At 46.0% G+C, this 71,078-nt stretch overlaps 1 protein-coding gene across 2 annotated transcripts; it reads left to right on the top strand.

The window, feature by feature from the left end:
* The first annotated feature begins 14,299 nt into the window (after window positions 1–14,299).
* ZNF638 (zinc finger protein 638) lies at window positions 14,300–60,050 on the top strand. 2 transcript variants are annotated; one of them, XM_032224157.1, is made up of 25 exons: window positions 14,300–14,445; window positions 21,840–23,529; window positions 26,562–26,623; window positions 27,468–27,509; window positions 27,965–28,248; window positions 33,996–34,315; window positions 34,834–34,977; window positions 35,543–35,674; window positions 37,313–37,371; window positions 37,476–37,528; window positions 38,766–39,383; window positions 40,030–40,079; window positions 41,713–41,844; window positions 42,037–42,162; window positions 42,782–42,823; window positions 43,508–43,648; window positions 44,515–44,640; window positions 44,967–45,016; window positions 48,776–50,084; window positions 50,601–50,654; window positions 51,219–52,536; window positions 54,740–55,012; window positions 56,129–56,218; window positions 57,499–57,617; window positions 59,755–60,050. In XM_032224157.1, exons 2-25 carry the CDS (start codon window positions 21,844–21,846, stop codon window positions 59,821–59,823), a joined length of 7,299 nt encoding a protein of 2,432 aa, XP_032080048.1. In that variant the 5' UTR covers window positions 14,300–14,445; window positions 21,840–21,843; the 3' UTR covers window positions 59,824–60,050. The 2 variants fall into 2 exon arrangements, with proteins under 2 accessions (XP_032080048.1, XP_032080049.1); XM_032224158.1 differs by lacking the exon at window positions 21,840–23,529 and having other exon boundaries at window positions 14,354–14,445.
* Window positions 60,051–71,078: the final 11,028 nt, after the last annotated feature.

Raw genomic sequence — 71,078 nt, 5'->3', positions numbered from 1 at the left:
TGGCCATGTCCCTTTTTTTCAGTGCTGCTGTAACTTCGAACTGTTTTGGAGGCCCTGTGCAGATCTACCAGTGGGAAATTTTAAATTATTCAAAACCCAGAACTAAAATGACAGGCGGGCAGGGGGTCTTCTTACCCCATTCAACCCCCTTGAGACCCCCAAGCCCCCATTTCTCTCCACGAGGGCCACTGTGGCTCATGGCCACCCTGCTCGCCCTGGCAGGGAGGGAGATGCCTTCAAAGGGTGAGCAACGCTACCCAGAGCCATCAGCCAAGTTCCGTCACCACGCAACGCTTCCCTGAAACCGGCCAAAATGATTCAGCTTCTTCTACCGCCGGCCAAAAGCTGGCAGTTAGAGGTTGCAAGGAAGGGGGAAGACGAAGGCCGATCCGCTCCCGATCCTTTGAAAGCTCTTTTGGCGCCATTGCGGTGACTTCTTGCACTATGGAAGACCACCAAAGCTCAAGCTGGAAGCTTTATAAGTCAGCCCTTGAAGTGAGGCACCCCAAAGCCTCCGGGGGATGAGATTCCCAGGCTCTGGAATGGCTCCAGGCTGGCCACTCGCTTTCCCAACAGGATGTCCCCTAAAGGCTTCCTGTTCAGCCTGGGCGTCTGCCAGGAGAACGGCCTTTCTCTCCCCTCCCCTCCTCCCCAATCCCCTGCTTCCAAGCTGGCTCCTCTGGCGCTTTGATTTATTCCGGCCAGACTTCATATACTTTCTCCATTTTATCCCACGTCTTGGAAGCATTTCTTCCATGGCTGCCCACTACTTGCCTCCCTTTGCAACCTTAAAAGTCTATATTTATTTGGCTTGTCTTTTAAAGGCTGCCCGGTCCCCTGAGCCAGTTTAAATCGAACCCTGGTTGAATAGCTCTACCTACCCCCTCTTCTTTCTAATAGGAGCGAGGACTAGAAACATCAGCTTGAAATAATAATAATAATAATAGTTGCGGCTTGTTTTCCCGTGAGCCCCTTTCATTTTAAACTGTGGTTAGTTGGGAAGAAGCTAATCCGCAAGCCAGTTTGTGTTCAGGCTGCCTTGTTGCAGGCAAAGGCTTCGTTCAGACACACAGCCACGCCGAACGGCTGCTAGTAAAAATAGCTGTGATTAAATCCCACATTCCCTGCTCATTGGGCGGGCAAGGGGAGGTGCAACGCGCACGGGGAGGCCAGAGCGTGCTGTGGCTTGTGAGGCTTCTGTGAAATGGTTCTCCCTCGCTCCTATCAGCCTCCTCCTCCTCCTCCTGCCTTACTCACTGCACCTTCCTCTCCCCTTTTCTCACACACACACACACACCCTCTCCCCAATTCAGCAAAATCACAAGCCCGGTTTCCAGACATGGATCCAGCACAAGCGAGCTTTGTTAGGGTTCGACAGAGCACAATCGCACACACATGACGGCTTGCTCTCATGCAAGCCACGATAGGGAGCCCGATTACCGGCTCAGACCAGGATCCCAGAGGCGGCCTCCATCGAAACCCAATTCCCCGTAAACCAGCCAAGGGTCATTTCTTGGCAGGCAAAAGGGCTCCACTTTTAACCGTCACAAGTTCTGGGTCAAAGCCTGAACCTGATCTGGGGCTTCGCTAGTAAATAGCCGAGTATTTACAGAGGATGCCATGGCTGGCATGGCAATCGGCCCACGATTAATACCACAGGCGGTCCTCGGCTTACGACCACAACCGAGAGCGACGTTCCTGTGGATAAGTGAGACATTTAAGTGAGTGTTGCCCCCGTTTTATGACCTTGCTTGCCACAGTTGTGAATCACTGCAGTTGATAAGTTAGTAACTTATCACTAACTTATCTGAAGCCCAATTCACCTAAAGGTCGTTAAGTGAAACAGGCTTCCCCATTGACTTTGGGGGAAGGTCGCAGAAGGACTGCAGGACGTTGGGACCGCCGTAACTATGAACCAGCTGCCTGAATTTTGATCACATGATCCTGAGGTTGCTGTCACCGCTATGTGAAAAACAGTCGTAAGTCGCATTTTTTTCAGTGCCGTTGTAACTTTGGATGGTCACTAAGCAAACCGTTGTACATCGAGGACCGCCATCTACATAATCCATTTATTTACCTCTTAACGAAGGCATTTATTTCTACCTTTAAAAGGAAAGAAAGCTCAGGATACATTTTTATTATTGGCAGGGCATTCCTTATTTGCCGAGAGACGGAGGAGCGGGTTTTATGCTGAATTGACAGAAAAAATGAACAAAAGGAAGCGGAAGGCCTCCCTTGATGGGCTCCCCTAAAAAAAAAAAAAAAAACCACCTCGAAAATCGGAGCGAGCGCTTTCATAGTGACTGGAGGGAGATTGGGGAGGGGGGTGTGTGTCTCCTGCCCAAACCTGACAGGAGCAGGAATGAACTAGATCCGAAAGAATCTGGGATCCAAGGCAATCGTTTGCACAAGATCTCCCACCAGATGTCAAAAGGAGGCCGAAAACAATAGCCGAATTGTGCACCGTGGAATTTTAAACTCCGTTTTTCCTCGCCCTTCAAAAGCCAGAAGTCCCTATTTTGTTCCACACCTTCCCCCCCCCTCCCCTGGATAAGGCTGGGAATGGCTGGCACTCCCAGGCTGCTCCGATTTGCAAACCTGTCCGACGCACTCACTTTTCCTCAGGGGCCTCCCCTGTGAAAGCTCCACCAAATACAAGTTTTTCTGGTTCGGCAGGCGTTCAGAGGACCTTTAGCTCCCCTCCCTAATTGGACTGGAGGGGCCCCCTCCCAAAGAGCACCACCCCCTCCACCTCCGGAGTGGGCTTTCCTCCTGGGCTCCAGCAGGCAAAAGGCCTGAACATACCCTGCGATCCCCCCCCCCCGTTTCCTGTGGGACGCAAATGCGAATCATGTTTAATATTGTTGGGTCCCCGGGGGGCTGGGTGGTTTTCTTGTCAACGTTTCATGACCCAACTAGGTAACATTATCAGTGCTAGAAGGAAGAGGGGTTTGTAGAGAGGAGGAGACAGAGGAGGGAGGATGACTGCGGGTTGCTTTAGCTCTCTCTGAGCTTGGTGGTTTTCTTGCAGACATTTCATTACCCAACTAGGTAACATCATCAGCGCTAGGAGGAGATGGGTTTGCAGAGGAGGAGGAGGACGAGGACTGTGGGATCCTCAGTGCTCTCTGAGCTTGGTGGTTTTCTTGAAGACGTTTCATGACCCAACTAGGTAACATCACCAGTAAGAGAGTGGGGTTTGTGAAGTGCAAAAGGTACAATGCTGTTCGTTTTATGCTGTAAGATAGTTGCTTGAATGGTTTTGCTTAGCCAAAGAACAGCTCTTCCTGCCTGAAAAGTCTCACTTAGTCCATGGGCAGAATGCAAATGTTTGGCTATTTCCCAGCTGCCTAAACCCGCGGCTGCTTTTGGAAAGGGGTTTGGTTATATTTACCTACCAAAAGGCGTCTCACAGAAACACGCCTGAATGGGGGAGGGGGGGGGAGGAAGAGGACTGTGGAGTTCTTGGTGCTGTCTGACGTTTCATGACCCAAATAGGTAACACCACCAGTTCTGGAAAGGGAGGGAGGAAGGGGTTTGCTCTCATTATCTGTCATTCTTCCTTCAAAGAACAACTCCAACCACCTGAGGTTGACTTAAGATTTAATCCAGAGGTCCTCAAACTTGGCCACTTTAAGACGTGTGGACTTTAACTCCCAGAATTCTCCAGCCAGCTCTGCTCTGCTGGCTGGAGAATTCTGGGAGTTGAAGTCCACACGTCTTAAAAGTGGCCAAGTTTGAGCTGGCTGGAGAATTCTGGGAGTTGAAGTCCACACGTCTTAAAAGTGGCCAAGTTTGAGGACCCCCCCGATTTAACCTCTTGCCATTCCCAACCTACCTAATCGAATCCTCATCCTCGGGAAGCCACTCGAACGGCCGGCTTGTAGAAACGAGTCTTTGCAAAAGAGGCCCAAACAGCTTTGCTTTAGCTACAAGCCACCATTCAGCAGCGCCCTACAAACAGCCAAACATTTCCCCATTGCCCCCCACCCCAAAAAAAATGCTGCAAAACAGCCCAGCCAGCCTTTGTCCAATCAAGACACCAAGGTAGGTCAAAGTCAACTCCCTCCAGACCCGACGCTCTGCTACATCACAACATTCAGCACCAAAAATAAGTACGAGTCCGTAGTCCATTAACTCAGGTTACCTGAAACCAGAATATATATGTGTTTGCTGGCCAGATCGATTATTATTTTTCTCCCCCCCCCCACTCCCCCAATAGAACCAGAAAGAAGACAGTTGGAGATGGGCCCCCGCTCCACATTCCCGCCTTCGTTGGGTAGAGCAGCACGGGAGACCAATTCAATAAATAAATAAGAGTTAATTTAGAGTTTAAATTAAAAGGTAAATCTACCCCACAGGAAGGAGATTGAGAGGAGGGGGTCTGTTTTCCAGCTTTGCAACGAGGGGGAAGGAAAGCGGGCAAATATCCACAATTTCTCAACCTCGGGGTCTTTTTCAATGAGCTGACTCCCAGAATTCCCCAGCCAGCGTGGTTTAAAGCAGTGTTTCTCAACCTTGGCCACTTGAAGATGTCCGGACTTCAACTCCCAGAATTCCCCAGCCAGCAAATGCTGGCTGGGGAATTCTGGGAGTTGAAGTCCGGACATCTTCAAGTGGCCAAGGTTGAGAAACACTGGTTTAAAGGGTGGGTGGACTCCAATTCCCAGAATCCCACAGCCAGCTGCCTAGGGGAATTCTGGGGGTTTGGAACCCACCCACCCACCCTAAAATGTATTTAGTGGCTGGGAGGGATTCTGGGATTCCCGGCCCATCCTCCTTAAAGCAAAGGTGAGTGGGGCATTCTGGGGGATGTAGTCCTCCCCCCCCCCACCATAAAGGGGATTGTGGGATTTGAAGGCCTCAACTCTTAACGCAGCCTGGTTGGGAGTTACAGCCCTCATAAGGCAGACCGAGTGGTGGAACCTGGGAGTTGGAGTCCACCCACCTCAAAGCACCTGGCTGGGGAATTCTGGGCCTTGAGGAACCCATTTTTGAACCAGGCAGGGCAGGGGATTCTGGGATTTGGAGTCCATCTTGGAAGCATGGCGGCTGGGGGATTCTGGGGGCCCCCTGTTGGGTGGGGGATTCTGGGAGTTGGAGTCCACCCACCTTAAAGGTAAACTAGGCTGGGGCTGCTGGGACTTGTAGTCCGCTCTCATTTGAAAGCAGGCTGGGCTGGGGCTTGTGGGAGTTGAAGCCCCCCCAGCTGGAAGGGGCCGAGGCAGAGGCCGCCCAGGCCTGCCCCGACGCAGCGGGCCCGGGGAGCGCCGAAGGCCTGGCTGGGCGGGATGGAAGCGGGGGTCTCCTGGCCCCTCTGCCCTCCCGGAGCTGGCGGGCCCAGCTGCGCAAACCCCGCCGCGCCCGCGTGGCTGCCTACCTGCCGTGAGCCCCGCGGGGCCTCCGCCGCTGCGCGATGCCCGCCCGCCCGCTGGGCCGCTTCAGCCCGACTCGCCCGCTCGCTCTCCCTCAGCCCCGGCCACGCCCCTCCCCCCGCCGCGCCACGCCCCTCCCCGCCCTGCCCATTGGCCCGCGCCTCGCCCGCCCCTGCCAGCGCGCCTCCCATTGGCCGCTCGCCGGCGAGGCCCGCCCCCGCGCCCGCCGTCGGGATGCCCTCACCTCATTGGCCCGCAGACCCCGTCCGACGCCTTTCCTCGCTCGAGGGCGGGGGGCCCGCGCGCCTCGGCCGCGCGTGACGTAGGCGGAGGGCCCCTCTCCCCGAGCGCTGATTGGCGGAGGCTCTGCCCTCGCCCCCCCCCCCTCCGTCTTCAAAGCGGCTGCGTCTCCCACGTGGCAGCCATGGGATGACGAGCCATTGGCCTTAGGCGGGCCCCGCCTCTGGTGGCCACTCGGGCGTTGATTGGATGAAGCCGCAAAGACCTCCGCCAATCAGAGAAGGGACTAAACCAAGACCTCGACGGGGGGGGGGAAACGCGGTCCCGTCGCTGCTCGTCTCTTTGTCTTGGCCGAAAGGCTTTATCGATGTTCCCCCCACAAGAAATAGCTTGGCCCGACCGCAGCGCCGACACGTGGCTTGGACAGCAGTTTCCCCCCTTGCGAGCCTCGTTGCAGCTGCGAGGCTTCCAGGCCTTTTGCCCTTGGATGGGAGACCACGAGGAAACCCAGCCAGGAAGAATTACAGCGCAAGCATATCCCGGAAAATGGCCTCGGCGAGTGGAAAGGTTTACTCTTTGCAAAGCATTGGCTCAAACCATGGAGGAGCAGACAAAATTGATACTTTATTTTTTTCTATCAATTTTATATGCCCCCCATAAAGCAACTCTGGGCGGCTTACAATTAAAATTGAATACAGTTGGCCCTCGACTTACAACAGTTCGGGACCGTTCAAAGTTGCAAGGGCACTGAAAAATGTGATTTAGGACAGTTTTTCACACTTAATGGCCGAAGCAGCCCCTTGGTTGGGTGCTTGGCCATTGACTCACATTTCTAACGGGTCGCTGTGGGGTTGCGTGACCCCCTTTTGCGACCTTTTCAAAAGCAAAAACCGAATTCACTTAACAACCATTTGACTAATTTAACATCTGCAGGGATTCACTTAACGAATAGAGTGAATGAGGTGGAAGGGACCTTGGAGGTCTTCTAGTCCAGCCCCCTGCTTGGGGCAAAACTCACTTAATGAATGTCTCACTTATCAACATAAATTTTGGTGGTCGTAAGTTGGGGACTATCTGTAGTTTGTAGTTGCAAAAAAAAAATCAGGTGTAAAGCTTGCTTGATCCACGGGGCCACCGTGGCTGCAGCCAAGTCATTAAACGGGACACCAATCAGCATTGATTGTCAGTGCTCTCTGCTGACATCTGCTGGTAAAAATGATTTGGGTGCTTTTTTTCCCCCCCCTTAGCGCATGCGTAAAAAATATTCGGCAGGGGCGGAGGCATACGCGCAATCTTCCCCCCAAAACGCCCTCCATTGGTCGCCGATATCCTCCTAGGTTCCCCGTCTTTTCCAATCAGTTTCCAGGCTTTACGCATGCGCCTTGCGGAAGGCGGGTGGTGGTGAAAATCGCGCTGTGCTGTTTACGCGGATTCCCCGTCCTGTAAAAGAAAAAACTTTCGCGCCTGCGCGATCGGCTGCCGACCACCATGGCGCATGCGTAGAAAGTTACGCGAGCGTCTGTTGTGTGGTGGGGTGCTGCAGTTGAGCCTCTGTGTGAACGCGGGTCTCCGTTTTCTCTCGCTTAGTTTCCGGGTCGGGTGAATTTAAGGGAGAATCCGAGTTGGTGTACAAGCGGGGACACACGCATCTGGTGTCCTTTGGTCGTGGGAATGCAGCAGGGGTGGGCGTGAGAGGGAAGGGAGCAGCTGAGAAGCGGAGACTGGCGACCCCTGGTGGGGCTTGGCTGCAAGTGCAGCTTCCGCAGCCTCGCTCGCAGAGAGTCCAGCTCAGAGGAAGAATGAGCGGGTTGGGCTAGATGACCCAGGAGGTCCCTTTCCAACCTCACCGTAGGATTTTAGGATTCTGCGTATGTTACAGGTGGCCCTCGACTTACAACCGTTCGTTTAATGACCAAAGTTACAACGGCACTTAAAACAATTATGTTTTTCACACTTACAATACAATGCAATAGCAGAGTCGGAAGGGACCCTGGAGGTCCTCTAGTCCAACCCCCTGCCTAGGGAGGACACCCTACACCACTTCAGACAAATGGCTATCCAACATCTTCTTAAAGACTTCCAGTGTTGGGGCATTCACAACTTCTGGAGGCAACTTCTGCTCCAATGATTTAATTGTTCTAAGGAAATTCCTCCTCAGTTCTAAGTTGCTTCTCTCCTTAATGACCGTTGCATCCCCATCATTAAACTTTGGACGCTTGGCAACTGACTTGTGTTTAGGACGGTTGCAGGATCCTGGAGGGGGGTCGCGCGATCCCCTTTTGCGACTGCCTGACAAGGGGGAAGCAAGATTCACTTAACGACCGTATTGCTAACTTCTGGAGCATAGCTGGCTGGGGGATTCTGGGAGTTGAACTCCACAGGACTTCAAGTCACCAAGGTTGAGAAACACTGTCCTATACAGTTAGTTCTTGACTTAAAACCACAACTGAGGCCAAGATTTATGTTGCTAAGTGAAACTTCTATTACATTTTGTCCCGTTTGACGACTTTTCTTGCCACTGTTGCTAAGTGAAGCATTGCAGTTGCTAATTTAATAATGACACGGTCGCTAAGTGGCTTCTCCGTTGCTAGTCAGAAGGTTGCAGAAGGGGATCACGTGACCCTGCGACCGTCATAAATATGAAGCAGTTGCCAAATGTCTGAATCTTGATCACCTGACCCCCATGGGGATGCTTCAATGGTCGGAAGTGCGGGGAAAAAGGCTCGCGAGTCCCATTTTTCAGCCCTGTCGTAACTTCAGATGGTCACTAAATGAACTGTTGTAAGTTGAGGACTACCTGTAGAGATAAACTGCTCTACGGTTGAAGTAAATTTTGATTCCATACAACACAAATGTAACAAAGGCAACAGTAAAAATATTGGGTTTCTGTCTGGATGGTCTCTTGTGACGAGCCGATAGACAGAGAAAGGAAGCAGTCGGCTTCCTCCCATATTTGGGCATCCCAGGGGTTGTGACACTACATACAAAGCTATTTCCCTGGCTCAGCTGATAAAGGAGGAGAACCTTGTGGCTTAGTGGTTAACAGGACTTTGGAAAGCAGGTAACCAAACCACGTCAAAACCACGTTTTGGCTGCTGGCTAAATTTCTTTGGCCGAAGGGACATTCAACGGACTCTCTGAAAGCAGAGGCGGTCCCCAACTTACAACAGTTCATTTAGTGAGTGTTCAGATTTACCACGGCGCTGAAAAGAGTGACTTATAACCGTTTTCCACACTTACGACCCTTGCGACACCCACCCCCCCAAGTCACGTGATCAAACTTCAGAAGCTCGGCAACTGACTCATATTTATGACGGTCGCTGTGTCCCAGGAAGGTCGCGTGATGCCCTTCGGTGACCTTCCGGCGAGGAGAGTCCAGGGGGAAGCCAGAGTCACATGGTTTCACTTAGCAACAGAAGTTTGGAGATCAGGTCTGGTCGTAAGTCAATGACCAGACTCTGGGTTGGAGGAGCAGAACAAGGGCGCCACCTGGTGGTCCGAATCGGCTCTGAAAGCAGCTCTGACTCCCCCCGAACCAGGTGTCTTCATCTGGCCGGACCCCGTCCCCGCCTCTGAGCTAGCCAGCTGGACGTGAGCGCCCGGCCGCTGGGCCCTGGCACCTTGCCTGAGCAGGGAAAGCTAAGGAGATGCCAGGGGGTGCCGCCAGTCCCATGAGAGGGGTGGTGACCGAGGTGTCATTTTCCTGTCCCCTCCTCGGCTGTCACTCAAGTCCCCAAGAGAAGCACCCGGCCGGGAAGGGAGGGAGGCTGGAGGAAGCCGGTGGGGGCTCGGATCTGGCTGGGAGGACGAAGGTCAGGGAGTCCTGGGTCCTTTGGGAATGAGGGCCTCCTCCGCCTTTCCCTTCCCCAACAGCCCAGCTGCTTAGCCAGGGGGTCTCGGTCTCACATCGAGCCCCTCGCTTCTGCCAGGTTCTCTCTCGCCCACCCGTGGGCAGAAGGGCTGGGAGGGGAGCCCTGTGAGTGATCGCCCTCCCCCCAGGCAGCTGGAGGAGCAGGCCCGTCCGGATGCCCACGAGGCTCCCCATGGGAAGATGCAAGGGGGCAAGGGCCTGGCAGGACCCCCCCAAACCCCCCAAGAGGTAAGTGGCTGTGAGGATGGGACACCCCCTCCCCTCCTGGTTTCATTTCATTTCATTATTTTGTTTTATTTTATTTTGTTTTTTATTATTTTATTTTGTTTTTTATTATTTAATTTTGTTTTTTATTATTTTATTTTGTTTTTTATTATTTTATTTTTTATTATTTTATTTTGTTTTTTATTATTTTATTTTGTTTTTTATTATTTTATTTTGTTTTTTATTATTTTATTTTATTTTTTATTATTTTAGTTTATTTTTTATTATTTTATTTTTTATTATTTTAGTTCATTATTATTTTAGTTTATTTTTTATTATTTTATTTTGTTTTTTATTATTTTATTTTTTATTATTTTATTTTGTTTTTTATTATTTTATTTTGTTTTTTATTATTTTATTTTATTTTTATTATTTATTTATTTTTTATTATTTTATTTTGTTTTTTTATTATTTTAGTTTGTTTTTATTATTTATTTTATTTTTATTATTTTAGTTTGTTTTTTATTATTTTATTTTATTTTATTTTTTATTATTTTATTTTATTTTTTATTATTTTATTTTATTTTTTATTATTTTATTTTATTTTTTATTATTTTATTTTATTTTACTTTATTTTAGCTCAGTGGCTAAGATGCTGAGCTTGTCGATCAGAAAGGCAATTCAGCGGTTCAAATCCCTAGCGCCGCATAACAGAGTGAGCTCCCGTTCCTTGTCCCAGCTTCTGCCAACCTAGCAGTTCGAAAGCACGTTAAAAATGCAAGTAGAGAAACAGGAACCACTTTGGTGGGAAGGGAAGAGCGTTCCGTGCGCCTTCGGGCGTTGAGTCCTGCCGGCCACATAACCACGGAGACGGGGTCTACCTCTGAAACCGTAGAGGGTCTCCTGCTTGAGCAGGGGATTGGACTAGGTCAGGGGTCACCAACCTTTCGGACCTCAGGGGACCACTAAGTCCATAATTTAAAACCCCGCAGACCACTAATATGAATTTTGAGAAAAGATAAAATAGTATTTAGTGCAATATAGAAAATGCAAATATATTTTTTGTGGACCACCAAAGACTAAGCTTCCTGGGTTAGCTTCCATCCATTGTTTCTTGTCCTGATGCTTTGAAAAATAACTTGTCCCCCTCTTCTCTGTGGCAGCCCCTCAAATCCTGGAAGAAGACGGCTCTCGTGTCCCCCCCCAGTCTTTCTTTTCTCCAGATTGGCCAAACCCAAATCCTGCAACCGCATTTTGCGTGTTTTAGTCTCCAGGCCTTTAATCATCCCAGTTACTCTTCTCTGCACTCTTTCCAGAGTTTCAACATTTGCTTTTTGTAGCCTGGGGACCAAAATTAATGAGCTTTCGTCCCCTCTCGAACGGTATGGTTGTTGTGTGTTTTTAAATTGTAGTACTGTTTTGTTTCGTGCTTTTTTCTTTTCCTTATTTGTACCCCCCCCCCCTGACTTGGATTGTGAGCTGCCCTGAGTCCCCTCCAGGGAAAAGGGCGGCATAGAAATATAATCAATCAATCAATCAAAATTGCCGCAGTCCAGGTGTGGCCTTCCTAGGGTTTTTTTACTAACACTATTTTCATCTCATTTTTAACATTTTCATTACATTGTTAACACTGAGTAAGCTTGCAAATGAACCAACCTGCTCCTTCAGGTGCAAAACCTGTGGCCAGAAGTTAAGGGAGGCGAGAGATCCAGGAGATGGGAAATGAATTTAGCGCGAGAGTGCCGAGTCGTGGAAGAGCGAAGGGCATCTTTTGCATTCGGCCCAGCTGCTCCAAGTTTCTTGTTACTCGGGCGTTTAGCAGGCTGCAAGAATTAACTCCATACAGCTAATCCTCAGAGGTCACCCTGCCTCTTTCTCGGCTTTCTAGCAGCCTTTCCCTCTCTCTGAGGGCGCAGTGGTTAGGGTGCAGTACTGAAGGCCACTTCAGCTGACTGCTATCTGCAGTTCAGCGGTTCTAATCTCACCGGCTCAAGGTTGACTCAGCCTTCCATCCTTCCGAGGTGGGTGAAATGAGGACCCGGATTGTTGGGGGCGATATGCTGACTCTGTAAACCGCTTAGAGAGGGCTGAAAGCCCTATGAAGCGGTATATAAGTCTGCTATTGCTATAGCTATCCAGAGCAGGGGTGAAATTCAGCAGGTTCTGGCCGGTTCTGGAGAACCGGGAGCGGAAACTTTGAGTAGTTTGGAGAACCGGCAAATGCCACCTCTGGCTGGCCCCGCCCCCATCTATTCTCTGCCTCCCGAGTCCCAGCTGATGGGGAGGGGGAAATGGGGATTTTGCAGTAACCTTCCCCTGCCCCGCCCATCAAGCCACGCCCACAGAACCCTAGTAAAAAAAAATTGAATCCCACCACCGATGGGTGCAATACCTGTTTAATTTGCAGAGGGTCCTCGACGTATGACCACAGTTCAACCCATAATTTCCATTGCTAAGTGAGACAGTTGTAAAGTCAGTTTTGAATATATAACTTTATTGTCACTTTGCATGTATTATAGCAATAGCAATAACAGTTAGACTTATATACCGCTTCATAGGGCTTTCAGCCCTCTCTAAGTGGTTTATAGAGTCAGCATATTGCCCCCAACAACAATCCGGGTCCTCATTTCACCCACCTCGGAAGGATGGAAGGCTGAGTCAACCCTGAGCCGGTGAGATTTGAACCGCTGAACTGCAGAACTTCAGCTGAAGTAGCCTGCAGTACTGCACCCTAACCACTGCACCACCTCGGCTCTTGCTATTAAAATGAAATTTCGTTGCCTGCCGCCCTGAAAGGGTCACCACTCCAATATACACTACGTAAGCATAATATAAATATAACATTATGCATGTACCCACCTATATGACACGGAGAAACAATACAGCCTTAGTTCGGGTGTATATATGGGCATTTGCCCCCTGTTACAACTTTTCTTGCCACAGTTGTTAAGCGAATCCCTGCCGTGGCAGAGTGAGTCACCCGGTTGTTAAATGAATCAAGTCTCGTTGACTTGGCTGGTCAGAAGGTCTCAAAAGGGGATCCCGTAACCCCGGGACACAGCGACCGTCATGAACAGAAACTGATTGCCAAGCATTTGGATTTTCGATCAACAGTCGTAAGTGTGAAGAAGGCTGCTAACTAAGTCACTTTTGTCAGTGCCATTGTTACTTTGAACCGTCACTGTGAACGGTCGTAAGTCGAGGATTGCCTGCATTTATTTGTTCGTTCATTTCTGATGGCCACTCGCGTCGGTCATCTTTTTACAAGGACTTGAAAGTTTTTCTCTTCCAGAAGGGAGAAATTTCCCCACTCTGCATACAGCAGCCTCTTCTTCTTCCCACGCTGGCTGGGGAATTCTGGGAGTTGAAGTCCACCCACTTTTAAAGCGGCCAAGGGGTCAGCACACCGCTGCTCCAGGCTGGCTACACAAGATACTCCTGCATTTACAACCAGTTGTTTAGGGCAGTGTTTCCCAACCTTGTCAACTTGAAGATGTCTGGACTTCAACTCCCAGAATTCCCCAGCCACTGGACTAGACGCTAAGCATTGTTAACCTGGGAGTTGAAGTCCAGACATCTTCAAGTTGCCAAGGTTGAGAAACACTGGACTAGACGCTAAGCGTTGTTAACCTGGGAGTTGAAGTCCAGACATCTTCAAGTTGCCAAGGTTGAGAAACACTGGACTAGACGCTAAGCGTTGTTAACCTGGGAGTTGAAGTCCGGACATCTTCAAGTTGCCAAGGTTGAGAAACACTGGACTAGACGCTAAGCGTTGTTAACCTGGGAGTTGAAGTCCAGACATCTTCAAGTTGACAAGGTTGAGAAACACTGGACTAGACGCTAAGCGTTGTTAACCTGGGAGTTGAAGTCCGGACATCTTCAAGTTGACAAGGTTGAGAAACACTGGTTTAGGGACAGTTACACCGGCTCTGGGAAAACTAACATGACTTCTCTTTGCATGTTTTCTTTTTTTTAAAAAAGTTTTTTTTTAATTAAAGAGGTTGTTTTTTTTAAAAAAAAGACATTTTTTTTTGCAATTTCCTTCTGTACATTTCCACCTGGGTATAAATCCGTTGTAAATACACTTCTCCCCCCTCCCTTATTTCCGTTTCTCTTTGTCTATAAGTGGTTCCACAGGTTAATTGTCCCCACTGTCAGGAATTTTAATTCCAGGTTGCTCCCAGAACACAAGTCTTAAAAGTTTGGGGGGACCCCTGCTCTAAGGCTCTCCAAACCCAGCTCCTGCAACCGTTATATCCTCCATATTTTAACTCTCCGGGTCAAAGCACGTGAGGAAGGGCTGCAGTAACCGGGTCTGGCTTTGCACAATGGCTTAGAGCAGTGTTTCTCAACCTTGGCAGCTTGAAGACGTCTGGACTTCAACTCCCAGAATTGTGGGAGTTGAAGTCCAGACGTCTTCAAGTTGCCAAGGTTGAGAAACACTGGCTTAGAGTCCCGTGCGTGGATTGGGGAAAGCGACTGCGCAGGCGCTCCGCGCGCCCCGCTCCGCTCGTCTCGCGCTCTAGTGGGGGGGGGCCTGCCGCAGGAGGCGCATGCGCGGCGTCGCTCTCGGCCGGGGGCCGCTTCGTCTTTTTCCCCGCACGCGCGGCGCGCCTGCGCAGACGGCCCCAGCGGTGCTGAGGCGGCGTCGGTTCCTCGTGAGGCGGCCGGCGGCGGTGCTGCTGTTGCTGCGACTCGGGCGACGCGAGGCCTCGGCGGGCGGCCGGAGAAGGGGAGGCCGGGAGCAGAGAAGAGGTAGGCCCTGCGGTCTGTCCCCCGCCTCCCCACCCGCTCTCTCCTAGCCCGTCCCGGGCGAAGGGCGGCGGGGTCCCGAAGGCCGCAAAATGGCGGCGGCTGAGGGGTGGCGGGAGGCCTCCCTGGCAGGGCCGCCCGGCTCGCTTATGGGGCTCCCGGCGCCCTTCGGGTCCGGCTCCGGCTCCAGGCCTCCCTCCGTTCCCCTGGGTGGCCTCTGCCGTTTCTTCTTACCCCCCCCCTTATTTATTTTATTAGATTTATTTCCTCACATTTATTACATGCATTTTTTACATTTTATTACTGTTTATTTATTTATTACAGTTATTTATTTATTAGTTGTTTATTACATTTATTACATTTATTTGTTACGTTTTATTACATTTATTTATTAGTTATTTAGTTATTTATTAGTTCAGTTATTAGTTGTTTATTACCCTTATTACATTTATTTGTTACATTTTATTACTGTTATTTATTAGTTATTTATTACATTTATTTGTTACATTTTATTACTGTTATTTATTAGTTATTTATTACATTTATTTGTTATATTTTATTACTGTTATTTATTAGTTATTTATTACATTTATTTGTTACATTTTATTACTGTTATTTATTAGTTATTTATTACATTTATTTGTTACATTTTATTACTGTTATTTATTAGTTATTTATTACATTTATTTGTTATATTTTATTACTGTTATTTATTAGTTATTTATTACATTTATTTGTTATATTTTATTACTGTTATTTAATTAGTTATTTATTACATTTATTTGTTACGTTTTATTACATTTATTTATTAGTTATTTAGTTATTTATTAGTTCAGTTATTAGTTGTTTATTACCCTTATTACATTTATTTGTTACATTTTATTACTGTTATTTATTAGTTATTTATTACATTTATTTGTTACATTTTATTACTGTTATTTAATTAGTTATTTATTACATTTATTTGTTACATTTTATTACTGTTATTTATTAGTTATTTATTACATTTATTTGTTATATTTTATTACTGTTATTTATTAGTTATTTATTACATTTATTTGTTATATTTTATTACTGTTATTTATTAGTTATTTATTAGATTTATTTGTTACATTTTATTACTGTTATTTAATTAGTTATTTATTACATTTATTTGTTATATTTTATTACTGTTATTTAATTAGTTATTTATTACATTTATTTGTTATATTTTATTACTGTTATTTATTAGTTATTTATTACATTTATTTGTTATATTTTATTACTGTTATTTAATTAGTTATTTATTACATTTATTTGTTACATTTTATTACTGTTATTTATTAGTTATTTATTACATTTATTTGTTACATTTTATTACTGTTATTTATTAGTTATTTATTACATTTATTACATTTATTTGTTACATTTTATTACTGTTATTTATTAGTTATTTATTACATTTATTACATTTATTTGTTATATTTTATTACTGTTATTTATTAGTTATTTAGTTATTTATTAGTTATTTAGTTATTAGTTGTTTATTACCCTTATTACATTTATTTGTTACATTTTATTACTGTTATTTATTAGTCATTTATTACATTTATTTGTTACATTTTATTACTGTTATTTATTCATTATTTATTACATTTATTACATTTATTTGTTACATTTTATTACTGTTATTTATTCATTATTTATTACATTTATTACATTTATTTGTTACATTTTATTACTGTTATTAGTTATTTATTACATTTATTACATTTATTTGTTACATTTTATTACTGTTATTTATTAGTTATTTAGTTATTTATTAGTTATTTAGTTATTAGTTGTTTGTTACCCTTATTACATTTATTTGTTACATTTTATTACTGTTATTTATTTATTAGTTATTTATTTATTTATTAGTTGTTTATTACATTTATTTGTTATATTTTATTACTGTGATTTATTAGTTATTTAGTTATTAGTTTATTACATTTATTACATTTATTTGTTACATTTTATTGTTATTTATTAGTTATTTATTACAGTTATTTAGTTATTAGTTTATTACATTTATCTTTTACATTTTATTATTTTTATACATTGTGTTTATTTATTTATTTATTACCTTTATTATTGATTAAATTTATTTGCAGCCCATTTTCCTGTCAAAATGAGCCTTGGGACCCTGAGGGCAAAAGAGAGGACCTTTTCTTTCTTTTTTTTCTTTTCTTTTTTTGAGAGGATGTCCTGGGTTGTACCATCTCTCCTCTCCCCTCCCTCAAAAAAGACTGCATGCATACACAATATGTTTACACCAGGCTTTGTGATGGGGGTTTGTGTGTGTGTGTGACTCTTTCAGAATTTGCTTTTGGGCAGATTGTGAGCAAGAGAAGTCTTGGTGAGAGGGAAGCTGCAGCAGGGTCCCCAAGGGGGACTTTTTGGAGTAAAAATGCAGATTCTTTTGCTTTGGGGGGGGGGGATTCCTCCACCCATGTAATTCTTAGGCTGTTCTCACACCAGGTGTATGTGTACACACACACACAGCTGCCTTGTGGCTGATACTGTTTTATTTCCCTCCTTGCATTGTGGTTCCTGTCCTGACCCCACTTTTTCCATCTTGTTTTGTACCCACATTTCAAAAAAAGCGCTCAAATCCACCAATACGAGGCCTTCCAGACTTGCTCCATCCCTGGAGGTCTTCAAGAAAAGATCAGACATTTGTCCAGGATGGTATAAAGACTCCTGCCTTGGGTAGGGGGTTGGACTAGAAGACCTCTAAGGTCCCTTTCAGTCCTATAATTCTATGAATGTACATTTTTCTTTCAGGCTCAATAACTGCATTAGGTTTCTTTCTGTCCGTCCATCAGCAAGGATCTGTCTTGCTGTCACAATTTCCTCCTGGGCTTTTTTTTTCTGGTGGTGGGTAGTCCGACAGGAAATTGCAGGTGATTTTTGAGCAAATGCCAGGAAAATAACTGAGCAATCCAAAGCAGCCTGTGGCTTGCTGGTTTGCAGTTAATAAGAGAGAATAACAGTTGGAAGAAACCTTAGTGGTCTTCTAGTCCAACCCCCGGTTCAAGCAGGAGACCCTATCATTTCAGACAAATGGTTGTCCAATCTCTTCTTAATTGGTCTCAGAAGGTGCAGAGACCATTATCCTTGTACTTGCCACTTCTGCTTGGGGAATTAAAAATGGGGAGGGGGGGCTCTCTTGTGTTTGTGCCTGACCTGACCAGTGGTCTTATTCTGATTCTGTAGCTAACAGCACACTAGTAACTGAGCCAGGACATATTTGGAGGTATGGCAATAGGATGCAGCATTCTGAGAATTCCACAAAGCTCGGTTAAGGTGTCAGAAGCAACACAAAGCCTTTTCTTTCCTCATTAGGTGGAACTTGCTGAACCCATGATTCATGGAGTTTCTGTGGAACCAGCTAAGAACCGATTCCAATTTGTTGTTTAAAGACTTGTGTAAAGAAGACAACTAATATCTTTGAATCTGTATCAACCACACGCCATTGAACATTTGATTCAATAGCCAATAATGTTTGTTTTCTTCCCCTTTTCTATTGCTTTTTGGTGAGCTGCTTATGAAATGCATCAAAGTTGCAGCATGTTTTTGCACAAGTCAGTGTTCTGTACTTGTCTCTTATTTTGGAGAATATTTATTTTGCAGAGCTGTATTGAAATCCAACAAACTTACTGAACACCTGACATTGCTGCCTGTTGCAGAAGGAAAGGGGGTGGGGGTGGAGGCAGGGAAAAGTTGGCTTGGCTTGTAAGAATGTAGATCTTGATACGGTTTGCAAATAGTTCTGAATGAAGCTCAGTTGCTTAAAAAAAAAAAAAAAACCCAGCTTGATAGCCAGAGCTGAATTCTATGAGCAACTGAACTGCATTTAGAGTGGATTACTCTAAATTGCTACCTATGCTGTTTTGTGGGGGTGGTGATGGGATCTGGGCTGAAAGGGGTTTGGAGCTCACAGAAGCTGAAATGATCTACTGTCAACCCCTTATAAGGAGTCGGGGCCTTGACTCCAGGTGCACAATCTTGGGAAAACGCAACATTTGATTCAAAGACAGACCAAGACTTTGGCACAAATAGCCCAAGTCCTTCCAGATTTTTGTCCTGCTCCACATCCTTGCTGCATCCTTAAGGCAGCATGGAAGTCTCAAAATAGAGCTACCCATATACCTCTGGGGCAAAATACCACGGTCATCTTGCAGTAATTGTATTGGTGTCAAACACTGAAGCTGACATTTAAGGCTCTGAATGTTTTGCAGTAGTAAGGTTATTTAAAGCACTGAATGCATCTGTACAAACCTTCCTGTGCTTTTGAGTGTTGAGCATTTAGACCAGAGGTGGGGTTGGGATGAGCCCAGACCTCTGGAACTGCTCCCCAAGTCTATGTGACTGTGGACCGAGGGTAAATGGTTTTTTTTCTTATTAGTCTTTTTAATGTTGTTGTGCTCAATGTGATCCTATTTTTTTTCAAGTTGTAGCCCAGTTGCTAACTCTGTTTCACACAACAAATGTTTGGTTTTTAATCATCTTGAAGGTGCAGTAAGACCTCAATTCTCTGGACCTCAGAGAAAATTTACTTTGAACTTAGGGTGAAAATCTGTTCTTTCCAAAGCAGACCAGACAAGAAACTGCCCAAAAGACCTCCGTAAACAGCCCAACCAAGGAATCTCTTAAGACCACCCCCCCCACCCCCACAGACAAGCAAGTCACCAGAAAATGAACTGACGGCAAACAAGTCAAGTGGGTTTTATTTGTCATTCCAACAATGTACAGTACAGTACACACTGAAACAAAACAGCGTTTCCCCAGGACCAAGGTGCTACATCAGACAACATAGATGAAAAATAAAAAGCAGGACACAGAACTACATATAGCTCTAAATCTAAAAACTTAGAAAATACACAAGCTAAAAAATACACAAGCCAAATACACAAAAAAGAAATACACAAGCTAAATACACAAGTATTTATGGTTCCAGTTTCTTTGCGTTGATGAGTCTGATGGCTTGTGGAAAGCCATTTACACAGCCTGTTTGTGCGGGCCCGAATGCTTCTGTACCTTTTTCCAGATGACAGGAAAGTAAAGAGCATGTATGAAGGGGGTGTGTGGTCAGCCACAATGTTTCTGCCTTTATGGATGCAGAGTGTGGTGTATATGTCCATGACAGAGGGAAGAACAACCCCGATGATCTTCTCTGCTGTCCTCACTTTTCACTGTAGTGTCTTGCGATCCAAAATGGTGCAATTCCCACCAGGTGGTGATGCAGCTGCTCAGGGTGCTCTCGATGGTCCCTCTGTAGAAGGTTGTGAGGATGTGTGGTGAAAGCTGTGCATTCCTCAGTTTCCTAAGCAAGTAAAGGCGCTGCTGGGCCTTCCTTGTTATGGAAGCGGTGTTGAGGGACGAGGTGAGATTCTCTGCCAGGTGAACACCAAGGAATTTGGTGCTCTCTACGATCTCCACGGAGGAGCCATTGAGGTTCAGCGGGAAGCAGTCGTGTTGTGTCCTCCTGAAGTCAACAACCATCTCTCTTGTTTTGTCTACATTCAGAGACAGGTTGTTGGCTTTATACCAGTTCGTTAACTTCTCTCTCTCTATGCTGTCTCATGTTCTTGCTGATAGGACCCACCATGGTCGTGTCATCAGCGAACTTTATGATGTGATTTGAGCTTTGCATTGCTACACAGTCGTGTGTCAGCAGGGGACTGAGCACACAGCCCTGAGGGGCTCCAGTGCTCAGTATGATGGTGTTAGAAGTGTTGTTCATGATCCAGACAGTCTGAGGTCTTCCAGTCAAAAAGTCCAGGATCCAGTTACAGAGGGAGGTGTTCGGGCCCAACAGGGTCAGCTTCCCCATCAGGTGTTGAGGAATGACAGTGCACTCCTTACTAGCATTGATGATGTTACCTAGTTGGGGCAATGAAAAGCCTGCAAGAAAACAAGCTCAGAGAGCACCAAGGACCCCACATTTCAACCCTGAGCTACACATATTGTCCTTTATTGGCAGTCCAGATAGTCGACCTAATTTATGCAAGCTATGGACACTGAGGACAGATTAAATCAATTACGTGCATTCAGATTTCTTGAGCACCTCTTGCCCCGGTCTGTTAAATTGAGAGAGTACCTTGTTTGTACCCAGAGCATATATGATATATATTACATTATATTGTAATAGTGAAATAAACGAAGAGTTAGACAACAAGAGTACCCCAGATAGTCTTCTAAAGAGCGGTGATCTGCTTTTGGAGAGAGCAGCAATTATGTTGCCTGCCTCTGTCTTGGCCATTTCAGGTCCACAAGAACCAGGGTTACTCTTGAGCCATTGGCCTCCAGCATAACTCTGGCTGAACTGGTGTCTTCAGTTTGGCTGCTGCCATAGGACTTTCAGGTGGAAGCGTGGCAGCGACTGTCCGGGGCTGATCAGAGAGTCCAGAAACCAGCGAACGAAAGGAAAGTGGTCCCCCAGTATGCTGGTTTCTTTTTTGCAGCATTATCTCAGACTGGAGGGGGGTGGGGGAAACGCTCCCCAGTACTGCTGAGCCCTCAACCACTGTGGTGGTTGCTGGGGAGCAAAGCATGCCAGAATAGAAGGCACATAAATGGGAACAAACCCTTTGCTTCCCTTCCTTGCTGTGTCCACTTTCAATGTATTGCTGTATTTCCCCAGTTCAGTACAAAACACAGAACGACAAAAGGAAAGTAACTCTCATGAAATGTTTTCTTTTTCAGAATGCCCGCCAGGTAATTAATAACATGATTGAATGATAGTTCTGTGCTTACCGTTGCTTGAATACCGCTGCTGTCATGCCGAAAGGTTCAGTTGATGCTGCCTGTGTTGTTTAGTGCATATGTACTGAATTCTGTATGTATAATTTTCCAGTAAATGCAGAAGATTGAAAGTTCAATTATATGCACACTTTTGTGTCACGATTTTTTTTCTAATGAGATTGTAAAAAATGTTCTATATATTCAGAAAGAATATAATAAACTAACCAAAGTTGCAACACTTGAAACCTTTTGTTCAATTGAATTGAATATGAAGACTTTTAGGCTGTATTAGCTGGTTTATTTATTATATGTCTCCCATCTTAAGCGACTCTGGGTGGCTGCAATGTCTCCTATTTGGTTTGGCTTAACTAGTCATGTGAATTCAACCCCTGGGCTTTAGCCCACAAATTTTGTTTCTGTGATGTGTGAACCCAGCTTTAGATTTTTAAGTACGTAGTGCAGAAGTAAAATGAACAAATCAGGAATTGCTGAAAGCAACCACTTTGCCGAATGAATAATTTTTTTTGAAGGAAACAAAGTTTCCCAACAATATGCTTAAAAGCAGTAAAACCGCTTTAAAAAGTAGATTAAAAAATAAATAATTAACTTTTGTGTGTTTTAACTTTCAGCTTTATGGTGTTCTTGGAAAATGTTGCACCTCTTGTGAATTCTCTGAACCTTGCCATTGTCAGCCCCTTTCTGTTGGGCCTGCCTCCTTTACTGTTGGCTCAGATTAAGACCCAGTTGGCTCTTCATCAGTCGAACTCACTTGCTTCCAACTATTCTGTAGCCTCTTCTCCTTTGTTAAATGAGGCCTTCCTGAAACTAGCCATGTTTAACCCTAGAGGAAACATGCCGCCAAGGCCGAGGGGACCTATGATGCCTGATCCAATCCCGCGTGGGCCTTTTCACAGGCCGGGACCTGGACCAGGTGGTCTTCAGAGGCAGCTCCCACCTAATTCTGATGGAATGCAGAACCAAAGGTTCATGGGATCAGAAATGAGGGCAGGATTTCCAAGGCCAAACGTTCAGGGGCCTCCACACAGAATGGATGCAAGACAAGCGGGAGAGAGAATGACTATGGAGCAGCAGCACCACCAACCGCACCACCAGCAGCAGCACCACCAACTGCACCAACAGCAGCAGCACCACCAACCACAACAGCACCACCAACAGCAGCAGCAGCACCACCAACCACAACAACAGCACCAACAGCAGCAGCAGCAGCAAAAGATGGAAGGATGCGGTTCTCGTTGGGACAATCCGTTTCCCATTGGAAATAATAGCCAGAGTCAGCCCATCCCGGGAAGGATGACAGACTATCCCCCAACTGTTCAAAGCCGCTATACCAACGAGAGCGCCTCAAGTATCTTGGCAAGCTTTGGATTGTCCAACGAAGACCTGGAAGAGCTTAGTCGTTATCCAGACGATCAGCTGACCCCCGAAAACATGCCTGTGATTTTAAGGGACATCCGCATGAGGAAAATGGGTAATCAGGGGCCAAGCTTGTCTCATCAGAACAGCGAGGAGAACTTCCGTAGTGAGGATGGCCGCAGCTCCATGGTCAAGGGCAAAGTCATCGACTACGGGCACGAGAGCAAGTACAGATACGATGAAGGTCCCCTGGAGGTGAAGGTCTATGGGGCTGAGAGCACCCCTAAAGACACCCTGAAAGGGTTCCAGACCCAGCAGACTCCGCCAGCCGGCATAACCAGCAAACAGATGAATGCCGTTGAAGAATTAATCCGCCAGATGGGATTCCAAAGAAGCACACCGAACTCCCCGTCTTTTTTCCCCATGGACTCGCCTAACAAGATGTCTGGGTTGTGCACCCCTTCCACAGGAACTGGGGTAGCGCCGGCAGCCCAGACCATCATGCCGACTGTGGCACCACCGCCTCTACCTCGGCCTGCAGTCCCACCTGTCCGGCAAGCTTTGCCTCCCCCGCCGGTAGCTCGGCCCATGATGTCACCTATGAACCAGGCGCCGCCAACTTCTCACCCTCCTCCTTTTGCACCTGAAATGGTTGGCGGTGTCAACCGCCGTGGGAGGGTTCATGAGGAATCCAGACCGAGCCCTAGTGCTCCCCCCGAACCTAACCCCCCTGCTCAGAAACCTTTCCGGAAAGAGATGGAAGGGCCTATAAAGTCTCCATTTGGGGTCGTGAAGGCCTCTTGGCTCCCAGTTTTTCCCAAGATGGATGCCCAGAAAATGAAGAGGCTGCCAACTCCGTCAATGATGAATGATTATTATGCTGCGTCTCCGAGAATATTTCCACATATGTGTTCTCTATGTAATGTAGAATGTAGACATTTGAAGGTGAGTCAACTCCCCCCCCCCCTCGGTCAGATTACATAATTTGTACAGAACATATTATCTCTCTGTTGGAGGTCAGTTTAGGGATATTTATACAAGTATGCATTATATTCATTTTAAAATGTCTGGAAGTTAGGACGAGTATCTGATTCTAATGTCTTTCAATTACTGTCTGTTCCTAAAGAAGAGCGGCAGCAATAGTTAGATATTTAACTAGCTTTGTCCAAACTGTTGGATTGCATACTCCTCCCCCCCCCTTGTCTTATTCAGCACACTACCCCATTTAAGCCATACAAGGTTTAAATACAAAATGCTACTTCCCAGGCTCATGCCTAGACTTCTATTTAAAGAGCCATAAAGTTGGAGATCTTGATTTGAGAGGATGGCAGCTGAAATCCTAACACATTTTAGATTGTCTGGAGAATGACGCCTTAGAGCTCACTTGTTTTAGCAATTTGAAGATTTACTCCACCAGGTTAAATCCTGAGCATCTTGGTCACACCTGGAATCTGTTCAGATTTGGCAGGTCTTGAGCTGTCTATTTTCTGATTTCAGTAATTTTGCTCTAAAATGTTCTGGACCCATCTCGGAGACTTTTTAGTACAGCAGTGACACACTCACTGATCCCAATGTGTACATAAATGTTATCTTCCTATGTTTGTCTGCTTACTGTGTTGGTTCTTCGTTAAGCAAATTATTTTCAATGTGCCCAACAATCCTGGTGTGGAAATCTGTGGTAGGTGCACATAACAAACACCGTGTAGGGTTCCGGAAATCCCACGCCATTGAAAAAGAATAAAAAAGCTGGAGGATATGTAAAAGAAGGAGGGTTGAGACACATGGACCTCTGTAGCTTAGGAAAATGGCAGTTGGGGTTAAAGTTTTTAACATTTAGCTATAAATCTTAACACATAATAGCAAAATATCATTCCACAAGGCCCTCCGGCATAGCTACATTTTTTTTTTAAAAAAAACACACTATTAAGGCTCAATATTTTTCATTGCTTGGCAGTTCAAGGGGTGGATAAAACAGGAACTAAAGAGAATGTATTTTTGGCACATGACCATAATAAAATAGAATGTAATAGTGCCGTTTCTTTAGACAAAACAGGACAAATCCAAGCTTAGTTCTAGTTTTTCTTTCTAAATTTGTGTTTTCAGCCTCTTAATAATAGCCAAAGCACCCAGACTTACATACCGTTTTACGGTGCTTTACAGCCTCCTCTAAGCCAGTGTTTTTCAACCTTTTTTGTGCAAAGGCACACTTTTTTCATGAAAAAAATCACGAGGCACACCACCATTAGAAAATGTTAAAAATTTTTAACTCTGTGCCTATATTGACTATATATAAAGTAATTCTCCCACGGCACACCTTACACTATGTCACGGCACACTAGTGTGCCACGGCATAGTGGTTGAAAAACACTGCTCTAAGCAGTTTACAGAGTCAGCATCTTGTCCCCCCAACAATCTGGGTCCTTGTTTTACTGACCTTGGAAGGATGAGTCAAATAATTCTTAAAATACATTTGATAGACATAGTCACTAGTTCTTATTTTGTCTTTAATTTGTACATACATGCAGCATATAAAGTTGAGTATCTCGGCAGCCTAGGATGGTCGTTTTCATCAGCCAGAGTGCCAGATGCACTCTTAACATGTTAAATGTTATCAGATATTCAAATCCTAAACTCTACATACATTGAAGTACAATGTATTTTATAGTGTCGGGCTGGGCTCAGATAATCTGAAGTAAATCGACTGGGTTCAGTGGCTTAATAATGTGCTTACATTTGTCAGTGAGGTTCAGGGTTAGTGCTCAATTCTTCCACAAGCATGGATTTTACAAAACAGACCCCACTGCTAATCCAAAAGTACAAAGCTTTCAAAATCTTTGGGAATAAACCAGGTGCAAATCTAATGTAGGTTTCTTTGGAGCTCATTGAGTTGGGAATATGTCAGCTTTGAGTGTGAAAGTGGCTTGTTGTTCTTGTTGGTCTTAAACACAGCTAGTAGAGCCCGAGTTCCTTTCTACATGTTTTGTTTGGTCTCTGTGCCAAAATGGCAATATGAATTTACTGGTTTTATTTTGGCTCTCCCACATTCAGATAGAAGCTGCTGCTTATCTTAAGAGGGCATCATATGTCTCGTTTATTTAAAAGAGGTAGCCTGCAAAGCATGTTTTTGAGGCTTTCTTTTTTTTAAAGAAATGATGCTCATAATAAACGCCATTTGGGTAGGAGATGCCACTTGAAATGGGATGTCCTGTGTGATCCCAGAAAGGAAATGCCATAGTTCTGGGGAAATCAGAAAGGAGGACTTTGTCTGGAGGTTTGTGACACAAAATCTTGTGATTTGGATGAATTGATAATAATTGATTATAGTCAGGATGGAACTTGGAAACTAATGTTTCCTGGGCGCTTCACAGATCAAGATAGGGTGCTCCTAGTAGCCCAAAAGACATCGGTTTGTTCGAAATAACCACATTTTCCCCACTTTTCCAGTCATCCTGTAGTTCTGTTCCAGCCGTGAAGCCCCAGGCATTGCTGCTGCTATCCAGAGGACCAGAATTCATCCTGAGGACAGCAGTGCCTGTTCTCCCTCCCCCTCTTCTCTCTTCCCCCCTCCCTCTGGCAATTGCAGCGTTTCTATTAATACATTGATTTCTTTTCAGCCTGCATAAAATTGCAGGTTATGCATTTGTCAAACCACCAGGGCTCTTTCCTCTGCAGCATGTGGTTGAGTTGTATGCTTGGCAGGCTGAAATCAACAGGGAATGCCAAGGCGGATAGGATGGGTTTTCCAACATGGGTATCTTTGCCTCCCCACCTTCTCAGAAGAAATGAGAATTCCTGAATCTTGGAGAAACTACTGAGCATGAGTCGCAGGGTTGCTTTGAAGATAATTGGTGGAGGGGGGGTGAACAGATCTATTCATTGTATCTTCTTGGAACGAAGGTGGGGTGTAAAGGTATTAATTGGTGATTTTCCCAGTCCATCGTTTAATCCTGACTCCTGGCTGCTTGTTCTCTATATAGGATTGGCTTCAGCATCAGAATTCTTCCACACACCTTGAAAGCTGCCGCCAGCTACGCCAACAGTAAGAGCTTTTATTTGATTTCTCTAAATTATGGGTCCCCTGGGTCCCCATCTTTTTTAACACGAACACTTCAGTTAATACGTGAATTAAGCAAACTATAATTTATATAGTGAAGCTTTTATATCATTGCTCCTGCTCTATTTTTGAATGAAATCCATCGGAACATTTGCAGCATTATCTGGCTTGTTTCATTCTTTGGGCAGTTGTGCCACGTGATCAATGGGACATTATGACCCCAAGCAAGGAAGATTCCTCTGTAGTGGGGCCTCCAGCCTTGGCAACTTTAAGACTTGTGGATTTCAACTCCCAGAGTTCCTCAGCCAGCAGAGCTGGGAGTTGAAGTCCACAAGTCTTAAAGTTGCCAAGGCTGGACACCCCTGCTCTGCAGCGTTTGGGATAATTCATGGCCATAGAAAGATGGGAGAAATCAAAGCAGGATTTTCACATACTAAGTGTAGCCAACATGTAAATCAGCCGGGGGTTCACGGACAGGCCAGATGCTTATGTCAGTAGAAAAGTATTGTGAAGTTAAATCAAACCTTGCAAAATGTGGATGTATGGGTTTTGCCAAAATACTGACCTGTAACTGTCGGACCAGTAAATCAGAATGAGTTCAAATTCTGAACCTAGCATTGAACAGTTGTATAGGATCTGGGTAAATAGGATAGCAGTTGCAGCTTTCTGAAGCTCAGCATGCATGCATGCATGCAGCGAGAACATTGTAGGAAACACAGCTAGGCAAAGGGGGGAAATGGGGACAAGGTAATACATTTTGAAAACAATGTAGAAGCTTTCAGGATTCTTGTATTAATAGTTTTTTGGTGGTTGTTTTTTTTTGAAATAGATATCCTGACTGGAATCCAGAATCCCATTCATCAGCAAAAAGGTAGCTTACGTGATATTTTCTTGGGATGTGATAGTGTTTGTTTATTTGTTTGGAAAATTTACATTTGCCGTCCACCCACAGGGTTAGGGTTTCCGCCCTCCCCAGGCTCCTAGAAAGCCTCTGGAGCCTGGGGAGGGCAAAAAAACTGCACCAAAAGCAGGGGAGGGGGCACACATAGAATTATGGGTGTGACATGCCTGCGCGCGACCCCCCTACACTTCCCCCGCTTTTGGCACGGGAGCCAAAAAAGGTTCGCCATCACGGGTATAGGGTTTCCTGCCTGAGCAGAGGGTTGGACTAGAAGACCTCCAAGGTCCCTCTGTTGTGTTATTCAACACCGACATAATTTAAAGTGGTCGTTGAATGGATAGGTGTTAAGTGAGGACTCCCTGTATTAGGGTAGCTTCAGGTTAAACCAGAACCATCAGGTGGTGCATATCTTTCTTTGTCCACAGGCGAGAGGGCGACAGAAATGAGGACAGCACACCCAGGCGGCGTTCTGCCAGTATTAGTCCCAGGCGTTCGAGACGCTCCAGTTCTGGGCATGCCAGACGTCGGACTCGGTCCCGATCCAGGAGTCCCAGGCACAGGTCAATCAGGCAAAGGAGTCGAAGTCCACGGCCGCAGCCGAATTTCAGACACAGGTCAAGGTCTCCGTGGCGACCTTATAACCCGATTTCGACGTTCCGAAGGTCTTCCAGCAGAGAGAGGGCGTCCAGACGATATATTCGATCTCCAGGTAAGGTGGTGGTTTATAGAGGCTTCCTTGCCTCCAGCCAGTCAGATGTCTCCCCTTTTGAATTGGACCAGAGGCTGGACTAAATCTTAAGAGATTTAGGGACACTCGCTGGAGTCATTTTCACTGCAGACGTGTAGAGCATTCATTTAAAAAAAACAAATCAGTTTGCATACTAAAACAGGGTGCCAACTTTCAAAAGGACTCTGGCCGAGGCATTTTTGTTTTCCTTTCTCAGCTGCCACAGAGTTGGGGAAGAGAGGAGATTTGGAATGCTATTCTACGATGTGCTAGACACAACACAGGCAGAGGCTGGTAGAGCCAAGGTCATCTCAACAAGTGCTGAGCAAGAAAGGAGGGGAGTGCCTGAAGACCCGGCCAATTACCCAGCAATGTGATCTGTGATCCTTGGGGGCAGGGAATCTCTTACTTTTTAAATTATGCCCAACCACGGGAAATATTTAAGAGTCACTTTTTTTTTAATTGAAAATTTTAGAAAAAAAAAAACTTTTACAAATGTTTACCTCCCCCCCCCGCCCTCCCGACCCAAACTCTGCCACCCCCCAACCTCCCCCCCCACTTCCCAGAACCAATACATAAATCTTTATAAATCTTTAACAAAGGTATTCTAAAATAAACTTAAAGAAAGTTAGTATCATCTTTCATTTGAGCTTTAACTCCTCTTTTGTTAGGCTAACTCTAAACAGATTATATCATTCCTCGTTTCTTCAGTCGTAAACTATCTGGAATTTCTTAGTCCCTTATTTTTTTGAGTATAGTCAATCCATCGTCTCCACTCCAGTTTCTATCTCTCATTTGAGTGATCCTTGAGATATGCTGATATTTTAGCCATCTCTGCTAGGTTTGTTACTTTTAATGTCCATTCTTGAATAGTAGGCAAATCTTCCTTCTTCCAGTCTTGCGCCACCAGCAGTTATTAAATGCAAAATCAAGTTAGTCTCTATAACTGTACAGTCAGTAATTATATCTAACAGGAATAACTGAGGGGTAAACTTTATCCTTTTTTAAAAAACATTTTGCATAATCCACCATATTTTTATCCAAAATGCTTTAACCTTTTTACAAGTCCACCATATATGGTAATATGTAGCATCAACACAATCACATCTCCAGCATTTAGGTTGTAAATTCAGATACATGCAAGCCAGTTTTTTAGAATCTAAATGCCATCTATAAAACATCTTATAAAAGTTGTGTCTCAGATTTTGGGCTTGAGTGAATTTTACATTTCTTACCCATATCTTTTCCCATGTATCCAACATTATTGGTTCTTCAAAATTTTGTGCCCACTTTATCATACAGTCTTTAACTAATTCTGTTTCCGAATCCATTTCTATTAATACATTATATAGTCTCTTTATATGCATTTGACTTTGATCCCTAATTTGTTTTAGTAAATTATCCTCATTTTGCGTAAAACCAATTTTTTGGTCTTTTTTCCATCTGCCCTGTAATTGCCCATACTGAAACCATGTTTGAATTACCTTTTCCTCTTTGAGTACATTCAAGGGTTTCAATTGTAATACACCTCTTTCTAGGGTGAGAAGCTGTCTGTATGTAGTTACATCCTGTGTTTGTACTATATTTATGTTTTCTATTGCGTGTCTAGGAATTGCCCACATAGGTATCTTATCATTTAGTTTGTATTGATATTTTTTCCAGACCCACAATAGAGCATTCCTTAAAATATGACTTTTAAAATTCTTATCCACCTTTTTGTCATATAGCAAGCAAGCATGCCAACCATATACCAAATCATTCCCTTCGATATTAAGTATTCTATCATTTGTTAAGTTAATCCAGTCACTGATTACTGATAAAACTACTGCATCATAATATAGCTTTAAGTTTGGCAATTTCAAACCTCCTCTCTCACGTACATCTTGCATTATTTTTAGTTTTATTCTCGGCTTCTTCCCTGCCCAAATAAATTTGTTTATGCCCTTCTGCCATTCTAGCAGATTTGGGTCTTTTTAAAGTATTGGTATCATTTGAAAAAGAAATAAAAAATTAGGCAAAATGTTCATTTTCACTGCTGCTATTCTTCCCAATAAGGATAATTGTAATTTTTCCCAATTTTTCATCTCTGTCTGTATGCTACGCCATAGTGGCTCATAATTATACTTATATAGTTTCCCATTTGAGGTTGAGATGTAGACTTCTAGATATTTAACCTTTTTAACTATTTCACATCCTGTCATTCCTTCTAATTCTTCCCTTTGATTAGTGTTCATATTTTTAACTAGCATCTTTGTTTTCCCTACATTTATTTTAAATCCAGATACTTGGCCATATTGATTAATCATATTCATTAAAACCTTGCTAGATTCCTGTGGTTGGGTTAATGTTATAACCAAATCGTCCGCAAATGCACGTAATCTATATTCTTGATGCCTAATCTTGATTCCCTGTAAATCATCTGATCCCCGTATTTTATTCAACAATAATTCCAGGGTTATAATAAACAATAATGGGGATATGGGGCAACCCTGTCTTGTACCTTTCTTGATTTTAAATGTGTCTGTTAAACTTCCATTGACTATAATTTGTGCTGTTTGTTCCTGATATATTGCTTTAATTGATTGTAAAAAGTACTCACTTATTTGCATCTTTTGAATTATTTTCATTAAAAATTGCCAGTTCACTCAATCAAAGGCTTTCTCGGCATCCAAAAGTATAAGCGCTGGAGGGATTTGATTATTCTTTCCCAAGTATTCCAGTATATTAACAATTTGTCTTACATTACTTCTCATTTGTCTCCCTTGTATAAAACCGGTTTGATCGAGTTGGGTTCACATTTGAAGGTGCTGATATGATATTGTACCCAATAAAGAGAATCTTTGAGAAGAGTTCCGGTCTCAGAGTTCTGACTTGGTTGGGATCATGACTCGGAACCATGGCAGTAAATGGAAGTAGACAAACAAGTTGGAATCCCTCAAGATTTACTCAACTATTTGGGCCAAGGAGGAAACGGAGTTAACTCTTGCCTTATACACCTCTTGGTTGGCTTACTGCAATAAGCTGAATGTGGGTTCTTAGGTGCTCTCTTGAATTTGGTTGCTTCTTGCAGACGTTTCATGACCCAACCAGGGAACATCATCGGTGTATTCTTCATCAGTGGCTTCATAATTCATCAGTGGTACTGATGACGTTCCCTGGTTGGGTCATGAAACGTCTGCAAGAAAACAACCAAGCTGAGAGAGCACCAAGGACCCCTCATTTCAGTGCTGAGTTACAAATACTCTCCTTCATTGGTAAGCTGCATGCAGAGCTTCTCTTGAAGATCACTTAGAAGCTACATGGGAGTCCACAAAGGCAGGGGTGTGGGTATTCCCCCCCCCTTAGTTCATGGGCTGCAGTGGCTCCCAGTAGGCTGCTGTGCACACTGCTGCTTATGCTCGGCTGGGGAATTCTGGGGGTTGCAGTCCATGGGTCTTGCCTTGGTTGAACACCCCTGGGCCATGTTATGTGTGGGACTGTCTGTCTCCTTACATCCTCCCTTCCCACACATTTTTTTCCAAATTGGGCATGTTCCAGATCCTTCACATTGACCCCTTCTCAGAGAGTAGGGATTTGGGAGAAACCGGAAGCATCATGGCGAGGCCTGCTGGAAAAATAGTGGGCTCCGACGAGCTCCGCAAAAATTCAGCCGGACAAACCGAGGTTGGGTGGTCTTCAGAAGAACCATTCTGTAGGGACGGGAAAAAAGGGGAGGCATCTCAGACGACCAAGAGGAACCGTAAAGTTCCTCAGTAGGTCAGAGAAAATTCTTCGGACTGACAATGGGGGCGGCAGCCATTTCCAAGTGACTGCTCTGAAGCTGGTGTAACCGGACTAAGTTTTTGAGTAGGAGCATTGTTGGAACGGAGTGCTGGAACTGAGTGAGTGATTGGCCAACTCACAGTAAAAGAAAACTTTGAATTTGGACTTAAAAAGAGTCCTGGAGCTGAATTAAGTGGCCTTTTGGAAATACCATGGAGGAAGAAGGATAAAGCGGAGGCTAAAATACTGAAGCCCAAGAAGATTCTCGCTTTTATAATTGGATTTGGAGAAACTAAAAATAATAAAAGGAAAGAATCCAGGGAATTTTTTTTTCTTTTTATGTGGATCTAAAGTGTTTTTGACAGTTTTGACAATCAGTTGGTTTCAGTGTATTGCGGATTTGAGAGAGCCTTCTCACAAGTAGGAAGAGAGTACTACAATACTTTGTGAAAGATAAAAGGGAAGTGCAGCTGTGAAACTTGTACCGGAAAAGATAATTTGGAACTGTGAGAATTGCTAAGGAGTGTTTGTTTTTCTACATTGCTCGGGTCGATTTTCTGTCCGTGGAAGATAATACATTTTCAACTTGGATTGGACTAATATTAGAATCGGACATTAGAATTAGAAACAAAATTTAAAAAAAGGACTGTATGGACTTTAAATTCTAATTAAATGTTATATAACCCAAAAGTCTTAAAAATGTGTTACATTTGTTAAATAGGCAATATGGAACCTTGGATGTATGATGAATTATTTGAGATTTTAAAAAATGTGTGTGAAACTTTAAAAGGCAATAAAAAGTCAGAAATCCGGCTGGAGCACACAGATCAGGAAACAGGAGAGGAGGGGGTAAAAGAGAGCATAAATGAATAACAAAATAATAAGAAGAAAAAGGAACTGAAAGTAAAAAAAACACCAGATGATTTCACTGGGAATTACAGTGGCACAAAAAGGGTAGACGGGAGTGCCCCCCCCCCTCCAAAAGAACCAATCACACAGCAAAGGGGGAAATAGTGGGAAGAGACTAGGAAACACCCTGGGGGAAACTACTTGAACAATAAAATTAAAAGTGAGAAAAAGGGTTCAGAAGAAAAGATACAATAATTATAAAAAGAAAAAAGAAGCAAAAAGAAGCTAAGAATGGATTAAAAGAAAATTAATAAGAAGTGGAATCTTTGTTGAACAATAGAAAATGGTTAAAGAGGAGGAGCTAGGGAAATAAGGTACATACTAGTAGATTAAAGGGAATTGTATTAATATTATTAATGGCGGATAGTTAATTAAGATATAAGATAATTATACCAACATTATTAATTGTAGACAATTAATTAAGTTAAATGTTCTTCATGTAAAAATCGACTGTGATGATGTATGTTGCTTACAGCAAAATAGACCAAGAGATTAAATGTGAAATGGCAGTTTGGTTTAACTTTGAAGATAATTTAAAAGAAGAGATAAAGATGAAATGTTAAAGAATGGGATGGGGAATTCGAGAACATATTTAGCAATGGAATTGATGTTAGAGAGATTAGAAATTAAGAGCGATTAGTGCTATTGTTTATGTATTAAGAAATAAGTTTAAGATAAAAAATATGGAATGCGAGTAAGATGGCTGAAATTGAAAACAGATATGTAAAATGGATTATGTATATGAGAGGATGGGAAAGAAAAGATCTGGACAACACTGTTCATAAATTATGTAAAAATGTGCAATAAAAAATAAAAACCTTTGGCGGGGGAGAGTAGGGATTTGCGGGTTGTCCCCCCCCCCCAATCTTTAATACAATTTATGTTCATTCCAAAAATGTTTTGTTCCCTCGATGTTAAGAACATTGTTTAGATTTAATTGCCTGTGTTCCTAAAACAACCCTTGTTTCATCTCAACTGAGGTCTCCCAGCCTTTAAAATAAAACAAGGCCAAAGAAATTGGTTCAAAAGCCCTGTGCTGCCTTTCTCTTCTTCCCCAGATAAGGCCTTGGAAGCAGTGATGAAATGTTTGGGACCTCGCATTGTTGAACACATTCACAAACAAGCCTTCGGCCAGGGCTTTTCAGGAGGCAGAAGAGCATCGCCCGATGGTGAGGATGGGAAGTCCGGAAATCCTAAAGTTTTCCCGAAACCGTCCAAGAGAGAAGGACATTCCCGACACAGCTCCTCCGATAGTAAAAGTAAGGTTGCTGAGGCTCCTGAGGGCCCCAGCAAAGAAGAGACTACAGCCGAGGGGAAATCTAAGAAATTGCCTTTGGGAGCACCACCAGTGAGTGAAGTGGATATTCTGGCCAGTAAGGTAGGTCATCCGCATTTGATTACGTTGTTTAGTCTTCCTGGGACAGCCCTGTCTCCTTCGTTTTAGTGGCATCTTTTAAGCCACACACTCCTTTTAGCAGTTTCAAGAAGGCTCCGCACCCATTTGCACTGCTCAGGTAACCCTGAGGACACAGATAAACTTCCAGGTGGCCTCAAGGTCTCTCTTAAAAGTGCAAAGGACCAGCTGTCTGCAAGGAGTATAAATCCTTCCATTCCCCCCATCCAGTCAGAGCTGAAGAAGCTTCTTGGATGAGAAGCAAAATGTCTTCAAAGAAAAACTAGTAGCCTCTTGGAAAAAGCCCCTTTGGGATAAATATATCAGTATTGTCTGAGGTTCAGTGGATTTTTAGAAAATAGGCTTTTAACCACTGTTGTCCTGCTATTGGTTCCTTTGTTAGCTATGACTGCTTAGTTTTTTATTGTGTTTCTTATTGTGTTTGTATGCAAGAGATTAAATGTGAGAAATCATGAAAATTTACTAAAAAAAATTATTTGCAGTTTTGGAGTAAACCCAGGAGTATGGGGACTATTCTTCAAATATCTGACTTGCCAGAAGATGTTTTTACAGATCAAGACATTAAGAAAATAGTTCAGCCTTTTGGAAAAGTTAGTGACATATTAGTTGACCGTTGTAAGAAAGAGGTAAGCAGCTTCTTACATTTCTAATATGTTTAAATTTGCTGAAATGCTCCCCCCCTCTTTTTTTTGTTGTTGCAAAAATACATTCAGGTGGATATGTTTGAATGGTTTATGAGAGGAAAATTCAAGATTGTTTGTATTTCTTGAATGCAAAAATAGCAAATGTAGGCTGTTCACTTTCAGGGTAAACAGTTTTATGCAAAAATACAAAAAAAGAGGTAAGAAGCAAAACAATTGAAGAAGATACGAAAGCAAGGACAGTGGTAGCCCTGATGATGGTCACATTACTTGGGTAGTGAAACGCCTGCAAGAAAACAGCCGAGTCAGAGAGCATCAAAGACCCCCGTGATTGTTATTTTTTTAATTGTTCTTGTTACCCCTTCAGTATCTTAGATATTGGTTTTATATTTTCTTGCATTTTTCTTGACAAATCATTCCAATTTTGACTTTAATATTTGTACACTGCATTTTAATTATTGCTATTCCGTTATTTGAATAGAAAGCTAGTTACGTCACTGAAATAAAATATGAGTAGGGTCTCCAATGAGAAACTTTCCGTTTTCTTTAGGCTTATCTTGAAATGAACTACAAGGAAGCAGTAATAGCGGCTGTCAAATACAACGAAACCTGTCCTGTCCTCATTAATGGCCGGCGGGTGAAGATAAGCGTGGCAGAAAAACCCAAGGCGCCTTCTATCCAGGTTAGCAGAGACCTGTTGGGAAAAGGAAAGTTTTGTGGCTTTGTTCAAAATATTTTCACATTGTCTTGAATTCTGCTTTTAATAACAAGGCAATTTGGACCGGCCTCCCAGATTTCATACTTCCTCCAGTTGCTGCAATGCAAAACAGTTGCTTTGCTTTGCCCAAAATACCATCAAACATCCGATTCTGGGAGTTACGATAATCTTCATCCCAACTGTTTTAAATCCACCAATGTGCTGTCCTCTTTAAGCAGAGGTTGGGACCCACCTATCTCCCTCTGACTCAGTTGCCAATTCTACCTGGTGCTACAGGTAATCCTCAACATACATTTCATTTTCATTTCATTTATTATATTTCTATGCCGCCGTTTTCCCCGAAGGGGACTCAGGGCGGCTCACAACCCAAGGCAAGGGGGGGAGGGTACAAATAAGGAAAAGAAAAAAAACACGAAACAAAACAATACCACAATTTAAAAGCACACAACAACCATACCATTCGAGACGGGGGCAATGATTCTTTAGCCCCAGGCCTGTCGGAACAGCCAGGTTTTGAGGGCTTTGCGGAAGGCCTGGAGGGTGGTGAGGGTGCGAATCTCCACGGGGAGTTTGTTCCAGAGGGTCGGAGCAGCCACAGAGAAGGCTCTCCTCCGGGTAGTCGCCAGTCGGCATTGGCCGGCAGATGGAATTCGGAGGAGGCCTAGTCTGTGGGATCTAATGGGTTTTTGGGAGTTAATTGGCAGCAGGCGGTCTCTCAAGTACCCAGGTCCAATACCATGAAGGGCTTTATAAGTGACAACTAGTACCTTGAAGCGTACCCGGAGATCAACAGGCAGCCAGTGCAGCTCACGGAGGATAGGTGTTACGTGGGTGAAACGAGGTGCACCCACAATACAATCACAATTGAGCTCAAACTTTGAGCTCAGTTGTGATTCTTCCCAAGAGGGACAGTTGTAAGTTTTGCCCTATTTTACAGTTGTAAATTGAATTGCTCTGTTGTTAAATTAGTAACACAGTTGTTAAAGGAATCTGGTTTTCTCTTTGACTTTGCTTGTCAGAAGGTCGCAAAGGGGCATCACAGACTCCAGAACTCGGCACGTGTCATACTGAGTCAGTTGCCACACATCCAAATTTTGATCACGTGACCATGGGGGGGGTGCTACAACGGTCGCAAGTGTGGAAAATGGTCATAAGTCACTTTTTTTTAATGCCGTTGTAACTCCAAAGATTCACTTAACAATCGTGTTACTAATTTAACAACTGCGGTGATTCACTTAACAAGTGTGGCAAGAAAAGTCATAAAATGGGGCAAAACTCAACTGTCTTCCTTAACAGCAGAAATCCTGGGCTCAGTTGTGTCTGTAAGTCAAGGACTATGTGTATAGAGCAGGGGTGAGCAGCTATAGCCCCTTTACAACATGCGGACTTCAACTCCCAGAATTCCCGAGCCAGCATGCCAGTCCACAGGTCATGGAGAGGCCATAGTTGCCCAGCCCTGGCATAGAGATACTTTGATTGGCTTAGCTGTCAAAAATCTGAGAGCTGCTTTTTCTCCTCCTCAAAAAATGACATTATTAAATTCAAAACAAGCAGCTGTATTTCTTTTTGCAGAGCCTAAACATCGTTTCCTTTTATTTTCAGAGCAAAGGAAATGAGAAGAAAGTTCTTCAGAATACCAAGGATTCTGCCCCGAATAATAAGTAAGACCATTAGCTACTCTGGACTCCCAAATGCTGCTGGATAACTTTTTGACGTGAACCTTCCAAGATGGAAATGAACTCAATCCTTATTTTCTTCTTTTTAGGAAAGAGCAAATGGCATCTCAGGTGAAAAAAGGGACTTCGCTGTCTTCTGCCCGTGAGTTTTTCAATTTTTAAGCTAGTCTCTCTCTCCCTCTCCCTCCCCTCCCTCTGCCCGTGTGTTTTCCTGAATCTTCAACCCCAAATTAAGATGGACATCTGATATTTTTTAAACCCAAGCCAAACAATCTGGTGACCTGGGGCTGCTTGGAGGGAGCTGCATAGAGATGGGTAGGAGCTGTTCTTGGGGGGGAGGCTGATCCTGCAGAATGGTGCCTTATACAATTAGTGCTAGGGGAGAAGACTTTCTGGATAAAGACAGAGTGGCCAACATTTGCAGAAGGGAGGGTGGAGGTTCATTCTCCAAGCCTGTGGGTTGGTCTCCGAATTGTCTTGTTATCAGGTTAGGTAACATCTTTAGCAGAGTTTAGGGAATGTCATTGTTGGTGTTCTTCTGCTTATAAGCTCTTAATAACCTCCACTCTAATTCTACACCCGAGCTACAGATATTCACCACTAGTGCAAATTTTCAGGAGTGGTTTGTTTGGCTGATGTTTGGTTTTGTTGTTGGTGAGAAGGGATTGTCTTGAAGAAAACCATAGATTCATAGGGCTGGAAGGGACCTGGGGTGGTGGTGGTGGTGGTTCCTGGTTCAACCTCCTGCCCAAGGCAGGAAACCTCACACCAGGGCTGTCAAACTCGCTGACCTGCCCTTGTCTGGCTTAGCCAAGGGGGGAAAGTCCCAATATGTCAATTGACGCTGCCATGACAACGCAGGTTTGACACCCCTGCCTTATACCCATCCTGCACAAACGCTTGTCTGGTCCCTTCTTGAAAACCCACCGCTCCAGGAGGCAGCCTGCTTCCTTGATTAATCGTCCTCACTGCCAGGAAACCTCTCCTTAGCTCCCGGTTGCATCTCCTTCTGGGCAGCACATTATATTTTTACGGTGGGTGTTTTAATCTTACCAGGCAACGTATCCATCAATAGATGTTTAGCTATTGGCACGACAAACGTTAAAGTGCATGGACTTTGGCTAAAGTTCTTTAACTCAGTATTTCTCAACCTTGGCAACTTGAAGATGTCTGGACTTCAACTCCCAGAATTCCCCAGCCAGCGAATGCTGGCTGGGGAATTCTGGGAGTTGAAGTCCAGACATCTTCAAGTTGCCAAGGTTGAGAAACACTGAGTTAACTGAATCTTAAAAGTTCCCAAGTACAAAAAACAGGGCTGATCTAATGCCGTTGTCCCGAGAATCTGTCCCTGTAACAACCAGTGCTTTATCTGACCACAGCTAAAACGGATGCCAAGAAACCCGGGAAAGTTGTCAAAAGCGGGGAGACCAAGGCAGCCCCCAAAGCCAAGAAAATTGCAGACGGCAAGAAGCCCAGCACCGTAAAAGAGAACAATGCGGCCGAACCGGCATCCTTGGAAGAGGGGAAAAATCCTCCCAAGACGAAAAAACCTGCCGAGTCCCTCAAAACCCTCGACTCCAAGGCCAAGGAGCCCCCCAAGACCAAGGAGCCTCTGAAGGCCAAGGAGCCCCCCAAGGCCAAGGAGCCCCCCAAGGCCAAGAAGGCCGTTGAGCCCAAGGACAAAGAAGGCCCGAAGGCCAAGAAGGGGGGGGAAGGCAAAGCAAAGGAACCCCTGAAGGCCAAGAAGGCCACCGAGGCCAAGGCCAAGGAGCCCCTGAAGGCCAAGAAGGCCGTAGAAAACAAGAAGCCCGGGGAAGCCAAGGCCAAGAAGGCTGCAGAGCCCAAGAAAGCGGGGCAGTCGGACGCCAAAGAACCCCTCAAGGCCAAGAAAGCAGCCGAGCCCAAGGAGCCTCCCAAGGAGCAGAAGGCGGCGGGGGAGCCCAGCCAGGCCGGGGAATCTCAGGGCAAGGAAGCCAGCAAAGCAGCTGATGCTCCAGGTATCCTTTCCTCCACCGGGCACTTCCCAGCTTCCTCAGGCTGGGCCTCCCAGAGCTGCTCCCTCTAGTCCCCTGCAGGCCTGGCTGGGACCACCTGCCTTCTGGTGGGGAGGAACAGGGTGGGCAGCAGTGGGTGAAAAGAAGGTCGTGAGGTTGCCTGCCCTTCTGCAGCTGACAAACGCAGTGGCCCCTTCCAGGGCAGCTGGCTTGGGGCTCCTCTTGGGTGGAGCCTTGTGCACTGAGAGCACCGGCTTTGGGACACCACCCCTCAGGCACGCTTGTAGCCGGGTGGGGGCATGCAAATCCCTTTCCATGGCAGTGGGAGAGAGGAACGCCTGCAACTGTGGCTTTCCTCATTGGCAACTTGAGATTTGTAGACTTCCAACTCGCAGTCTTTCCCAGCCATCAGTTCTGCGAATGGAAGTCCACACGTCTTAAAAGGGAGCGGAGGGTAGCCACAAACCCTGTAGAGTTGGGTTTCTCCGCCACTTTTAAGATAGGTGGACTTCCAACCCCCCCCCAGAATTCCAACTAGGAGAATGAGTCCCCGCTCCCCCAAAGGAGCCTGCATCCTTCATTGCTTTCTCTCTTCAACTTGTGTGAACTGTTTAATTAAAAAAAGAATTCTTTAAAAACAATCTTACAGATAAGTCAGAAGCTGTTGAGAGTCCTGAAGCAGTTGAATCTTCCGGCAAGGTAACTTCCTCTATTTCTATCCCCCTCCCCAAAACCCAGGAGACCCCCACCCCCACCACCCCCACATTTCTTCCTTGCAGCCGACCTATTCTCCTTTCCAGATGTACTTGGGGGGTGGTGGTCACGTGATCATATTTTTGGCGCTGGGCAGTTGACCCACATTTATGCAGCAGTCACGTGGCCATGATTGATGACATTTGGGGGGGAGGGCTGTTTTACTTCTGGTTTCAAGCCAGTAAACCCCCAGTGAGTACGATACGTCCGCTTAATGATCATGGTGTTTGTTAAATTATTTCAAAATTGGTTGCAGTCCCATGGTGACCCACTCAACGGCCACAATGACTTAACACCATAATCCCCGGCTCAACTCAAGTCGTAAGCTGAGGACTACCTGTACCTGAAACTGAACTGAGGCACTCTCATTTCCAGATGGCTTGTCCTACCAGCTCTCCTTAACATTGATTCCTAAAGCGTCCCCATCTTTTATCCCAGCTCAGCATGGGGGCCATCCGTAGGAGATAACTGGGTCCCTTCCCTTCCCCAAAGAAGAGAGGCAGGAATGTCTTTTCAGTGGGTAATAAGTGGGAAGAAGCAGAAGCCCCACTGGAGAAAATCCGGAGTGTCCTAGGACAGTGTTTCTCAACCTTGGCCACTTGAAGATGTCTGGACTTCAACTCCCAGAATTCCCCAGCCAGCAAATGCTGGCTGGGGAATTCTGGGAGTTGAAGTCCGGACATCTTCAAGTGGCCAAGGTTGAGAAACACTGTCCTAGGAGACCTTCAGCTGGCATAAAGTGCATCATTTGTAACTTAACTCTACAATTGTGCCATTTAAAGTAATATTCGAGCCCTTCATGTACAGGCAGTCCTCCACTTAACCACAATTGAGCCCAAAATTTCTGTTGCTGTGAAACATTTGTTAAGTGAGCTTTGCCCCATTTTATGACATTTCTTGCCATAGTTGTTAAGTGAATCACTGAAGTGGTTAATTTATTAATCCAGTGGTTAAACGAATCTGCCTTCCCCGTTGACTTTGCTTGTCAGAAGGCCCCAAAAGTTGATCCCTTGATCCCTGAGGACACTGCAAGATGAACCAGTTGCCAAGTGGCTGGATTTTGATCACGTGACCCTGAGGATGCTGCAATGGTCATAAGTGAAAAATAGTCATAAGTCACTTTTTTCAGTTCCATTGTAACGTTGAATGGTCACTAAACCAACTGTTGTAAGTTTCTCATTAAAAAATTTATAATACTCTGCATTCAATTCTCTTTTTAAACGTTCCCTCATCCCAGAAGCCAAAGTGTTTCATAGGATTATTTTTCTGAATTTCTGATTCAGATGTTGAGACTGGATTCCTGGGGCTAGAAAAGCTGGAGCGGGGGGGAGAGGATTTATTCCACCTGCCTCCATGCCAGCTTTTCCCTTTTCCAGGCGAGATAAACCTCAACAGTCTCCCTACTGGGCCAAAAACGAATTCTCAGATTTATTAGTCTCCCATCTCGCCGCTTACGGCAACTCAAAGCAGATTTGCAGCACCCAGAGAAGATTCCAGAGGGCAGACCAGGAGGGGAGGAGCCAGGAGAATATTCAGCTTTGCCCGTAAAGATTCGGATTTGTTATTTCTGTCTTTCCAGGATCCAGAAGAGATGTGTGTCGTGATGATTTCCAGTTTCCCCGAGACTGGGCTCAGTCTGGAGGAGATTCGAAACTTAACCAAGCCCTTTGGGAAAGTTAAAGATATTTTAATTGTGTCTTCGCATAAGAAGGTACTGAACAATCTGTACAGGTTGTTAGAAGAGGAAATGCACGCACACACACACACATGTTCGTTTGTTCATTCTTTATTAATTAATGGTTGAAAATGATTAATTTTTCCTCCCAGGGCCAATATTTGGAACAAAGAAGTCCTTTAGTTTCAGGTCACTGATAAAAGTTGTGTATGTGTTTTTTTTTTAAAGGCATACGTAGAAATAAGTCGCAAATCTGCAGATTCCATGGTGAAATTTTATACCTGCTTCCCAATGTGGGTGGAAAGGAACCAGCTCTGCATTTCTCTGGTCCCTGAGCTGAAGGATCTAAATGAGGTCAGTAAAAAATATTTTTTATTGCATTTATTTGCCGGCCATTTTGCCACAAGGCGACTGACTGTTCTTAAATGGTGGTTAAAGAATAAACTAAACAAAAAGTGGCTAAGGATTTATATCGGGTCGGCAACCTTAAACACTCAAAAGAGGCACAAAGGTCCTAACCGGAAGCCCCTCTCTCTCCCCCCCCCCGCCGGTTCAATTTTGGAGCCGACTGCAAGTCCGGTGTCCTTTTTCTCTACTTGTCCTAACCGAAAGCCCTATCAGTTGTGGAGCCAGCCGGTGACACGGCAGAGGGATGAAAGAGCCACATGTGGCTCCTGAGCCGTGGGGTTGCTGACCCTTGATTTATATCATTATAATCCTAGGTTGGGGAAGGCTTTTTGTTACCAAACTCCATCATTGCTTCTAAATCTGTAGTTAGGTTTAGTGAATTGCAACAACTGAAGAGGACAGAATTTTTTGGCGGCTCCTAACTATCCAGTAAGGCTTCCGGGACAGTTGAAGATTGTGGTATCCTTGGGGAGGAGTGTATGTCCCAGGAAAATGAGGAATTCAGTAAGAGGGAAAGGTACGGGAAAAGGTATATAAGGAAATATAATAACCCTTTCTTTTTTAGGAAATCATATTTACTGCGATGATTAAAGATGCAAATCCAAACGTAAGTAACAAGAATTGTTCCTTAATACGTTGTTGTTTTTCAGTTCTGGGCCCTTGGGGTAGAGAAAGGGGTTACAAAAATAGCAAAATAGATTCATTTTTTTTTGAGGGGCGGGATACAGAAATACAGGAAACAACCATAGAGAGGAATGATAGAGCTGCATCAGTGGTGGGTTGCAGGTGGTATGTCCTGGTACGGGCGTACTGGAGCCAGCCCGGAGCACTGGATACCGTTCCGGTATGGTGCTCTGGAGGGCCCGCCCGCCCAAGCTCCTTACCGGTGTTTAAAGGCTGCTCTGTGCTGGCGCATGCCGCGTACAGTACCTGCGTGATGCTCTGTGGAGCAGCTGGAACGTCGCGGAGGCAGTAAGACGCAAGCACACACTGTGCGTGTCCATGAGGACGCTGCCGGCCCTGTTCCAACCATACCGGTTGGAACTGGATTTGCAACCCACCACTGAGCTGCATATAAGATAGAGATTCACCCGGCATGTGTGGCCTTCCCCTCTCTGCCTCCTGGGTATAAGACGCCCCTCCATTTTCAAGTACACATTTGAAAGAAAAAGCACTGTCTTGTACACGGAAAAATACGGTATATACTGAGGAAGGAGTCTTTGCAAGGGTCAGCTGAGTCGCATTAAAGACCCCCTGCCCATTTCGTGTACTCTCCTTCCCTTTTCCCCAGGTGAACACGGAGACTCTGTACACCCAGTTTGTGCATCTGGGGAACCTGCCGGATGTGGGCTACTCCGAGCTTGAAATCCTTTGCGTCGGCCTTCGCTTTGGACGAGTGGATCATTACATGGTGATAACCAACAAGAACAAGGTGACCCTTCTCTTCTACAAAGGCCAATAGCTGTAGGCTGAGGAAGAATGGCAGAACCCGGGGGAGGCAGAGTGGAGAGGGGAATCAGCCCAGAATCCCTACGTGCCCCCCCCCCCCCCCAAATTCCATTGAGCCGCATCTGACTCCAAGCAGGGGCTAACCAGGGATTGAGAAGATTCCCTGGGTGGCTTTTATGGCTTTTAGCAATAACTGCATGGGCCGGCTTTTTTGTGCATTGCTGCTAAGCAAGACAAGTTGTTAAGTGGGTTTCCCCCCGTTTTACAACCTTCCTTGCCACGGTCGTTAAGCAAATCACTGCAGCTGTTAAGTTAGTCACACGGTTGTGAAGTGAATCTGGCCACCTCATGGACTTTGCTTTTCGAAAGGGGATCACATGACCCCAGGACCCTATAACCCAGAGGTCTTCAAATGAGGCCACTTTAAGACTTGTGGACTTCAACTCCCAGAATTCTCCAGCCAATTAAAGTCCACAAGTCCACAAGTCTTAAAGTGGCCAAGTTTGGGGGACCCCTACTATAACTGTCATAAATAGAAAAGGGGTCTATAAGCCACGTTTTTCAGTCTTGTTACTTCAAACGGCCATTAAATGAATGGTTGTAAGTTGAGGACTACTGTTATAGACTCTCCCTCGGCTTCAAGGAACGCTCCTCATCAGCTTGGGAGAATATTTAAAAACCTTCTTCAAGAGTTGGAAAAACTCCGCCGCTCTTTTAAAGAGCCCCATCCGACTCGCGCAAAGCTTTCCTTTCGAGGGGTGGGTGGGAAGGCAGTCGCCCCCCTTCAAGGTTCGCTTGGGAGAAACTCAGCTCCTCCCATGTTCATTTTCTGCCCTTTGAATTTTGAAGGCCATTTTCCAGCTGAACAGTGCCGAGTCTGCAGCGTCCATGTGCCGCTTCTTAAAAAAGTATCCTTACAGTTTGGGAGAAGTGGAGTTGACCGTTGCGCGTTCGCCCAGAGTAGAACCTACAGCTGTAAGTTGTCTTTTTTTATTGAGCCTCTTTGACTTGAATTCGTTTGCAGCCCTTCATGTTCAGGATGGCTCCGAATGCAGAGAATGCTTGCAATTTTTAATGTCAGCGTGTTGGTATACAGGTGTTAGGTGGGTTTTGTTGTTGCCATGTGAAGGGTGTTTGGCTGGAAATTTGCCATCTGGGCAGGGTGGAATGTAGCTTGTAGAATTCATAACCAGGATTTGTTAACGAATGTCCAATGATTTTCCAGCTTTTTTCCATGTAAGACAGTCACGTCATTATACTGTTTCTTGCATATCAAAAAAGCTGAACTTTTTTTTTAACAGGCTGATGCTGTAAAAAAAGAAGTGAAAAAGCAAGAAGCAGGCCAAGAGAGGTATTTTTTCATTGATATCCAAAGGGTGTGCATGTATTTGTGTGTGTGAGAGAGAGTGGGTGAGTGAGAGGGTGGTAGGTGTGGGATGGGATGGCAGAGATTTCAATTGTGACCGAATAAAACAAAACAGAATTCTATTTTTTTTTCCTTTTTGTGCTAAGCCTTGAATTCTGGCTTTTAAAAACCAACCCCCGCCCCTTCCCTCATTCCTTTGCCTCATTCTGCACCTGGCATGAAAGAATAAATGGGTTTTTCAATGCATGCATGTTCGTCTCGGTTGTGTTTTGTTCCTGGGACACAGGTGAGCCCCGAGAAGTGACACCACCACCACCTGTCACCGTGGGTATCCGACCCACATTTTTGAATGCCAGTGCTTTTTAAATCCTGGTGCCTATTCATGCCTTCTGTTAACATGATTCTTTTTTCTAAGTTGGTTGACTTGGGACCTGGGATATGTGACTTTATCAAGCCGTTTGAGTGCAGCCCAGGAGGTCACAGCCTGGGCTGCCATCCTCTAAATTCTGCAAACAAACTGCTAAATTACGTTCAGAGGTTAAAACACTTCAAAGGAGAGGTAACACAATGTTCAAATAGTCGTATTGGGACTTAATTTATATATTTATAAGAAGTAAGGGGACAAAGATATTTTAATGCATAATAAAGGGACATTTTCCTTTCAAAATGTCTTTTGTAACCCCAAACCCATCTCTTCCCTAGTTTACTTTAGATACGTAAATATAATTTGCCTATCTATATATTGTAGATACACATTTAAAATAAATGTACTTCAGGCAACCAGAACCTTTGAAACGATATCTGTGGTGTTCGCTAACTATATGATGATGTAGATTTGGAGCAGGTTTTGTGTATTTTATTTTACCACAACTAATAAAATACTGTTTTTAGAGTACTTACTTCTACACATCCAGCCTCTTGAGGAGTTGATGGTCTCTGCATGTTGCCTATGGAGAGCACTGGCATATGGGCACTCTGGTCCCTTCTCCTGTAAATGTCTCGGTATTTCCCATCAGAAAATGCTTGGATTTCTGGGTTAAACCGGGAGCAGCTACACTCCGGGGTGACTCTCCATAAACAGTTCCATCTTTTATTGCCTCTTTTTGCCTGTTCTGCCAAAGGGAGGGAACAGTACGGCTGCTAGGTATTCCAAAGCTGTTACTTTCTAAACTTTTCTTTTTAGGCATTTCAATTTAAAATGGAAGAACCTCCGTGTTAACTTATATAAAGCAGGGGTGTCTAACTTGGCAACTTGAAGACTTGTGGACTTCAACTCCCAGAATTCCCCAGCCGGCCTTGCCAAGTTGCCAAAGTTGGACACCCTGTTGTAAATGCTGCTTCTTACACTGATTACAGATGAAAGTAAGAAAATATTGGAAGCCATGGAAACAGAAAGAAAGCTTAATTTTTCTTTTGCCTTGTTCTTATCAATAGAATTTTGGGAAACCCCGGAGAAACATATTTATGGCTTTGTAGTCGGTCAGGCATGCTTGATGAAACCTTTCCAGCATTTGCCAGCAATTACCAATGGGTGACACAGACGGGATGAGCAGGTCCTCTTCTCGATGTGGGGACCTGGCATCTGTCCTGAATTTTTTTTCCCTGCCCCATCTCTCTATCCCCTCCCTCCCCTCCCGCCAAAGAAAGCAGAACAAAATGACTGAACAATGAACTGAATTTCGAGCTGAGAACAAGAGCTCCATCATTGGAGGTTTTAAAGAAGAGACTGGACAAGCACTTGTCTGAAATGATCTAGGGTCTCCTGCTTGAGACCTCCAAGGTCCCTTCCAACTCTGTTATTCTGTTAAGTTGGATGCTGCCCTTTGACTTCCAAACAGATTGGTTCTGTTTTATTGCTCTCTGTGGATTGTCCTTTTCATTCAGTTCCTCAGTAGTCCGAAGAGAAGGGGCAGCCTTAGTGTCAGAACACGAATGCGGAACAAGCTCTTTAATGCTCCCTGAAATCAAGAGGACTTGTCAAGTTCCTGCAACTTTTATTTTTATTTTCTGGTTTTCCCATACATCTTCAGCACGTTTTCTTTCTTATTTATGAATCCTAGTTTTGTTATACTTTGTTTTTATCAAATGATTTCAGATTTGCAAGGCATCCCAACCACCCAAGGTTTTTTCCCCCCCACTTAAAATATCATTCTCCCAAGCGAATTGTCCAATTCCCGTATTCCTTGAAAGCTATTTGAAATATTCTTGGGAGGTTGCTTATGAACAATAATGCTCCTTGATTAAGGCGATTGAATGGACTTTGAACAACGTCTTCATCCTTTTTTCAGAAGAAAAGGAATTCAGTGCTATTTACTTTATTGGTGAAAAGCAAAAAAAGGGAGGGGGATTTTGCACTCATCTTTGGAAATCTTTAGTTTAAAAACCTGCTTTTGCAGGACTGCTATTTATCGTTAACACTTGCAGTCCCTTTCCACCTATATTATGTAAGATGCTGGTTTGGGAAGGGTATCTCTCAGGATTGAACAGTGTGCCTAGAATATCAACGTCATTGAAAGGGCGATCACAGCTCAAAAGTCCCAGCCAAAGCTTGAACAGATTTTGATTCGGCTTTGGAATCTCGTTCAGAACGGAGTCAGTCTGACTTCTCTTTAATCCACCCTTCTGTGGTCATCGTCTTCTTCTTTGCTGGCTGTTGGAAAAGCCAACCCTCATTTGAAAGAGCAGAGATTGGCAGTTCTGTTAGAGACCAGATCTCGATCTTTTAAAATCGGCCCTGCTTTCCAGGACTCTGCCCTCTTTATCATTTTTTGCAGAAGATTGCGAGAACTTCTCCCGTGATGACAAAGGCCTCTGAAGCTTGCAATCAATCAGTTCATGTCTGATTCTTTTACCGATTCTAAGGAGAACTGAAGGGTTTTTTTTGGGGGGGGGGGCGGTGTTATGCACAACTGTCTACTATTCTGTCTGGTTTGTGTTTCTTGTGCCAGCCCTACAAACGACAATTCCTGCCCATGATCCCGTTTCAGTGTCCTGTCATCATCTATTGTAGTGATATCAAGACTCCATCCCCTTTCTCTAAATAACCCACACTGTCCTTGGAATCATGAGATAATGGCAGATGGTTGTCCCAAAGGGAGGGAGTGGGGAATGGAAGATCTCCTTAGAGCTTTCCAGAAGGCATTTGGCTGAAAACGGTTGGGAAACAAATAAACCAAAACAGGCTTTCAACCAGGGCTGTTGAAACTGCTGATATTTTTGAAAATGTTTCTCTGCAGTATTATCCCCTACATTTGTCTCATAATTCAGGTTTCCTTGGGAACTTTCTGGCACTTGGGATCCCCTTTTACACGTGGATATTTCTGTTCCCCTTGGAAGTGTCCTGACTCATTTGGGCTCAGGCCGCTGAGCCTGTGGACAAATTATTAACATTTCTGTTCTCAGTTTAACTCGTTCACAATCCGAGCACAAGTTCTCTTGTGTATTTTGTTGTATGTGGGGTTTTTTTCCTCCCTGCCTTAAGTTCTAATCTTCTCAGCTCCGGGGTCACCCAGGGCATCTGTGTAGTGAGCTTCGGAGGAGCCCTTTAGGGTTGCCTCCCATCATGGTAGGTAGCTTAGAAGCGTTTCCCCCATGCTTAAACCGAGGTTAGTAGAATAAGTTAGATCTCCCCATCCTAAGCCATTAGAGCTTCAGGAGGTCCCAGCCGTTGGCATCAAGAAGTAATTGATAACTGTGGCATTCTCAACATAGCTTGATTTGTTCTGTTTTTTTAAATACATTTAGCCCTGACTTGAAAACAATTCCCGAAGGATCAGGAGTGGTGCCCCCATCTGCTGTTCCTCCCACGGAGGCCAAGGAAGACCGCGGGTCTGATCCGGAGGCTATCCCAGACACAGAGACTAAGCGCTTGGGTAGCGAGAAGGTGGTAGGGGAAGCGGCTTCCCAGCCCCTGAAGACGGAAGACTTGAAAGAAGACCCGGAAGCGTTAAAAAAAGACTTTGGGCTTGGAGCTCCAAGCACAGGCCAGGATTTTGAGTCTCCAGACCTGAAACCCGAAGAAGCCGGCACTTTGTCCTCCTCTGCTCTGGTAAAGGAAGAAAAAAAGACTGATCATTCTGACCCGGAATTGCCGAGAAAGGCCCCTCTGCCTGACGGAGAGAAGGCAAAGGAGGAATTAGGGAAAGCAGAAGAATTTCGCGGTGACGCAAACGAAGGAACCCCCGGAGCCCTCTCGGCCTCAGCCACGGAGGAAGAGACCAAGGCAGACCTCGGGCCGGGCTCCACCCAAGCTGCCCTGCAGGAAACGCCAAGCGCTGATCCTCTGTCCAGTAACAGGCTGGCTTCTCCAGAAGCAGATGCTACCGAACCCACCACCAGCTTAGCAGAGACACCTGCTCCCAAGGTGAAGGTGAAGGTGGAGGAAGAGCTGGAGGGCGCCTCTAGCGCCTCCCAAGCGAGTGCGGCGGTAGCCGAGCCAGTGGCGGCGGAAATGAAGGAGAAAGTAAAGGGAAGGGCTCAGCTGCTGCAGAGGGTTGAAGTGACCCTGGAGAAACTCCCGAAAGACTGGGCCTCAAGCGCTGAAGAAGTCAAACTGCAAGAGACCCCAGAGGAGAAGGCCAAGGTACAGAAGCCCGAGGAAATTGTGACAAAGACACCGCAAGGTAAAGGACCGGGACCAGCGGAAGCCGAGGAATCCTGCACAGCGAGCGCGCAGGAGGCAGAGACTGTAGCCGACACAGAGGCCGCTCCTGCCCCCAAGGCTTTGAACACACCCAAGACCAGACTTTCGGGTCGAAGGAAAGAGAAAAAGCCGCCCAGCAAGCCAGCTGCCAAGAGCCAAGGGGCGGCTGAGAAGACGCCGTCGCCAAAACCAGTGAGTCAGCAAAGGCCGGCAAACGTCCGGTCCAGCATCCCAGATAGCGCCAAGTCTAAACTAAGCATGAGTTCGGTGGTGGTGGTTGCGTTAGGTGGTGGGAAGAGCTCCTCGCAGCAAGACAAGGACCCCCCGGCGGAGACCAAGGGGAGTCCCAAGCAGAGCCGAGAGCAAGACAGTAGATCCTCCAACCTCAAGCGGGATACCGGCGGCAATAAGGTGAGGAGGGGATTAAAGCGCTGGCTGGTCCCTAACCTTGACGCTTCTTCCAGTCCTTGAACGAGTCCCTGTCCCCTCCCTGTACGCGATTACTGCACTTGGCGCCACCAAACCGGTTGGCGCCATGCAGCGTCGGTTGGGAGGTGCGTTCGGAAGTGGCTTAAACCTGGAGGCGTTTGGCGGAAGGGAGGAAAGAGACGGCTCTTCATGATGCAGATTTCTGAACGGACACGTGGTGTTTGTTCCTTCCTTCCACTGGCGGTTCCTGAGATTCTCCCGTTGCGAGCTGCGGCTTCTCGTGCAGCATCCCGGCTGTTTTGCGTAGACTCCATCCTGAAGTCAGATAAGTTACCCGTAAAAACCACTGGTGCGCTGAATGCTCAGGTCTTAAGAACGATTGGCACGGTCTCAACTTGTAGTGTGTAAAGAATGCCACCTCTTTGATGATAAATTGTGCTCACGAGGCTGCTGTCCTCATTGCTCACCATCTTCCCATTTCTCCACCCCCCCCCCCAGGTGTCCGCTGAGAGAAATACCAGAAGCTCTAAAAACAATCCTAAACCCAAAGAGGTGAGCGAGTCAGTGAACACTCTTCTTGTAACCCAGGGGAATGGGATGTGGGAAGGACTTTAGGCGGGGGTGGGGGTCAAACTTGATTTAATTGAGGGTTGCATCAGGGTGGTATTGACTTGGGGCGTTGGAGGGGGACGTGGCCAGTTTGATGTCACTCATGTCAGGTATGGGCACAAATGAGAGAGAGGGGGAGGAAGAGAGAGGAGAGGGAGACATAGATACATAGATTGGATGGACGGATGTATAGACACAGAAATAGACTCCAAAAAGACAAGCCAGCTGCTTATCTGCTTCTTTGAACCTATGAAAGATCTCCTTCGTTCTAGATCACCCTCTTAAGCAAGCTCTGGCAACTTTACATCCTGTGGAATTATGGGAGTTGAAGTCCACAGGTTGTACAGTCCTTCCGAAGCATCCTCTGACTCTTGCGTTGCCTGCATGCTTCCTTTTTTTCTTTTTTGTCTTCTGATATCTGCCATAATGACATGTGTCTCTAAGTCGTTTACAAATCAAATGATGTAATACGGTGGTTTTGGGTCCCCCCCCTTTGTCTTTCTGTAGGAAGAGGAGCTTTTTCCATTTAATTTGGACGAGTTTGTGACCATGGATGAAGTTGTCGATGAAGCTGAGCCCCCTCAGCCTAGGAAGAACCCCGTAAGGGGCAAAAGGAAGGACCCCCCAAAGAAGAACCTTCCCTGCGAACCAGGCTCCAAGAGGAAGAAAGGCAAGGGGTTGGTCGCGGCCGAGAGCGAGGTCTCCTTCGTGACCTTGGATGAAATCGGAGAAGACGAAGGCGGGATGGGCCAGGCGGACCTTCTGAGCTTGGAAGCCATGACCGACGACGCCCAGGGACTGGTCACGGTTGACGAAGTGAACGAAGAGGAGGAGCTGATCGATGAAGATATTAAAGATCCCCAGTCGCTGGTCACTTTGGACGAGATCTCCGAGCAAGAGGATGTCACTCTCCCGGAGGGAGCCAAGGGAGCTTTCGCTTCAGGGGAGAGCGAGCCGGACCTCAAGACAGAGCCTTTAGTGACAGTGGATGAGATCGGAGAGGTGGAAGAGCTTCCCTTGAACCAGCTTTCCCACTTGAAGGATGAGGAGGTGCTCAAATGCTGCAAGGAAGACGAGAAAGGAGGGGTTGAAGACGCCGGAGATTTTCTCTCTTCCCAGATCCCGGACGATCCCAGCATTTTAGTCACGGTGGACGAGATTCACGAAGACAGCGACGACCAGCCCTTGATGACTATAGACGAAGTGACTGAAGATGATGAAGATTTCTTGGAAGACTTCAACCGCCTGAAAGAAGAGTTTAGCTTTGTTACCGTCGACGAGGTGGGCAGCGAAGAGGAGGAGGAAGAAAAACCCGGCACGTCTGCCAGCAGAAATTTGGAAGGAGCGACCAAAACGGCACCGGAGAAAAGAGCCGACGAGAACATCCAGTCTTCTGCGGAATCAGAAAACTTTAAAATTCCAGTCAACCCCCCGTTAGAACGGATGAAAAGTGTTCAGGGTAAACCTCTGGAGGGTGAAGCATCTGCAGCCCAGCCGGGGGGTCCTGAAAATGAGAAGCCCCTGGAAGAGGAGGTAGAGCTGCCCAGGGAAAAGATTGAGCTAGAGTGTAAAGAAAAGGAGGAAGGAAAAGACGTGGAGCAAACGGAGACACTCACCGAATCTGACGCCGGTTGCAAGCAGCTGCGGACAGATAGGAAGCGGGTCGGCCTCGAGGTGGAGAGGCCCTCCAAGAAGCAGCGAAAACTCGTTGAGGAGCAGACCGGAAGTCTAAAGGTGCCCCTTCTCTCTGCAGAGCCGGTAGAGAACCAGAAGGAGCAGCCTTGCAGCAAGGGAAGCGACTCCCAAGAGGAGCAGCAACCGCTCGGTAAGGGTGCCTTTGCGTGGTGTCATGGTTCTGAGGCATACCATAATTAAATCATGAGCCTCGAGCCAAGCTTCAAAATAAATTCAATTACTTATTAAGAGCAACCTGTGCAGCGCACACCCAAGTGAAGCCAGCTCTGACCCCATGTAATTTACGGCCCAATTATGACCCTGTTTCCCCCCTCCCTCCCCAGGGTGTGTCATAAATCACATTCTCCAAGGGTCGGGGCTGTAGTGATCACGCCCCTCCGGCTGTTGTAGGTAACTTAGGACACAGCCTTGAGAAAAGTATGCGTGGAATGTGTTTGTGCTGCTCCATCAGTTTTCCCCCCTTCTTGCCTATGGCAACTCGAGAGCAGGCCAAGGGTGCTTTGCGAGTTGACACGTAGCAGGTGTCGACCCTGTGGTTGGGGGGTGTGCGTGCAATATGCTGACTCTGTAAACCGCTTAGAGCTGTAGAAGCACCGTGAAGCGGTATATAAATCTCAGGGCTGTTGCTACTGTAAAGAAACACTGCACCCCCTTTTTTTTGGGGGGGTGGCTGTCTGATTGGGGCGAGCCTTACTGGGGTTGGTTAATGGATCAGATAGAAGATCACAACTCCTTGCCCTCCCCCCCCATTTGTATACAGGTAGTCCTTAACAACAGTTCGTTTAGCGACTGTTCGTAGTTACAACGGCACTGGAAAAACTGACCTATGGTTCTCCACACTTACGACCGTTGCAGCATCTCCCCCCGGTCACGTGATGAAGATTCAGACTTTCTTGGCAACTGACTCGTATTTATGATGGCTGCAGTGTCCCAGGTCACGTGATCCCCTTTTGTGGCCAAGCCAAGTCAACCGGGAAGTCAGGACAAGCCCATGTTACTAACTTCACTTAACAACTATGACAAGAAAGGTTGTAAAAGGGGGCAAAGCTCAACAAACATCTCACTTAGCGACAGACATTTGGGGCTCAATTGTAGTCCTAAGCCGAGGACTACCTGTAATACCTCAGAAGGCTCCGAAGCCGCCTCTTTATTTGCACATGATTGGAAATAGGAAAAAGGAAAATAAACAAAAGTGTCATGTCCAGGACCTCAGCCAAATCCATTCTGGATTACCATATTTTTCTGAGTAAGACGCACCTCCCCCCCCCTCAAATGAGGGTGAAAATTTGGGTGCATCTTATACACCGAATGTACCCCCCCTCCCCCCTTTGGCCTCTGCCTCCCAGCAATTTACCTCCTTGTAGCAAAGAGAGAAAATGGGGGTTTTGGAGGCAGCAATGGGCTATAGCAATCCCTGCAGCCATTGAAAGTGAAACTTGAGAAACTGAAAGTGAAACTTGCTGTTTGCTCCAGGAGGCAAATTGCTGGGAGGCAGTGGCAGATTTTTTTTTCTTGTGCTAATCAGGCTGTTTGCTGCAAAGAAGTCAGTCAATAACTATAAATGCCTGTAGAATGTTCAAATTATTAGTCTTATTTTTTAAAGACTGTTTTATTCTTGTTCTAGACAAACTTAACAAAATGAAGAAGCTTTTTAAAATAAATGCTTCGCCTGAAGAGGCCCAGTGCTGTTGTATCTCCTTTTAAACAGCAGAGAATAATGTATACTTCCAGAAAGCCACGTCAATTTTAACAGCATCTGTAGAAGTATAGTCTGAAATGTAACACCACAAACAGTGCATATCTTCTGTATTGTTTGCTGTTTGTTGCAAGAAGGCAAATTGCTGGGAGGCAGAAGTAGATTTCCCCCCCTTGTTTTCCTCCCCAAAAGCTAGGGGCGTCTTATACTTCGGAGCATCTTATACTCTGAAAAATATGGTAGCCTTGGTTCAGCACAATCAAAGGTTTTGGCCATTCCAGGTTTTAAATGCAGGGAAGTCCTGGAGGCTGTGAGGGACTGGATGAGGGACAGCAGCCTTTGGCCGAACGAAACGGCCTTGGGTGCAGGAAGCTTCACGATCCGGGACTTTAAACTCCTTTGTTCTGGATGGGGGGGAGGGGTGCCTCTGCCCCATACAGACCCAGCCTTTGCCTTGGGGTTCCTCCTGGACTCCTCCTGTACCAAGGCCCCACAGTTCAGCCCCGAGCTACAAATCTCCTCTTCCAACGTGGTTTTATATGGTTTTTGGATTGGGAGAGTTGGCTGAAAGACGGGCGGCCATATTAAGCGCTCCAAGTAAAAAGACCCCAATCTATTGAGATTTCTGTCCTGACAGGCGACGGGGCGAGGCCTGCAGAGGACGCTGCGCCTGAAGCAACCGAAACGGAGGTGGAAGGAAGCCCAGCGGCCACTTCAGAGGAGGAGAGGAAGGGAGACGCTGTAGCGATACCACCCCCGAGCCCAGGGATTTCCACAGAGGGCATGGCAGCTGGAGAACCACAGGCGGCACCCAAAGCAGCTGCCCAGAATCCTGAGCTGAGCTCTGATGTGGCCTTGGGAAAGGGCAGTGAGGCCGATCCTTTGCAGCCCTGCGAAAAGCCTTGCAGAGGTAGGAACCAGAGGGAGAGGGGGGGTAGCACCATGGCCCATGCTTGGCCCCATTCGTGGCTCTGCCCTCACGGCTGCAGCCGTTGCTCTTGCCAAGCAGCGCAGCATCTCTTGCAACTCACTCTACCTGGGGCTGCCCTTGGAAAGTATCCGGAAGCTCCTGTTGCTTCAAAATGCAGCAGCCCGCATGGTTTTGTGCAGGCCCAGTGCAGGTGCCTGTGTTGCCTTTCCCGCGGGAGCTGCACTGGCTGCCAAATTGACCCAGGTGCAATTCAAGGTGCTGGTTGTCGCCTTCCAAGCCTTCATGGCCTGGGAGCAGGTTATTTGAAAGGCCCCTCTTTCCCCAGTGGCATCCATCCACCTGACCCACCAGAGAGGGGAGGCAGGGGACGTTACTGGCCCCGTCTCTTTTAGGAGGACCCAGAAGAAGGGCCTTCTCTGTGGTGGCCCCCTCCCTGTGGAACATCATCCTCACAGAGATTAGTCTGGCCCCCACTTGGACCCCCTTTCACAAGGTCCTGCCAATGGGCTTGGGGAACCCCGAGTGGGAGGGAGCCCATCCTCTCTTGACGGATTGCTGTGGGCTTTTCTCTTCTTTCGGCCTGCCTGCCACACTGATGGCCTTGGTGGCTCCTTGGGCTGGTTGTCTTTGTTTTTTGTTTACTGCTAGCTTATTTGTCCGAGTTGATGGTTCCTTGATTGGGATATGGGGGCTTATTGCTTTTGCCATGACTGCATATGGGGCTTTCATTTTTTGTGAAGCCGTCCAGAGTGAGTGGGCGGCCAGATACATTTCCTAGATAAATCAATAAATCTGAACCTTGGAGGAGCAAGTAAGAAGTCAAGCATAAATGAAAAGGGGTGCATTTATTACACGAGAACACTCTACAAGAACCAGGGTCAGGGGAATTCAAGGTGGGCTGGGCTTGGATCTCTTGTGGGCACAAAGGGACTCCGGACTGATGATATGCTTGACCCCTCCCTCGGGCCCAGCCTGGTCACCTCCTGCAGGCGGGCGGGCGGGTGGGCAGCCACTGGCCATGTATGGAAAGAGCGTGGCACAATGGCAGCATGGGGTCAGTTACCATCTTTCCTAATCTGAACGTCGCTGTTGTAGATCGGATGGAATCCAAAAGTGAAGAACCAGAAAGTAAACAGAGAAAAACAGATTCCTCGGAGAAACCGAAGGCTCCAAGCCAGCTGAAAGGTAAGCCTTTGGGGCAGCAGACGCTGAAAGGAAACCCTTATGGTGGCCTTCAGGGTTCAGCCGAGGTCACTTGCCGAGAATGGCAGCTTGTTTGTCTTCGCTGTACTTTGAACTCAGTACTGATGTCTGAGCAGTTAAGAGCGGGGTCTCCTGTGCGCCGCTTGGAGAATCCAAGCATGGGTTTAACTTTGTCCATTTGCCTTGAGATCGAGTTAGGAAAAAGTCCTGGCTTTCTGCATGTTTCTCCCTCCCTTCAAAGACCGTAGGCAGTTAGGGTGCTCCGAAGCGTCCCCCAAACCCTGAGGCCAGGGAGCGGAAGTGGGAGGAGAATGGCGCTTTGCGTATCCCTGTCTGGCATTTCTTGGTTTAGGAAATAATGGAAGTGAGGGAAAAATTAGGGAGGGGATTAAAAATAAGCATCAAGACGCTTTCTTGCTCTGTTTAGATAGCCTTGTGGTGAGATGGGCAGCAAACGAACTAGAGATCGATAGATGAGAGAGGGGTGAGAATATGATAGAAGATGAATAGATAGAGGATAGATGGATAGAGGATGGATGGATGGATGGATGGATGGATGGATGGATGGATGGATAGATAGATAGATAGATAGATAGATAGATAGATAGATAGATAGATAGATAGATAGATAGATAGATGATAGATAGATAGAGGAGAGGGGGGAGAATATGATAGAGGATAGATGGATAGAGGATGGATGGATGGATGGATGGATGGATGGATGGATAGATAGATAGATAGATAGATAGATAGATAGATAGATAGATAGATAGATAGATGAGAGAGAGAGATGGATAGAGATGGATAGAGAGAAGATAGATATCATAGAGAACAGTTAGATAGACAGACAGACAGATGGATGAGGGGGGAAAGATATGATAGATAAATAGATAGAGGATGGATGGATGGATAGATAGATAGATAGATAGATAGATAGATAGATAGATAGATAGATAGATAGAGGAGAGGGGGAGAATATGATAGAAGATGAATAGATAGTGGATGGATGGATGGATGGATAGATAGATAGATAGATGGAGTGGATAGATAGATAGATAGATGAGAGGGAGAGATGGGTAGATGGATGGCTAGAGAGTGGATAGATATCATAGAGAACAGATAGATAGACACAGATGGATGGGGGGGAGATATGATAGATGAATGGATGAAGAGGGAGGGAGGGAGGGAGGGAGATGGAGATGAAAGGATGAACTGAACTAGTCCTTGTTAATAGAGAATTTCTTTGTTTTGGGCTCTTCTAGATTTAGACTTCCTTGTCCCCAAAGCCGGCTTCTTTTGTCAGATCTGCTCCTGCTTCTGTGTGGATGAAGCCTCCATGAAGAGCCACTGCCAGACTCCCCTCCACCAGCAGAACATGGAGGTACTGCTTTTCCACCGGGGCAAGGAGCCCCAAGGGTGAAACGGGGGAGCAGGGTGCGAATCCTGCCCTTCCTGCAGGGGCCCTGGGGAGGAATGCTGCTGGGTCCTTGGGCGAAAACCAGTGGATCCCATTCCAAGGATCCTCCCCACACAAGAGATTCTTCCGGGGTCTTTGTGGCAGGAAAGGAGATCAAGGAGAAAGCCGGGAGGCTCAAAGGATCCCAGGAACCACAGCTAGTCCTCGACTTATGACCACCATTGAGCCCAACATTTATGTGGCTAAGTGAGAAATTTGTTGGGTGAATTCTGCCCCGTTTTACAACTTTTCTTGCCACGGATGTTAAGTGAATCACTGAAGCAGTTAAGTTAGTAACTTGGGATGTTAAGTGAATCGGGCTTCCCCCATTGACTTTGTCAGAAGGTCCCAAAATTACCCCGGGACACTGTGACCGTCGTAACTATGAACCAGCCGTCAAGCATCCAGTGTAGATCACGTGAGCCTGGGGATGCTGCAAAGAAGGGTTGCAGCTGGTAAAAGGTCATAAAGTCCCCTTTTCCACTGCTGTTTCCCAGGGCTGTTGTAACTGAACGGTCATTAAATGAACTGTCGTCAGTCAAGGACTACCTGTGTTTCCCCCCATCCATGTGTTCAATCAGAAGTTTCCCCATTTTCTTTCTTGCCACCTTCTCTAAACTGGTGAATGGCAGCTCTTGCTTCTTAAGCCATTTCCCAAACCCTTACTGATCGGGGAACCGACTCACTCTCGCATCACAATGGACCAGTGGTGGGGTGGGGAGCTGCAGAGGGTGTGTGGAGGCCCCAAATCACACCACACACAGAGGAGAGAGTCTAAAAGCGGAGTCCGGGCTTGGCTTCAATACCCGAACTAGGTAACATCAGCACTAATGACCCAGTTTGGGGGTCCAGGGGTTCAAGTAAGTGTGAATCGCTTTGGAAGAGAGGAAGGCCTGTCCTCAGCATCTGTGGGTGAGCTCTAAACTGCACTTGCTAGGGAAAAAAGCTTTTGATGCCCCAGGGATCAGCGTGGCTGGCTGCGGGATTCTGGGAGTTGGGAGTCCACAAGTCTTCAAGTGACCAAGGTTGGAGACCCCTGCCCTCGCGGACTGTGCAGTGGGCAGGATGACTCTGTGGTAGTTTTGAAAAAGCAGACTCCGTCCTAGGGATCCTTGGGGAAGGGCCTGAGAATAAGGCCACCATTAATGTAGAGCCCTGAACAAAAAGAGCCCAGCACCTCCCCCCTGCAGTCATCAGCCAGACCAGCATAAATGAACTACTAACGGTGAACATCAGACCAACAATCACGTCAACAATACCCCAACCAGGAAACTGGCAGAGAAGCCAACAGCCCAAGACGGCCCCCACCAACACTGACAGTCAAGCCAGTAGAAAAGAAACGGACTGCAAACCACACTCCTCGCTGTCAGGTTTCCTAAAAATGCCCTATTCATGAGTATTGAGCCAAGTTTCAATACAAAGCCAGACATTTATCAGGAGCGCCATTAGGCAAGGCCTTTCCGCAGTCAGAGCTGAGCTTTGAGCTGACCTTTACCCCTGTTCCTCTCCTCTCCTCTGTGTCATAAATCATATTCCCCAATGAGGTGCACCCCTCCCAAGCCTGCTGCAGTCATCTGAGATACGACCTTATGCATGGAATGTGCTCTTCCCCCCTTCCCTCACCATGACAACTTTAGCAGCTGACACTAGCACTGATGATGTTACCTAGTTTGGGTCATGAAGCCTCTTGCAAGGAAACCACCAAGCTCAGAGACCACCAAGGACCTCACCCACCCCTCCTCCCTGCAAACCGTACCCCCTTCTGGCACTGATGACATTCCTTAGTTGGGTCATGAAACGTCTGTAAGGAAACCCCCAAGCTCAGAGGGCACCCAAGACCCCTCTTGTCAATCCTGAGCTGCAGATACTCTCCTTTCTTAGATCCCTGAAGTTTTTGTGCACAAGCCTTGGTGTCACACTTAGAAGAGTGCAGATAAAAATGATAGAAAAAGATAACAACTTTCTCAAAAACGGGGCAACTGATTAGCCTTTGGGAAAAAAATAAACCCTGAACCCCTCTTATAATTTGTCATAAAGCAAAGGTTTTCCCCATCTTTTTCAGAAATTCATGGTCAAGAGCCCAGCGGAGGAGAAAGAAAAAGAAGATACGGAAAAAGAGAGTTTAACGTGATGGGAAGACGGGAAGTGCCTCCGCAGAATTTCATTTAGGGTCCAGTTGCTTTTTTTTGTGTTCCGTTCCTGGTTTTGTTTCGTTTTTACTTGGTTCCTTTTGAAGATTTTCATGCCGTATTCACTTCGCTTCCTTCGAGAAGCAGGCTATTAAAATTGTGTAGTGATTTTTATTTCCTTCCACAATAACGCTGGAAGCGCTCAAATAAATTCTTACCGTAGAGCCAAGAGGTTGGGTTTTTTGTTTTTGATTCTGAGTGGCAGAAATGGCCGCCCTTGTGCCGTTTGGACGTCAGTTGTGCACCCCGAGTTTCCACCGCAGACAAATTGACGGGGGTCTCCCGCTCAGCGGTTTTATTAGCCTGTGTTGTCTGGCATTTTGTCATCGTATTTGGCACATTTAATACAATAGCAGAGTTGGAAGGGACCTTGGAGGTCTTCTAGTCCAACCCCCTGCCTAGGCAGGAAACCCTATACCGTTTCAGACAAATGGCTATCCAACATCTTCTTAAAGACTTCCAGTGTTGGGCATTCACAACTTCTTGAGGCAAGGAGTTCCACTGATTAACTGTTCTAACTGTCAGGAAATTTCTCCTTAGTTCTAAGTTGCTTCTCTCCTTGATTAGTTTCCATCCATTGCTTCTTATTCTACCCTCAGGTGCTTTGGAGAATAGTTTGACTCTCTCTTCTTTGGGGCAACCCCTGAGATATTGGAAGACTGCTGTTGTGTCACCCCATGTCCTTCTTTTCATTAGACCCAGTTCCTGCAACCGTTCTTCATATGTTTTGGCCTCCAGTCCCCTAAGCATCTTCTCTGCACTCTTTCCAGAGTCTCCACATCTTTTCTACATCATGGTGACCAAAACTGGATGCCGTATTCCAAGTGTGGCCTCACCAAGGCCTTATAAAGTGGTATAAACACTTCACGTGATCTTGATTCTCTCCGTCTGTTTATGCAGCCTAGAACTGTGTTGGCTTTTTTGGCAGCTGCTGCACACGGTTGGCTCATATTTAAATGGTTGTCCACTAGGACTCCAAGATCTCTATCATAGTTAACTACTGTTGAGCAAGGTACCACATGTACTATATAGCAATATAGCAGTAGACTTATATACCGCTTCATAGGCCTTTCAGGCCTCTCTAAGCGGTTTACAGAGAGTCAGCATATTGCCCCCAACAATCTGGGTCCTCATTTTACCCACCTCGGAAGGATGGAAGGCTGAGTCAACCCTGAGCCGGTGAGATTTGAACCGCTGACCTGCTGATCTAGCAGTAGCCTGCAGTGCTGCATTTAACCACTGCGCCACCTTGGCTCTACTATACCTATGCCTTTGGTTTTTCTTGCCTAAATGTAGAACCTTACTCTTTTCAACATTGAATTTCATTTTATTAGATAGTGCCCCATGTTCACATCTGTCAAGATCCTTCTGTATCTTAAGCCTTAAATCTTCTGGAGTGTTGGCTATTCGTGCCATCTTGGTGTCATCTGCAAATTTGATGAGTTCCCCATTTATTCCCTCATCCAAATCATTGATGAAGAGTCCTGGGCCCAAAACAGAGCCTTGGGGTCCCCCACTGCATACTTCCCTCCATGTAGATGCGGTTCCATTGAGGACTACACGTTGAGTGTGGTTGGTCAGCCAGTTACGAATCCATCTGGTGGTGATGCTGTCCAACCCACATTCTTCTACTTTATCTAGTAGCCGGTTATGGTCTACCTTATCAAATGCCATACTGAAGTCCAAGTAAATTGTATCGACGGCATTCCTCTGGCCCACTAATTTTGTCACATTGTCAAAGAATGCAATAAGATTAGTCTGGCATGATCTGTTTTTGTCACATCCAACCACACGGCATCAAACGCGAGATTATCGTAGCCAGCAGAATTCCAGGATAAATTGCTTCCACTTCCCCAGGTGTAAATGTATTCTTGATATGTTCTTTATTTATTGATTAGTCCTGGGGCCATACCAAGGTACAGAGTTCCCGAAACAAATTATTAATAAAGTTTGATAAAAGCAATTTAAAATGGAATTGGATAAAATACGATTTAAAATGAAGTTGGAATAAAATATAATAATTTGAGATGTAAATGTCCAAATCGGAGTCAGGAGTTTATTGGCCAATTGGAGGCATTTAGAACGTGGAAGAAGAGCAGGGTCTGGGCAGGAGAGACTCCCATTTCAGCCAAGGGGCTGTCCGGTCTCTTTAAAATCTTCCAGTGATGAATCAAAGGTGCTTTTTCAAGTGGCAACTGGACTTAACTTGTGTTTTTCCTTTGGAAGAAGTTTTGCTTCTCATCCAAGAAGCTTCTTCAGCTCTGACAGGAGAGTGGGGTACACACAACTTCTAGGAACAAGCAGAACACTTGGGGAAATCTTACTTAGGAAAACATCCTGAAACGAATTCAGTAGAAACTCTTAAAAGGATCCGTTTCCCCTTGTAATTACATTGTTAATGCGATCGGCCCATTGTATCAACCAGGTGCCTCCAACCTTGGCCGCTTGTGGCCTTCAAACCCTAGAATTGAAATTTGGGAGTTGAAGTCCACAAGGTTGGAGACACACACACACACCACTCTAGAGGCCGGAATGGACCCCGATTGGCTTGGTTCAGAGCAGCGATTTTCAAACTTGGCAACTTTCACACCGGTGGAGCCCACCTCTCAAATTCTTTTCAGCCAGCACTGAAAAGTTGCCAAGTTTGAAAATGCTGTTTTAGAGCATGGGGGGTCTCCAAATTTCCCCACTTTGAAGAGGACTTGTGGCCTTCGACTCCTATGGCTGGCTGAGGAATTCTGGGAGTCTCGAAGTCCACAAGTCCTCTTCAAAGTGGGGAAATTTGGAGATTTCCTGATCTACCATGTCCTACGTCATGACGGATGGGGTTGATTTGATTTGATTGATTTGATTTAATGAATTTATAGGCCGCCCAATCCCGAAGGACTCCGGGCGGCTTACAGAAAATAAATTTTAAAAAGTGAAGAGTGCCCTTAGTTCAACCCTCTTCATGGCTGTTCGGGGCTAAGTCTGCCTTCCAGGTAGTCCTCGAATTGCGACCACAGTTCAGCCCAAAATGTATGTTGCTGTTATTCCTGTGGATCTGAGAAACCAGCTGGTGGTTATCAATTGTGTGTGTGTGACTCAGTGAAGGGATTCATTTATCATTAAATCATAATTTTTGTTTGCTGTTCTGTTAGGGAAACTCCAATAGGACTACCTTAAAAGTACAGATAGTCCTTGACTTACAGCCACAATTCAGCCCAAAATTTATGCTGCTAAGTTGTTAAGTGAGTTTTCCCCCTTTTACGGCCTTTCTTGCCATGGTTGTTAAGCGAATCACTGCACGTGTTAAGGTAGTCACGCGGTTGTTAAGTGAATCGTTTCCCCCATTGACTTTGCTCGTCAGGAGGTTGCAAAAGGGGATCACGTAACCCCGGGATGCTGGAAGCGTCATAAACGCGAGTCAGTGGTCAAGCATCCAGATGTAAATCACGTGACCACAGGGATCTGCAAGGGTCGTAAGTGTGAGAAACTGCCATAAGTCACTTTTTTTTAAGTGCCATTGTAACTTCAAACGGTCACTAAATGAGCTGTTGTAAGTCGAGGACCACCTGGAAGACAAGGTGGGGACCATCGGGGGCTGGGGAGGGAGTCCTTGCAGGCCCAACACTGGCACATTCAGTTGAAGCTCACCTGTCCCACAGGTGGAGCCATTGAGCCGTTGATGGCTTCCCCCTTGGTTTCCTTTGGAGATCTTTCCTCCAGGTAGATTCCCCTGTTCTACCTGGTCTAGCAAGAGAGGAAGTTTTGGAGGCCCACCTGGGAAGAGATCAGAAGGTCAGCATCCAGCGACTGAGCCCCTCACCACAACAGTCTGAGGCCGGCCAGGGTGTCCCCCCCGCCCCAGCCTTTGCCCCTTCAGCAGCCACTGCCCAGGCCATCTCCTCCAAGTGGCCACCTCGGCCGGGTCTGGCCAAGAGAAGAATGGTCCAGCAACCCCCTCCCCGAAAACACCTGCATCAGACAGGTAACAGAATAACAAGAGTTGGAAGGGACCTTGGAGGTCATCTAGCCCAACCCCCCTCAGCCCAAGGAGGAGACCCTGCACCATTCCTGACAGAGGGCACTCCAGTCTCTTCTTGAAAGCCTCCAGGGATGAAGCTCCCACAACGTCCGAAGGCAACTGGTGGATTGTCCTCACCGTCAGGAAATTCCTCCTAGTTGCCAGGTTGAATCTCTCCTTGGTCAGGGATGGTTTATCTTGGGGAACAGCCTTGTCCCCAGGCTCCATGCACCCCCATTTTGGTCCCTTTAGGACAAGTGGGGGGGGGGGAGACGGACCTCCATAAGGCAGCATGCAGGTGGGAAGACCCCCCCCCTCAGGTGGTAGCTACACATCGTTTTCATTAAGAGCATCGCAGGGAGTGGTTTGGTTGTGACTTTGTGGTGGGTTGAGGTTTTAGTCTCATCTGTACACCTGTGTGTAAATCAGGGGACACAGCTGACTTCAATCTGGCTGAATCCAGGTAAGCTTTTTTTGGCCGTGAACCTTTTCCCAAATGCTCGGCCCGCTTTCCCTTCTCTGGCACTTCAAAGTCCAGCAAGAAGAAAGCAAACACCGCAAGCCTCCCTCGCAGTTGGACCCAAATGTGTGTAGATGTGTGTGTTTGTGCGTGTGTGCATGCATGGAAGTATGAAGATTTGAGGAGAGAACCCAGAATTAAGGAGGAATTTCCTGACACTGAGAACAATTAGTCAGTGGAACAGCTTGCCACTAGAAGTTGTGGGTGCTCCATCACTGGAGCTTTTCAAGAAGAGACCAGACAGCCCTTTTGCCTGGAATTGCTATAGGTTTCCTGCTGAATCGGGGTTGGACTAGAAGACCTCTGGGGTCCCTTCCGAGTCTGCTATTCTGTTTAAGTGACTCAGAGCATTAGCCCGGGGATGGAAAGATGTAGCAGCCACATCGATGACTGATGTCTTCTCACACACGAGACGAACCTGTGAACTGCATGTATGTGTGCCTGTGTGTTTGAGTATGTCCGTGGATGGAAGTGTGGAAATTTGAGGAGGAGAGAATCAAGCTGGAACTGAGAAGGAATTTCCTGACAGTGAGAACAATTAACCAGTGGAACTGCCTGCCTCCAGATGTTGTGGGGCCTCCATTTTTTAAGAAGGGACTGGACAACCATTTATCTGAAATGGTAGAAGGTGTCCTGCTTGTGTAGGAGGCAGCTGGACTAGAAGACCTCCAAGGTTCCCTTCCAATTCTATTTACTGCCTGCTGTTTGGGCTGGGTCTGACTCAGAGGTGAAATTCAACTTTTTTTTTTTACTACCGGTTCTGTGGGTGGGGCTTGGTGGGCGTGGCAGGGGAAGGATCCTGCAAAATCCCCATGCCCCCCCCCCCCCAAAACTCTGGGACCAGCCAGGTTCTCTGAACTACTCAAAATTTCCACTACCAGCTCTCCGGAATCTGTCAAAACCTGCTGGATTTCACCCCTGGTCTGAATGTGTGTGTGTGTGTTTGTGTTTGTGCACTCATGGAAGTGTGAACTCCAGCCAGGATCCCCCCCCCCCTGTTGCTGGCTGAATCCAATCCCAGCTCCTTTGCCCTTTAACTAGCCCAACCCCCAGCCCTGACCCCCCAGAGTGGAGCATCCCGGCTCAGCTGTCCAGCCATGCGCTGCCCCTTTAAGAGCTCCCAGGCTCTGCCTGAGCCCCGTGCCAAGAGCAGCTGAGCCGGCCCAGGCACAGAGGGCGACTGGCCTGGAGGCAGAGCAAGTGGACGTCCAGAGGCCCCCAGACCGGCCCAGAGCGCTCCCGAGAATGCTCCGCGTTTTCATCCTCCATGCCCAGCAAGTCCAGACGCCGGACACAGACATCAGCGATGCCTATTGCTCCGTGGTCTTTTCAGGTGAGAGGGAGGGAGGGAGGGAGGGGCATGAGTTGGCAGCCCCGGCAGAGGCTGGGACCCCTTTGGGAGAGAGGGAGGGAGGGAGAGGGCCCATCTTCTCTGGTCTTCCTTGCTTCCCTCCCTCCCTCTTCCTTCCTTCCCTCCTTCTTTACCTCCTCCTTCTTCCTTCCTCTGTATATTTCATTGCTGCTTTCCTATTTCCTTTCATTTTACCTTCGCTTCCTTCTTCTCTTCCCATTCTCTTTCCCTCTCTCTTTTTACCTCTCTTTCTATCTCCTCTTTCTTAATCTCTTTCTTTCTATCAGTATCCAGTTCTCTCTCTCTCTCTCTCTCTCTCTCTTAAACTGCACATCTTCCTTCCTTCCTTCCTTCCTTCTTCCTTCCTTCCTCTGTATATTTTCTATTGCTGCTTTCCTATTTCCTTTCCTTTCCCTTCGCTTCCTTTCTCTCTCTTTCCTTCTCTTTCCCTCTCTCTTTTTACCTCTCTTTCTATCTCCTCTTTCTTAATCTCTTTCTTTCTATCTCAGTATCCAGTTCTCTCTCTCTCTCTCTCCCCCTCTCTCCCTCTCTCTCAAACTGCACATCTCTCTCACAGAGGGACTCTGGATGATATACAGCAAAGTATTACAATATCAAAGTAGTACATGAAAGTTAAGAGGGGGGGGGAATGAAAGCACTGTGAAGAAGGAATTGAAAAGCCCCCCCCCCCCCCGGGGAGGGTTGCTCCTTCTACTTTCAGGTTGCAGTGGGGAAGCCAGGGAGCCAGGACATCAGCCTTCTGATCTCACCCCACAGGCAGGGCCCCCCAGAGTGGCATCCCAGCTGTCTTGGGTCGGGCCCCCCACAGGAGCTGGAGAGATGATTTGGAGAAGGCTGAGAGTGTTTCCAGGGTTTTGTAGGGACGCCTGGCCCAGCCTGGGTTTTGTTAGTGGATAAACATCGCGTTGTCCCCATCCTTTCGGGCCCCACTGAGTTGAAGGAGGGCTGCAAGCTCCAGCCTGCTCCAGTCAAGGGGGACCGTTTGAATCCCTCGGGATGGGCCCCTGAAGGCAGGACAAGAAACTCATCAAGGAGAGAAACAACCTGGAACTAAGGAGAAACTTCCCAACCGTGAGGACAGTTAGCCAGTGGAACAGCTTGCCACCAGAAGTTGTAAACGCTCCGTCACCGGACAGCCATGGGTCTGGAACAGTTTAGAGCAGTGTTTCTCAACCTTGGCAACTTGAAGATGTCCGGACTTCAACTCCCAGAATTCCCCAGCCAGGGAATTCTGGGAATTGAAGTCCGGACATCTTCAAGTTGCCAAGGTTGAGAAACACTGGACTAGACGCTAAGTGTTGTTAACCTGGGAGTTGAAGTCCAGACATCTTCAAGTTGCCAAGGTTGAGAAACACTGGTTTAGAGTCTCCTGCCTGAGCACGGGTTGGACTAGATGATCTCCCATGGGCTCGTCCTGCATTTTTTCCCTTTTTCTCTCCTTTCTCGTCTTCACAATTTCACTTCTTCAAATGTTTCTCCCAGCCCCTGCCAGGATGAGGGGGCTTTACGAGGGTCTCTGGCCTGGCAGACTGCGAGAGGAAACCACCACCCAGCTTTCCAGGAATGTGCAAATAAAAATCTCTTCTGCACAGAGTGGGGCACGCCAGAGACGAGGGTCTCCACGGCAGGGACCCCAAAAACGGAGAGAGCAGAGGTCAAGAATCTAGGCTTTTGTGAGAGCCCCCTCCATCCCGTGGCTCTCCTTGGGCAGAGATGCTAAAGGCAGGTGCACTCCAACTCCCAGAATTCCATAGCCAGCAGCACAGGGGATTCTGGGCGTTGAAGTCCAAGTTGGCAAGATTGAGAATCAGCGCTCCGGAGGGTGGTGCAAGAATGAGGTGGGTTGGTCTAGATGACCAGGGTTCACTCCTGGATCCCTGAAGAAACCAGGGAGCAGACAGAGACGAGGCTCTGGAGCTTTTATTTCAGTTTTGTTTCATTTTATATTTTAAAATTTGTTTGTTGCACTCTTAGCCAGATGGAAAAGTTCCTGAGAATGAAAACAGTTAATCAGTGAAACGTTTCCTCCAGAGGTTTTGGGGGCTCCATCACTGGAGGTTTTCAAAAAGAGATTGGACAGTCATTGGTCTGGACAGATATATAGGGCAGGGGTCCTCAAACTTGGCCACTTTAAGACTTGTGGACTTCAACTCCCAGAATTCTCCAGCCAGCTCTGCAGAGGAAGGGATTACAAGAGAATAAGTTAGGCTGGCTGGGGAATTCTGGGAGTTGAAGTCCACAAGTCTTAAAGTGGCCAAGTTTGGAGACTTCCGGAATAGAGTCTCCTGACGGAGCAAGAGGCTGGACTAGAAGACCTCCAAGGTCCCTTCCGGCTTTGTTCCTCTGTGTTTGGCTCTGCTCTGAGTTCAGGACACGCTCCGCTGCATCACGTCCTAGCCAGTTCTGTCGATACGAATCCTGGCCAGTATCAACCCTGCTATTCTAGCCACTGTGATTTCGGGCCCTGTGAGTCTCCCAGACGGGCAGCAAATAGATTTAATGAAGTTCAGCAATCAAGGAGTCCGTCAGCCTTTTCAAGAGACCTTAAAAAGTGGGAGATGGAAGCAAATAGCAGGGCTCCTTTTCTCCATCAATCCTGACACAGAGGACGGTGGGAAGCGGAGTGCCCTCTGCACATGCTCATAGGCACTCTTGCATTGAAGGTGGCAGCTGGATATAATACATATATATAATTCTGGCACTCTTGCACTGAAGGTGGCAGCTGGAATATATATATATGTATGTATGTATGTATGTATGTATGTATGTATGTATGTTTGTGTGTGTGTGTGTGTTTTATTTGTGCTGATAAATAAATAAAGGGAGACTAGTATAGATCTATTTCAAGCTATTTAGCTCTCATCAGCTAGCCATACCCTTACTGGGATTCGAACCAGTGTCTATATATATATGTTTTTTATTTGTGCTGATAAATAAATAAAGGGAGACTAGTATACATCTATTTCAAGCTATTTAGCTCTCATCAGCTAGCCATACCCTTACTGGGATTCGAACCAGTGTCTATATATATATGTTTTTTATTTGTGCTGATAAATAAATAGAGACTAGTATACATCTATTTCAAGCTATTTAGCTCTCATCAGCTAGCCATACCCTTACTGGGATTCGAACCAGTGTCTATATATATATGTTTTTTATTTGTGCTGATAAATAAATAGAGACTAGTATACATCTATTTCAAGCTATTTAGCTCTCATCAGCTAGCCATACCCTTGCTGGGATTCGAACCAGTAAGGGTATGGCTAGCTGATGAGAGCTAAATAGCTTGAAATAGATCTATACTAGTCTCCCTTTATTTATTTATCAGCACAAATAAAAAAACACAAATATAACAAAGGCAACAGTAAAAATATTGGGTTTCTGTCGTGATGGACTCTTGTGACGAGCCGATTGACAGATGATGGAAGCAGTTAGCTTCCTCCCATAATTGGGGCTTACCAGGGGTTGTGACTTTAAAATATATAATATATATAGAATATATATATTCTGAGTGTCACCTGTCCATTGCATGAGAAGCCAGAAAGAGGCTATATATAGCCCAGCAAGTGGCCTGGAGAAGCCAATGGGGGAGGGGAGGGGAGGGGAGGGGAGAGTCCGTGACTCAGTGAAGGGATTCATTTATCGTTAATCATGATTTTTGTTTGCTGCTCTGCCAGGGAAACTCCAACAGTGCTACCTTAAAAGTACAGGCAGTCCTCGCCTTACGGCCACCATTCAGCCCAAAATTTATGCTCCCAAGATGCTAAGTGAGTTTTGTCCCATTTTACAGCCTTTCATGCCCTGGTTGTTAAGCGAATCGCTGCACGTGTTTAAGGTAGTCACACAGTTGTTAAGTGAATCTGGCTTCCCCCATTGACTTTGCTTGCCAGGAGGTTGGCAAAGGGGATCATGTAACCCCGGGACACTGGAACCCTCAACCCAAGATCTTCCGTGCTAGAAGGGAGGGGGGATTGAGAGGAGGAGGAGGAGGAGGAGGAGGAGGAGGAAGAGGAGGATTGTGGGGTCCTTGGTGTTCTGTGACCTGAGTTGTTCTCTTGCAGACATTTCATGACCCAACTAGGGAACGTCATCAGTGCTAGAAGGAAGGGGGTCTGCTCTCATTTCGGGCTGGAGGACACTGTCCTCTTGGAGGAACTTTCCAGAGCAGGAAACCTCTTTTTGCCCCAATCCTGCTCTTCTGGAATTGTGAGTCTGGATTGAAGGAGCATCAATTCTGTTGTTTTATGGCGAGAAACGGATGGTCTCCTGTGTATCTTTTGTCCAATTCTTCTGGGCAGAGCAGGGGGAAAAAAGGAGTTTTCCTTTCCATTGCTATTAGTCACGGTGGGCCATAAGGACATTTTGGGTTCAGGCCACGCGAGGAATCAGGGCCAGCCGAGGTGAAGAGCTTGTGGGAAATCCCCACAGGGTGCTCAGCCCAAATGTGACCTCTTACCATTCATGGCGGAAACTTTCTACTGAATCCCCATCTTTTACTGCATCGTTGAAAGATTAAAGCAGTGTTTCTCAACCTTGGCAACTTGAAGATGTCCGGACTTCAACTCCCAGAATTCCCCAGCCAGCGAATGCTGGCTGGGGAATTCTGGGAGTTGAAGTCCGGACATCTTCAAGTTGCCAAGGTTGAGAAACACTGGATTAAAGCAAGAATTGTGAAAGGAAGGAGAGGAGGAGAGAAGAAAGGAGGGAAGGAAGGAGGGAAGGGGGAAGGAGGGAGGGAAGGAAGGAGGGAAGGAAGGAGAGTAGGAGAGAAGAAAGGCGGGAGGGAAGGAGGGAAGGAAGGAGGGAAGGAAGGAGAGTAGGAGAGAAGAAAGGCGGGAGGGAAGGAGGGAAGGAAGGAGGGAAGGAAGGAGAGTAGGAGAGAAGAAAGGCGGGGAGGAAGGAGGGAAGGAAGGAAGAAGTAGGAATGTTATAAGATAAGATGGAGTTATGGGACAGTAAGAAAGCAATTTCAAGTATATTGTCAACTGTAGGGGAAAAATTGTTATAAATACATATTATTAATAACAGTTATGAGATCACATAATTGTGAATGTATATATGAAATTAATAAAATTTTCAAAAAAAAAATAAAGCAAGAATTGTGCATTTCTGTAACGCTGGAAATGCCAACATTTATAGGCAAGACCAAGAACGGATTGATGGAATCTATGATACAACCTAGAGCTAAGGAGAAAATCTCTGGACCAAACAATTAACCGGTGGAACTACTTGCCTCCAGAACTTGAGGGGGATCCATCATTGGAGGTTTTTTAAAGAAGAGACTGGATGGGCATTTGTC

Source organism: Thamnophis elegans, chromosome 9 (genome assembly GCF_009769535.1).
Source record: "Thamnophis elegans isolate rThaEle1 chromosome 9, rThaEle1.pri, whole genome shotgun sequence".
Classification (NCBI taxonomy): Eukaryota; Metazoa; Chordata; class Lepidosauria; order Squamata; family Colubridae; genus Thamnophis; species Thamnophis elegans.
The sequence above is the reverse complement of the archived record's forward strand: the minus strand, read 5'-3'. Positions and strand labels throughout refer to the sequence as shown.

Coding starts and splice junctions, on each gene's coding strand:
- ZNF638 (XM_032224157.1), top strand. CDS start 21,844: ATGGTGTTCTTGGAAAATGTTGCACCTCTTGTGAATTCTCTGAACCTT. Junction 34,978..35,542: donor TTGACCGTTGTAAGAAAGAG/GTAAGCAGCTTC, acceptor CGTTTTCTTTAG/GCTTATCTTGAAATGAACTA. Junction 35,675..37,312: donor CCAAGGCGCCTTCTATCCAG/GTTAGCAGAGAC, acceptor TTTTATTTTCAG/AGCAAAGGAAATGAGAAGAA.